The sequence below is a fragment of the Prionailurus bengalensis genome, chromosome B1 (genome assembly GCF_016509475.1).
Source record: "Prionailurus bengalensis isolate Pbe53 chromosome B1, Fcat_Pben_1.1_paternal_pri, whole genome shotgun sequence".
In the NCBI taxonomy this organism is placed as follows: domain Eukaryota; kingdom Metazoa; phylum Chordata; class Mammalia; order Carnivora; family Felidae; genus Prionailurus; species Prionailurus bengalensis.
In genome coordinates this window covers 178,832,491-178,904,579 of record NC_057344.1, presented here as the reverse complement: position 1 = coordinate 178,904,579, position 72,089 = coordinate 178,832,491, and positions in this window count along the sequence as shown.

The window sequence follows — 72,089 nt, the reverse complement described above, 5'->3', positions numbered from 1 at the left end:
CGCTCTGCACAGAGTCTGCTTGGGATTCTCTCTCTCAGCCCCTCCATCTCTCATGCTCTCTGTCTCTCTCTAAAAATAAATAAACAGTAAAACAAACAAAAAAGTATAGCAAACCAAAACTTAGGTGTGCATATATATATATATATAATATATATACTTTCTTTTTTATTCTGAGTATTAAAGTTTAAGCAGAATTTCACATTTGCTACAGTTTGACAGTGAATAGAGAGATAAGTGCTCAACTGCCTCTTTATGTTTCTTTTTTTTCTTTTGAACTGAATATAGACTTATCCTAATTTCTATGCCTGTAACCTACAGTTTAAAATTCTACATAGTAACAGACTAATCATTTTATCAGAAAAGAACAGAACAAAAATATATATTCCTTCCTTTCTTTCTTATTATTGGAAAGTTATTCTTTCTTATTATTGAAAAGTTATTCTTATTATTGAGAAAAATTCCTGCAACCAGCACATATATTTTCAAATGCCATATATGGAGTTAACCGTATACCCCTTTTTAAGAACATTTATGAAAATTGTGGTACAGTGAAGAAAAGCAGGAGGTTTGAATCCCTCCTATTTGAATTCCATTGTCAAATCTACTTTTCAAAATGTATCTCGACATTCTTTGAGCACGTTTCAAAATTACACAACAACGCTTAGGTGATTGCTAAGGCATTTTCAGAATGCCACCGGTAAATTTGAAACATTCTCTCAGATCCAAAATAGAATAACAAGCTTAGCTCCCCCCTGTTGAGAAGCTTACTAATTCAAGAATCCTGCAAACTCTCACAGATGCTGATGCTCCCACAGGGAACTGAGCTGGTGCTTACACCTTTTTACTTGTGGCACCTCACGTAATTAAGAAAATTACAGTTATGTTCCTTCCTCCAAGACAAGGAACAAAAACTATCCTTGGACTCCTTCCAAAGATAAGTGGGCAATAAATCTCTTGTAGCTTTTTATCCCAGTTAAGAAGAACATGGTAAAATAAGCAAATAAATAAATAAATGCATAAATAAAAACAAGCATTATATTTCTCAGTAGTGGTCAACAGACTAGTGAGAAAATTTTAATTTAATTTCTGCCTGGTGCCCCTTCTGCTCTCTCATTTAGAAAGATATGATAATGGTTATATTAACACATTCTGTTTAAAGGTGAACTTTGAGATGTATATGGATGCGCTCAGGGAAGGTGGGAGGTTGGAAAAAGGTGAAAAATTCCTGGAAGATGTAACGTATGACGACTATTGGTGGTGTCTTTTGTCTCTCAAAAGGGAGGCATTTAGAGTTCGAGTAGCAAGGCTACTGGTCCATCTAGAACAGCACACACATGACACTCCACCTGATGCCACCCCCGTCTATTCTGTTTGGTTCACTGATTCCTTCAGGTTCTTGTGCTACTCTCCTTCCACGTGGGTGTGTCCTATTTGCAAAAAGTATATCCAATAAGGGGTTAATATCCAAAGTGTGTAAAGAACTCATATAACTCAGCAAAAATAAAAAAAAAACAATCAATTAAAAAATGAACAGAAGATCTGAGTTTTTGCAAAAAAAAAAAAAAAGGTGTACAGATGGTTAACAGCACATGAAAAGATGGTAAATATCACTAATTATCAGAGAAATGCAAATCAAAACCACAATGAGGTATTACTTCACACAGTCAGAATGGCCAGTATCAGAAAGAAAAAAAAAAATAACAAGTATTGGCAAGAATGTGGAGAAAGGGGCCCCCTGTGCACTTCTGGTAGGAATCCAAACTGGTACAGCCACTATAAAAAACAGTATGGGGGTTCCTTAAAAGTTAAAATAGAACTAGCATATGACCCAGCAATTTTACTTCTGGGCATTTATCCAAATAAAATGAAAGCACAAATTCGAAAAGATATATGAGTACCCATGTTCATTGCAGCATATTTTCAAGAGCCAAAATATGGAAACAACATAAGTGTCCATCAATGGATGAGGATGAATGAATCAAGAAAATATGGTGTATATATATTTATATAGTTCAGCCATGAAAAAGAAAGAAATCTTGACATTTACAGCGATATGGGTGGATCTTGAGGGCGTTATGTTAAGTAAAATAAATCGGAGAAAAGGAAATACCATATAACCTCGCTTATATGTGAAATCTAAAACAAAACAAAACAAAACAAATAAACAAAACAAAACTCATGAATACAAAGAACAGAGTAGTGGTTGCCATGGGAGAGGGGGTTTACAGGGAAGTAAAATGGGTAAAAGAGGTCAGAAAGTACAGACTTCCAGTTGTGAAATTAATAGGTCATGGAACATGCAGTGTAACATAATGACTAATAGTCAATGATATTGTAGTACATATTTAAAGGTTGCCAGGAGAATGGATCTTGAAAGGTCTTGTCATTTTTTTTTTTAAATTGTAACATTTTATGGTGAAAGATGATGACTAGGCTCTGTGATCATATAACTGTAGACACCTAAAACCACGTGTTGTATGTCTACTATAACTCAATTGAAAAATACCAAATGCAACTGAAATACTCAGGATCAACTGAAGAGTAAACTCCGTAAGTAAATACAGTTCTACCTCAATTCCATGACAACATGGAAATAAAATCTGATGGGACTGTGAGCACCTCATGAAGAACTATGTCATGCATATGTAAGCAATTACCATTTGGATGAGAACTACCTTTATAAAAAGTTATACACATTACTAGCCAGATTGAATCTGCTACAGTAAGTGCTAAAATTACTACCCCAGGGGAGTATAGACAAAACTGGAGCTATTCATTTGCTAATGAGTGAAAATACAGAAAGAGAAGTCAAACATAACATTGGCAAATGAAAGATGATTAATGTAATGGGACATGTGCAATAAACAGTCAGAATCATGTTTAAAGAAGGATGAGGTATTTGCATTCATAACTGTAGACGTGTGAATTAACAATGGTAATGGAAAGGTAGGAGCTTCCTTCAATAGTGTCATCTTCTTTCTGTGAAGTGGGAAAGGGCACATTTACCTTGGGGGGATGTGAATTTGTGTTAGAAAATGATCTTACATGAAACTGACAACACTGTCATGTACAAAAGGGTTTTAGCAAATGGGTCCTCACATTTCATTAAAGTAACATCACTTGTTGTCTTTCACCTACTGGAACTGAGTAGATGATATAAAACCTGTAGCGCATTTCCTGGCTCATGGGGCTGTTGTCACTCTTCTAGCTTCTGCACCGGAGTTTTTGCCTTATCAGGTTGTAATGACAAACCTAACTTGTTTGCAAAGTAATTGAAATTCTTGGACCTTCAGTTTCCATTTTGAATAATGACTTGATATCAATTTCCATCGTTGTAGTTGCTCTGTTAATTTTGCTACCCTACATGGTTTTATAGGAAAATATTCAATAAATTTTGTGCTATTTTCTGCCTAAGCTTCTTAGGTGTAGGAATATATAAACAATATGATCAATATGATATTTATGTTTTGGTAAATGGCAAATTAAATTCTATTAAAGAATTTATACCACTTACTAAGGTTGGTGACAAATTCATCTGAGTTATTGCTCATTTAAATCGTACCAGAATCTTGGGCCTACTATGGCGAAGAAAATGGGGAAAGGACCCAGAGGTTTGGTTGTTGCAAGTAAGGTCAATGATCTTCTTACAGAGGTTCAATCCATGTGACCTTTTACAATTGAGGGACCAAACTCAGTAATTGAGACTTTAATTTTTTTCTAGAGTCAAAAGTTATATGAGATAATTACATATACACTTTTCCATCTTTTGAATTCTACATGCAAGCACAGTTCATGTTTCTACCCCTCAAGTGATTCTATTGTCCTCTTTTCCAACTTCTGGTGATCCACCAGTTCCTGAGGTCAAGATCTCCAGTCTTCAAATAATCTCCCATATTTCTTCTCCCTTGTCTCTCTAAGTCCCTGAAAAAAGTTTCAAGTAAAAGCCCAGATAGTTTTTGTTCAGAGTGGGCCTATTCCACACTGTTAGATTAACATAAAGCCTGTTCTTTAATTCTGGAATTGAGGACAGCCCATATTGTAAGACAAAACACATGCCAATTTACAATAACAGTAAAAAAGGACAGGAAACTTTTTATCCATTTACAATTAATGAATGCACTTTATGTGAAGGGGAAAAAAAACAATTCAGATCAAATCACACACTAATTCTCTAGAATTAAATGTTAATTAAGCATGTTGTTATATAAAAAGGAGTATATGTGTTGGCACACATAAACAACTAACCTATCTTCTTACATACACCATGAATTTATACAGCTGAACAAGCTTTTGTTTTTCACATAATTTTACTTTGTTATTTTGTTATATTTTGCACTTTTTTTTTAGTAAAGAGAATGGACTACCTAACCAATAAATATGAATTAAAATACTAGCCATCCTCAAATGAAAGGGCTTTTGGCAATTTACTTCCTTGAGCTTTTGTCTCAGAACCCTCAAAATATAGATGATAACATCCAGTTTTGAGCATCGATGTGAAGATTTTTGAATGGGTATAAACCTTGACTGTTGGAAATGCTCAAGATTCTCACCACTCCCCCGATCCCAACAACCAGCATTGTATGTTGATTTTACCTGGAATTTTGTCTGTATGTGTGCATATATATTTTTTAATTATACCTACAGATGTCCCAAATCTTCTTTCAGTTTTCAGGTCTAGATAAAGTTTTAAGTACTTGGGAGAAACAATATGAGACCTAATAAAATGAAGAAAAAGTAAAAATGATGACTCTTTATCTGCCTTCAGGAAATATTAATTATTCGTTTCTAACACTAACATTAAATGGGGAGGTAGTTAGAACAAAACTTAAGACTAAGTTACAGTAATTAAGGAAATGCTGTTAATTCTACCTAGAATACTGACAAGAAAAATGAGCGTTTGAAAACAATATGATGGCAATGGCGGACTACGATCTGAACTTTCTTGATCATTTTATTGCCACCAATAATTGTGCCAAGCGAGGTTATGTGCCAAAATATTCTGTCAAAATAAATGAAGGTAATGGGAGAGAAATGGATAATTAAAATGTTCCAAAATGACACGAAAGATCATATCCGCTAAAAACAACACGATACAAATAACAGAGCTATTTACATTATTATAGAATTCTTTTTAAGTTAAAACAATCTACTTCAAGACCTCACCTTTTGGTAACAATGTTTTAAAAACTAAAATGATGTTTTTATCCATTCTATTAAAAATCTCTTGTATATTCAGTGAACATCTTCCAGCATGAAGCAAGATTACATTTCTAATTTACAGACCACAATTTATTGGAAAGTTTGTTTGGGTTCAAGTGTAGTCTTTGCTTCCCAAGATTTATTACTCTCTAAATAAGTGATGTAGTTCCACAGTAATACGAACGTATCTAATGTCACTGAATTACACACTTAGAAACAGCCAAAATAGTAACTTTTATGTTATGTATATTTTACTACAATGAAAAGAATTGAAAGATAGGAAACTACATTTTACTGATAGAGCCATTATTTTTTTTAAGGCTTAAAAAAAAGATGATTAACTTTTTCTGAAAAAGAAATCATTGTGAGTCCTTTTTCATTCCTTTCTCATTAGCAATTTTTTTCTTGTATTTTTCCCATGTTCTTCTAAAATGTGGAAACCTGTAATTGTTAAAATATCAGAACAATGAAAGGAAAATGTAGCCTTTAAAGTACAGAATACAAGTGTTGTAAGCAAATCTCAATATAAAACCACATTTTATACACTATAATTCAGAAAATAAAAGGAGGGGAAATACTTTTTAACTCTTTTCAAGCTGGCTGACATTATTCTGATACCAAAACTGGGGCATGGTTGGGGGGGGGGGTTGGAATTACAAAAAAAAAATATTACAGACCAATATCTCTCATGAACCTACATTCAAAACTCCTCTAAAATATTAGCAAATTGAATCTAGCAATGTATAAAAATAATTATACATGACCAAGTGGGATTTATTTCAGGTATGCAAAGCTGGTTCAATATTCAAAAATCAATCATACTTGGGTGTCTGGGTAGTTCAGTTAGTTAAGGATCTGACTTTAGGCTCAGGTTGTGATCTCGTGGTTCCTGAGTTTAAGTCCCATGTCAAGCTCTCTGCTGTTAGCACAGAGCCCACTTCAGATCTTTTGTCTCCCTCTTTATCTGCCCCTCCCACTCCCTCTCTTTCTCTCTCAAAAATAAAATAAACATTTAAGAAAGATTTTTAAATAATCTACCATAGCAACAGACTAAAAAAGCAAAACCATATGGTCATAATAATTGATGCAGAAAAAGCATTTGACATAAATCTCATCAAACTAGGAATAGAGGAAAATGTCCTAAAGTTAATAAATGACCTACAAAAAACGATGCTACTAACATAATATTTAATGATTACAGACTGGTTATGTTTTTTATAAGACGGGTAACATGCAAAATATATCTATGATATTTGACAGAGTATGGGATATTTCAGATAATACAATAAGGCAAGAAAAATAAAAAGTAAACAGACTGAAAATGTAGAAATAAAACTGTCTCTGTTTTGCAGATGGCATGATTGTCTACATAGAAAATCCCCAAAAATCTACAAACAAAATAAAATTCCTAGAACAAATAAGAAAGTTCAGCAGTGTTTTAGGATGTAAGATGAACAAACACAACAGAATTACTCATAAATTGCTAGTAGGAACATAACATGGTACAACTACTCTGAATATATTTGGTAATTTCTTATAAAACTAAATATGCAACAACCATACTCTCCAGCAATTGGACTTTTGAGTCTTTACCTTAGAGAAATAAAACTTATATCTGCACCAAAACCTGTAAATAAATGTTCATAACACCTATATCCTTTCGGTAATGACCAAAAGACTAGAAACAGCCCAGATATATTTCCACTGATGAATGGGTAATCTGTGGTATAACCATACCATATACTACTGGTCAACAATTAAAAGGAAAACATTATTGATACCCCAAACGACCTGGATACATCTGAAGGGGATTATGTGAAGTGAAAAAGAAAAAAAAAAAGCTAATCCCAAAAGTTTACATATCTATAATTCCATTTATATCACATTCTTAAAATAAGAAAATTATAGAAATGGAGAACAGATTAGGGATTGTCTGGGGTAAGGAAAAGGGGAGAGAGAGAAGCAGTATGACTATAAAAGAGCAACACAAAAGATCTCTGTGGTGATGGAAACTTTTGCACCGTGAATGTCTCAATGTCAATGTCAATATCTTGGTTCGATATTGCACTATAGTTTTGCAAAGTGTTACCATTGGGATAACTGGCTCTGTGGTACATGCAATCTTTCTGTATTATTTCTTAAAATGCAAATGAATTTATCTCTCAGAATTAAAAAACAGTAATGTAAAATTTATTCCCAGATCTCTAATTTAATTTTTTTTTTAATGTTTATTTTTGAGACAGAGAGAGACAGAGCATGAACGGGGGAGGGTCAGAGAGAGAGGGAGACACAGAATCTGAAGCAGGCTCCAGGCTCTGAGCTGTCAGCACAGAGCCCGACGCGGGGCTCGAACTCACCGACCGTGAGATCCTGACCTGAGCGGAAGTCGGACGCTTAACCGACTGAGCCACCCAGGCGCCCCCTAGATCTCTAATTTAAAAACTAGATAAATAAATAAAATTTAACTTAGCTTAGACCCAAGTAAACAGTACCTTCTCTCCTCTTCCCGCGCTGAGACAAACAATATATCATGAGAATGTTTGTTTCTATCTGATAATTAAGTAAAAGTAACTATTGTTTCCTTCTAAAACTGAACATACGCATGAAACTATGTCATCGTAATTTCTATTCTTTTAATACATACCAAACAAAAACGCCTACATAGTTTTACCAAGAGTTATATGCAAATTGTTAAAAGCAATAGTAGGCATAATAGTCAAAATAAAAATAACCTAAATGTTCATTAGTAGTCGTAGAACAAGTGAATTGTAGTATATTCAAATCACGGAGAACTACACAGCAATGAGAATGAACAGCTATCCCTGTATCCAATAGCATAGCTTAATTTCACACGTGCCCTATTGAACTGAGGGAGATAGTTACAGAAGGACACATACAGCACGATTCCATTTATATAAAGTAGGAAGAGGAGGAAGTTGTCTACGGTGTTAGAGATATGGACAGTGTGTATCTGGGGAGGAGCAGTGTCTAGGAACAGGAAGGGGAGACTTCCTGGGGACTGACAATCTTCTACTGCTTGACCTGGATGCTATTTACCTGAGTATATTCGCTTTGTGAAAATGTATTCAAAGGTACACATTTCTTTACGCATGTTATATGGCAAAAAGAAATGTACTTTAAAATTTTTGTTCCAAACTCCGATCTATAGTTAGTAGGAATGCAGCTCAGTTTTTTTTTTTTTTCAGTGTCTCTGTAAATTTCTATACATGAAAAAAAAAATGGACTGATAACTGGGAGAATGGCAAAAATCCAAATCACTTAGGACAACAACCACAGAAACGATGAAATCGCTTTCGGGAAAATTCAAAGCAAGAGTGAAAACAAAATATTAGCAGTTTGATTCAATTAAAGGAAATTTTTTAATGTCTCACTTAATAGAATCTTATTACACTATTAAAAAGGACAACGGCATTACAGTGTAGATTTATCCATTTTTTTATCCCCTGAAGAATCTAAGCTCGGTGTGTGCTTAATCAGTTTTTCCTTCTTCTATATTCCTGTGTTTAAGCTCTCCATTATGGTAATGTTTTGCTCTTTTTCCCTCTTTTATGAAAAATAACAACATTGATATCAAATTGCACCCTTGCTAAATTTGATCTTCTGAAGAAATCCACCCTACATTGTTCATCTGTGAATAGAATGGGTTTAGCCTAAATTCTTTATCCAGGTCATAGGCAAAGATTTTAGGTAATATTTGCCTCAGGACACGTTCCCTGTGGTGACTGTAATTGGAGAGTACAGCTGTGGACTATTAAGTCAGTCCTTTTTGCTATAATCCTTTCCACACGGTATTCACACAAAACTTCTTTAGTTGTCAGAGGTCACGAGTCTTTGCCCAAACTGGTGCACTTTGTGGTTCTCTCTTCAGGTTCACTTCATCCTAGCTGTCTTTGATAAAAAAAAAAACCTCCTGCTTTCAGAATGCCTCAGGCAAGGTGGGGATGACAGCCATTGTTGTTTTCCTAATACCTCTCAACCTCCCTCCTTCTTTTGAAGCTAAAACTCATTGTGCCTGGGAAGTACAGTATTTTTGTCTGCCCTCTCTCTTTCTTTGGCCCTCTCCTATTTGCCCTAGCCATACAGCCGGTGGAATGTCACATTTGGCATGCTGAAGCATCTTAGTATTATTTTGAACCGTTTTCATTCTTCAGAGGCAAGACTCTCTTGTCAAGTGAGATGCATTGGCATATGATATGGAAACAGAGTAGAGTCCTAGGAAAGGATGATACTGTAGGGTGCTACCTTCTTGGTTGTATGTTAGGCAATTTGGAAGATTTAAATGCGACTGAAAAAGAGTAGGAAAGAAACCAACATTCCACAAGTATTTAACTCACTCAGCCCTCATCTCTCCAATGTGTGTGGCGCAAGAAACTTGGAAGTGGCCTAAAAGCAGAGAACCACTAGGCCACTCACACTTTACCTAGCACCGACAGAAGAGAAGTCTCTCCTGACCTTTTGGCTACAGCCAGATCTATATGTGACTGGTTCCAAGGAGAATATTGTACTTACCATGTGTCAAGCACCCATAATGCACACCACACTGTTTCTAACACGTCATCTGCAGTGTCTCGATTAGTCTTGTGATAAAACTGTGAATTATAAAATTTTAGTAAGTCCCTTCTAGAGATATGAAAACTGAGGCAAAAAGACATTTAGTCACATGCCCCAAAACACACAACCTGCAACTTCTGGAACTGAGATTCCCATGATGGCAGTGCTGACTCTAACGTCTGAGTGCTTGGGATGGAGTTGCCTCTGGGTGATGAAGGCAAAATGAAATATATCAATGATTTGAGTCCAGCGCTTCTGACATGGGGATGTGAAAATTGTAATGAAATGCTAGGAAAAATCTCCCTCTCTGTATAAGTTTCCAAAGGCTGCCGTAACAAAGTACCACAAACGAGGTGAGGTTCAATAACTTACCCAATATTGCGGCATTAGTGTGTGAATCCAGGATCAAAACCTAGGTGGTCTGATGCCAAATCCTTGTTTCCTGTGACTTCTGTAACGAATTACCACAAGCTGGGAGGCTTAAAATAACAGATATTTATTATCTCGCAGTTTTGAAAGCTAGAAGTCTGAAATCGCAATGTCAATAGAGCCATGTCCCTCTGAAACCTGTAGAGGAATTCGTACCTGCCTTTTCCTACTTTCTGGTGCTTTTCCATCAGCCTTTGACAATCCTTGGCTTGCAGCTGCACGACTCCAATCTCTGCTTTCATCATCACATGGCATTCTCTCTGTGTGCATCTGTTATCACATGGCTGTCTTCTTTTTTTTTTTTTTTAATTTTTTTTCAACGTTTTTTATTTATTTTTGGGACAGAGAGAGACAGAGCATGAACAGGGGAGGGGCAGAGAGAGAGGGAGACACAGAATCGGAAACAGGCTCCAGGCTCTGAGCCATCAGCCCAGAGCCTGACGCGGGGCTCGAACTCACGGACCACGAGATCGTGAACTGGCTGAAGTCGGACGCCCAACCGACTGCGCCATCCAGGCGCGCCCCTGCATGGCTGTCTTCTGTATAAGGATGCCAGTCATCTTGGATGAGTTGCCCACCTTACTCCGGTATGACTTTATCTCAACTGAACTAATTAAATCTGCACTAGTCTTATGTCCAAATAAAATCACATTCTGAATTAATGAGGGTTAGGATTTCAAAATATCTTTTTTTGAAAATTCAGCCCCCCAATTCTCTCCTCCATGCTATCAAAGTCCTGAGCCTTAAAATCTTTTAAGATATATCACTCCCTACTTTATTGCCACATATCCCTTCATATGTGCCCACATATCATCTACCTGTTAGAGTAGGAGATGTCAACAGGGTTAATAGCTTCCCCGTCTTACCTTTTGTTACCTGCTGCCTAATTTTTAATAGTCTCATACAGGAATTTACGCAACTAACATATTTTTGAATGAGTAAATAAATAACTTTTACGCCTGCTTATATTAGGTATATATTGCTGCATAACAAATTACTCTCAATTTTGGCAGATTAAAATAACATACATTTATTGTTTCACAGTTTCTTTGGATAAGGCATCCACATGAATTTTAAAATAGTTATATCTTTCAACTTAATTTTATTTTGCCCTCACTATGGTAACTATCTATACATATGAACCTCAATAAATTAATTAGGATTTCAAAGTGAGATAAATTGTGATCCATATGGTAGCAGGTGCAAAGAGCACACCATGGGCTCAATTATACATAGATTTCATTTAGTCAGCATTTCTCATAAGAAAAACACTACACACAGCATTGTAGGGGACACCAAATAAGTAGAACATTGTTCTTATCTTGAAAGATTTTTCATTCTCACAGCAAGAAAGCAGTATCTGAAAACCAGAGAAAAAAGTAAAATAACAAGAAAGTGTCATATTAATTCTACCAAATCTATGTGTTAATTATTCTAGTTCAGTTAGTCCAATAGGATTTCCATTCCAGAAAATGGCTTTTAATTGTAGAAGACAAAAATGTTTAAATTACTGAACAAAAAAGACTCTTGAATGGCTTTAACTATTAGGCCGTGTCTAAACACGTGTCATTTCGATGGTTGTTTCAAATGAGTATTACATGATAAATGCTTTGTAATGTTAAAGGAAATTGAAATAACCTATTTATTTTCACAGGATATCATGTATCATTTTCTGTATCTGTATATAGAATTCATATTCTTTCTGAAAGCTGCTTAAATAAATGTTTTTGCATAGATAAAAGGAAGGAAAACTTTATATTCCTGACATCTTTACTCTTCCCTAACCTTAACCCTTTCCATCTTCTACTTTTCTAATTTGGAGAGTAGAATTATACCTACAAGTTCTAGATTTCCCTGTGTATGGTTACTCAGCATATTATTTTAAAACCGCTTAAAAGCATAAAGTCGAACAAAAATCAAAATGGCTGCACTCGAGTCTCAGCAAAGCTTGATTTTACAGTGACCTTTCCCCTCTCTTCCACAAACTGCCCCTCTGACCTTCTTTGCCTTTTGTTTCAGGAACCTGGTACTATCACGAAGGCATGATGAATAAGGCTAAAAGGATGTACCTAATTCCTGTCAAACTGGCGAGATCCTATATTTTCCTATAACCACCCCCAAAGCCTCTTCCTCCTGGAGGGCTTGTAGTTTTAAAGGCCTTAGTCTGCTGCAGCCTCCTTTGTCTGGCAAAGCAATAAAGCTATTGTTCCTTCTTATACCCATACCCTGTCTTTATGTTACATATTTGTGCTCCAGAACATAGAGGTCAGTTTTCAGAAATAATTTGAGTACTTGTTATGTGCTAATTATTAAATATGGAAACAGGACAGATGACATTTCATCCTTCATAGGTCATACAGCCTGTTGAAGGAATCAGGTAACCAAACAGAACAACAACAACAAAACATTGGGGAAGAAGAGCAATGAATCAGCATAATAAAGGCAACATGTGATGGATCCAGTAAAGTGAGTGGTGCCATAGAAGTAGGAGAAGACTTGGAGTGGAAATGGATAATACTTCAGACAGAGAAATCACAGAGGAGATCATTTAATCTGAAATGTTCAGGTTGAACAAAAGATAGTCAAGTCAAGTAGAGGGGGAAATAAATGTCCAGAAAGAACAAATGGCATGTCTAAAGATATCAAATATCTTTAGACTTTGAGTCTAAAGACTCGTAAAGTTTGTATGTTGAGAAACTCAATGACGTCAGTTGGACGTGTTTATAAGGAATAGAAATAAATGACTTTACCTCTTGCATGGAACTTCCAGCTAAAGGTTGCTGGATTCCACCAGTGACATTTTCTCCAATGGCCCCTAGTGTTCGGTTTAGGAGAGAAACATGTATGTCTCTATTTCTAAACATAGAAATCATGTAATAAAAAGCATAAAGGAAACACAGTGTAAGGCTCATAACTCTTTCAGAGGCCATTCTCCTGATGGTCTAATGATTGCGGAAGGTCATTCAACAAATTGTTGTTAGATATTGTTATTGTTTATTATGCAGTTACTCTGTGCCAGATGCCAGCCTAGGCATGTTACAAGAACTGTTCCATTTAAATCTCTGACTTATCCTATGGAAGAGATAGTATTATAATCCCTGGTTTACGGATGAGAAAACCGATGTCTAGATAGTTCAAAACCCTTGTCTAGTTTCACATAAATCATTATAAGCTGTAGTGATAAGGTTGAAATCTTACATGGTTTGCAGTTATTATCTGCATTATTATGTACTATATTTTGGAAAATAGTATGTGAGTATACTCATACACAACTAGGATAAGACTCCCCATATGCCAAGAATATTACAAAGAGTTAAACTAAAAGATAAACAAAATGGAGTAGTATGAGATTATACAAAAAGTCAACTAAGACTTGGAAGGGGTGGGGAGAGGAAGTAACTGTGTAAAGCTTATTGTCACGTAGAATAAAAATCTATAGGGGTGTCCGGGTGGCTCAGTTAAGCAGCCAATTCTTGATCCCAGCTCAGGTCTTGATCTCACGGTGTGAGTTCAAATACATCCATTCTGGGTATGAAGCCTACTTGAAAAAAAAAAAAAAGAATCTACAACATTTGAACTTAGATAGTTCTGCATTGTCTTTGCCTGCACCTGACTTCATGTTTTTTTGTTTAACTAATGCTATTTGGTTATTATAGGATAAACTTATTGAGGGATGTCTGGGTAGCTCAGTCTGTTAAGCAACTGACTTGGGCTCAGGTCATGATCTCAAAGTTTGTGAGTTCAAGCCTCGCGTCGGGCTCTGTGGTGACAGCTTGGAGCCTAGAGCCTGTTCCAGGTTCTGTGTCTCCCTCTCTCTTCCCCTTCTCTGCTTATGCTCTGTCTCTCTTTGTCTCAAAAATAAGTAAACATTATTTTTTTTAATTTATTGAAAATCTCTATAGCGCTCACACATTAAAAAACAAAAACAAATCTATTTAGAATTGTTCCAAAGAAAGATATAGCTCATCAAATAGTAATGCATGCAAAACTTCATTTATCCCTTTAAAACATGAAAATAATTGAATCCAGTGCTAAAAAATTTTCTGGCTAATATTCTAATAATAGAAAAATCCATAGATAATTATAATTCCTAATGATCTCTAAAGAAAATTGAGTTAAATACACATTTGAGAAATCACATATTACCAGTTATTGTTTATATGATTACTTAAATAGTAAACATAGAGAAAGAAAATTAACTTCTGGTGTTTAGTAATAAATACATATTTTGTTTCATTTAATTATATTTGTCTCAATATATCACAATTTCTAATACATATATCTTTAAATATACATACACACATATGTATATAATAGTCATGATTTCACCTAACAATTTCAATGAGAAACACTTAAAACTTATGGATTCTATGTACAAAAGTGCATGCAGAATGAGAACATGAATAGATACATAATTTATTACTTAAATTACACAAACACCCCCAAAGTGAAATAATTTCCACTAGGATATATTAGAAAAACAGTTGAAAAGATGGAGTATGTTTAAACAAAGGACATTTTAAACCATGGGAAGATTAAAGCATTTAAAGATTCTGAAACAGAGCTTTTGTTGTTTTTTTTTTGCTTTTTGCTCTGTGGAAACAAATGAAGACCAACTAAATGAGAAAAGCAAAGGCTATTTATTTAGAGCTTGCTTTAGTCAGGAAGTTAGCCACCGTCACTTGTCACTTGTGTTTTCACAGAGGCTCAAAGGCAGTAAGAGGAGGGGGAAAGTTTTATAATGGAAAAATGGGAGGGCTTCAGGGATGCCCTGATTGGAAGTTGTTGGCCTGGGGAAGCTATAGGCACATCAACTAGATGAGGCATTCTATGTAATTGGTTGGGTTGCACATTTGGCTTTCTTTGATTGGTCCTAAGTTGGAAGTTGGGGGTGGGGGAATTAAAGAAGCTGTCAGTTATTAACTAAGTCCAGGTCATTTGGGGCCTGATTTGGGGACAACTGCCCTGGAAGTTACTGTTTTACTTCCCGGAATGTTACTGAAGATAGCAGTCTGACCTCCTACAAGTCTAACTTATAGCAGGTTGATTTCCTATGTTGTTTATTGTATATAAGAGGGTTGGCTTCCTGGTTGCTATAGGTTGTGGCTCAGAATTCTCATTTTATGTGGTCCTAACATTGTTGATTTTTATATTTAGTGTCTCAACTCCTTAGTTGGTTTTCTTTCTCTCCAATTAAAAATAAGGGAAATATAGTTGATGCCAAATGCTGATGTTTGAAACTCAAAAGTAGCTTTTTGGTTTGGGGATATCCATGTGTGTGTAGCTGTATCTGCAATGTATCCTCGTAATGTTGACCAGTTTTCTCTTTGCAATGTAGAAAATGCAATCTTTCCACAAATAAACACAAGGAGCTCTTTGCCAAGGAAAGAGTGTATAATAGTAGAATAATATTGAACTGTGTTTCTCCTGATAATAGTACAGTTTAGATTATTTCTTTTTTTCTTTTGCAATTTTTTAAGTTTGAAGATTGTAATAGTACAAAGGGAAGGCTGCCAAAACAAGGAAGGGAGCATAATTAGATTTAACTTGCCCACTGAATTGGAAGATATTCTATTCCCAAAGGCTCTCTGAAAAGTTGTAAAATTCCAGGCTTTATGAGTCTTGATTGCTATAATTAACATATGTGAATTCTTTCAACTGTCTTCAGAAGCAAGTGTATCTATTGAAAACTACCTTCCAGCAGCTTTTAAGTAGAGGAAAGTCGACTCCACAGACTTTAGCTCTCCATAAATGTCTACCTATTATCAAGGTCACAAGTTCATATATAATAACTAAACTGGACCTAATTTTTTTTTTTGTGGGAGGAAGGGAACTACACAAACTTTAGAAAGCTGTTTCATTTCCACTCTCAAGAAGACAGGAAATCTACATATATGATGCAAAAGTTGTCCTTAAAAACTTATATATATATATATATATATATATAGTATTGATTTAGAGGTCAAAAGACCACAGTTCTAGTGGTCATTCTCATACCATTGGAATAACCTTAGTTTCTCCATCTATGAATGAAGTGACTATATGTGATAATTTAAAAATATTTTTTTAATGTTTATTTAATTTTGAGAGAGACAGAGACAGAAAGCAAGTGGGTTAGGGGCAGAGAGAGAGGGAGACACAGAATCAGAAGCAGGTTCCAGGCTCCAAGCTGTCTGCACAGAGCCCAACTCGGGGCTCGAACTCATGAGGTGTGAGATAATGACCCTAGCCAAAGTCGGATGCTTAACCGACTGAGCCACCCAGGTTCCCCACTGGCTGAGCCACCCAGGTGCCCCTATATGCGATAATTTTAAATATGCTTAAAGATTTCTAAATATTTGTGAGAAGTGAGATGATTCATTTTCAGAAATACCAAATAAAAGCTGTGTTGTCCAGTTAACAATAAGTTTACAACCTAATAGAAATATGTGTGAACCTCTCCCTCCTCCCATGATGGAGTTCTCAAACCCATTAGACACTTCACTTCCTGGTTCTTCTTCCCCTCTCCATTTCATGGGCTTATCTTTCACGGGCTATGCAATGAGCAGGCACCAAAGAACTGACGTCTCTACCTCACCTCAAGGAATGTATATTTGTTCCAATCAGACTACTTTTTGACCTTACATGAGCACAGGTGACCTCTGGTAGTCAGCCAATAAGGAATCAGGGGAGGGACTTCACACTAGGAGATAAATTGCCTGCTGTAATTGGTTCCAGGTGTGCCTGTCCATCAGACACCTGCTCTTGCAAGAAAGTTGATGAAAGCCTCGTTTCACTGTCCCCCTTTTGATTGGGGCAGTGGGCTTATTTCTCACAATATTTATATATTTTTAAGTTTATTTATTAATTTTGAGAGAGACAGAGAGAGAGTGAGCGCATGATCATGAGTGAGTGAGGGGCAGAGAGGGAGAGAAAATCCCAAGCAGGCTCCCTGCTGTCAGCATGGAGCCCAACTCAGGGTACAATATTACAAAACATGAGATCTGACCTGAGCCAAAATCAACAGTTGGATGCTTAACAGACTAAGCCACCCAGGTGCCCCATAGATATTTATATTCTTAAAGAAATTTTAATCTTGAAGATTTTTAATCCTAATATCTTAAAGATTCTTTCTACTATTAAAACTGAGATTCTATAACCTCTATCCTATCTCTTTTTTATATTTAGCCATGTTAATAATACAAATTAGACTATGGAAAGACAAACAATAATACATTATATAAGTTCTCTTTCTAAGGAAATTACACTCTAGTTATGAATTATATATATATATATGTTAACTTATAACATTTACAAAGAATATCATACTCAATATAAAACTCTATCAAATTCAATAAAAGTATATTCATAGAAGAAAACTCAAAAAAAGATTTATATTTTTCTGAGAGGATTTAATAAAGGAGAGATGGATTTAGTGTAGTTTCTTGTTTTTAGTAGATAAATGAAATTTAAAGCCTTTTTGAAGGAGTGAATTTCAGTGCTTAAAATATTTACAAAAGCTTAACCACTACAATAAATAGACACTCCCTTTTATTGCTAAATATCATTTCATGTATTCATTATATGGATATGCTACAATTAGTCTATTCATTCACTGGTCGAAAGAAATCAGTTTTGTTTCTAGTACTTGGCTATGAGGAATAAAGCTGTTATACATTCTCATTAACATATTTATACATCTTTTTAAAAGTTATTGTACTAAAGTTTATACATTTTAAAGTTTGTACATTTTAACTTAGAAGTCTACCTTCACATAGTATTCTCACTTTCCATGTAGTTAAGAACCTTGTTACACTATATTTCAATTCCACAACCCATCTTGTGTTGTTTTATTCTTACACATGCTAAAACACATAGCATATTGCTAAGATTTTTGGCATTAGATAAGTATCTTTTATATTTTTCAAGCAGCAGAATTGACCTTTATCTTCCTTTATAACCTTCCCAATGCTATTTATTTCTTTGCATCTCATGTCTTAGCCTATTGTATTTTTTCCAGCTGAAGAATGTTCTCTAACACTTTTAATTTTCTTGGTTTTTGTTTTGATTGAAGAAGTCTCACTTTTGAAAGATTTTTGTTTTGTACTTAGTAATTATTGGGGGGTATTTGTTTTTTATTTGTTTGTTTTTCCCTTTTGTTGTTTTCCCCCTTCAGCCCTTAAATATGCTATTCAATTGACATCTGTAGAGCATGATTTTTGAAGATGTAGTTCCTACCTTTGTTTTTCTATATATGATATTTTCCCCCTTCAGTGCCTGGTTCAATATATTCTTGTATTGTTTATAGGAGTTTAAATATATCTAGGGTTCAGGTTGCCTGGGTGGCTCAGTCGGTTAAGTATCTGGCTCTTAGTTTCTGCTCATGTCATGATCTCAGGGTTGTAAGATTGAGCGCCCCTCTCCCCCCTCCCCCCATTGGATTCTGCAAGGGCCTGCTTGACATTCTCTCTCTCTCTCTCTCTCTCTCTCTCTCTGCATCTCCCCATGCACACATGCAGTTGCACTCTCTCTCTCTCTCCCTCTCTAAAATAAATAAATAAATTAATTAATTAATTAATTAATCCAGGTTTCATTTTATATTTTTAATTTTGGGAGTCCTTATTCTACTTAGTGACCTCTGAGCCTCTGATTGTCTGTCATTAATTTTGGAAGTCTTTGTCATTAAATGTTCAAATACTTCTGCATTGTTCCTTTCTCGCATCGTTTGGAGCTTTCAGTTACATATATGTTGGAATGTTTGAACTAGTTCCACCTCTATGATGTGTTCAGTTCTTTTTGTTTGTTTTTATTGCCCTCCTTGTATTTCAGTGTGGGTAATTTCTATTGAGCTGTCTTTTAACGCACTGATTCTTTCCTCAGCCACGTCAAGTGTACTGTTGAACATTCTTATTTCTGTTAATGTGTTTTTCCCCCTAAGATTTTCGTCTGACTCTTTCTCATATTTCTGGAATTACACATCTGCTGTTGCATATATTGTATGCTTTCCATTAGACTTAACATGTTAATTATAGTTATTTTAAATTTCTCCTTTGATAATTACAACATATGTACCATATTAAAGATTATTTGCCTATTCGGAGTATGACTTGACTTTCCTTTAAAAGTGTCCCACAATACGGGGTGTCTGGGTGGTTCAATTGGTTAACATCCAACTCTTGATTTCAGCTCAGGTCGTGATCTTGGGGTTTCTGAAATCAAGCCCTGCATCAAGGTCTGCACTTACAGAGTGCAGAGTCTACGAAGTCTACAGAGTCTACGAAGGATTCTCTCTCTCTCTCTCTCTCTCTCTCTCTCCCCTCCCCTGCTTATGTGTCCACGTGCTCTCTCTCTCAAAACAAATAAATAAATAAACATTACAACAATAAATAAAAATGTCTCCATTTTTGTTGAAACTCGAACATATTGTGTAAGAGAGTAGTGAGGTAAATAATTTTTATGCTCAAAAATGATATGCGTTCCCTTTTTCTTGTTCGTTAACAGAAGGGTTTGAGTTAATCCAGTAAAGAGTTCAGACAGGGAGTGTATTTGTTACCCTGATGGACATACTTTGTCTTGTATGTGGAGTGGGTGTTGGTTTACAATGTCTGTTTGATTCTGAGGTTTAAGTAATTCAGATACTTCCTTTGTGACGTGCCTCAGAGAATGCATCTTTGTGTGCAGTCGTTCTGCTCCTGTCCCTCTCTTCGCAATATTCCGAGGTTACTTGTTATTCAAAACTTCATAAACTGCTGGCATGGGGGTGAAGTTTTATTCTTATGAAGCCTTATTCTTGGGCATATATCATGTGCCTGTGTGATGAGACTGTGGCCTCTCGGTTCTGCTCCTCCTCTGCCATTTACGGTTGGGAGTTCAGCATATAATCTTACCCCTCATTCAGGAATAGGGTTTTCCCTGCCAACTCCCTCTCCTCTCCTCGCTGCAGTAAATTTTTTCTTTAATTTTTTTTAATGTTTATTTATTTTTCACAGAGAGAGACAGAGCATGAGCGGGGGAGGGGCAGAGAGAGAGAGGGAGACACAGAATCCGAAGCAGGCTCCAGGCTCCGAGCTGTCAGCACAGAGCCCGACGCAGGGCTCGAGCTCACAGACCAGGAGACCATGACCTGAGCTGAAGTCAGATGCTCAAGGAGCTGAGCCACCCAGGTGCCCCGAACAGTAAATTTTTAACTGAGGGCATCATTGATGGTCGCTCTCCCTCCCTACACTTTTTTTTTTTTTTTAATGAACAGGAGAAAATGGATCTAGATGGAGTTTCTTGCCCTCTCACATGGCCACTGCTACTCCCCTCCCTCAGGTCTGCGCCACAATAGACATTTCTCAGGGCTTTTTTTCAGTCTTTTCTACGAGTATTTTGTGGAATTGATGGAGAAAGAGCCTGAGGGAATGTGTAGCTACTCCCAATTTCTTTAGTTCCCAGAGTTTAAGACTCTCTCATCTGCCTATACTTGGCATTCATCGAGCTGTCAATTCTTCTAGTTACACTCTTTTTATTGGTGTCCGGTTGTGTTAATCTCAAGTGAGACCATGCTCATGTGTTCTGTCTCCTGCAGCAAGGGACTGCTGAGACACCTGTCTGCTCTGCAGCATCACCTCTCTCTTGGGATCAATAGAAGTCATGAGTTTGACATTGATTGTTTTAAGCATGGCATGCATGCTTTAGCTCTACATCCTGGACAGGAAGCTGAATACCATGGGCTTTTGAACATAAAAAATGAGATTAATAATAATAATAAACCTATACTTACAAATTGTGTGCTGTGTTAAGCGCTTTTCACATGCATCATATCACTCATTGTCACAGAAATACTATAAAATTGTTATTTTCATTTTCCAGATTAGTAAGGGACACATGTAGAGAATATTTCATTTGCCCAAGTTGCTACCTGAAGACTAGAAACTTAATCAGAGGATTGGTCCCACATTCCACACCATTAAGTATTAAAACTCTGGTTTCTCTCATACCAGGGAGCATTGTGGAGTCATCTAAGAGAGTTTGTGACTATAATCAGTGAACTGCTCAGCAAACCCTTGCATTCTTCCTCTGTATTATTTGTTTCAGGTTCTCATTGAGACTCACTGTCATCTCATGCATGTCCATCAAAAGCCATTCTTGTTCTTTTGCAAGGCTTTCCAGTAAGTGGTGTGTTTTCTTTTTTTTTGTTTGTTTTGTTGTTTTTTTTTGTTTTTGTTTTTTGTTTTTTGTTTTTTTGCTTTTTAACACTGTCACATTGTGACACATTTTATTCAGCAGCTTGAGCATTTTAGTTCACAAATAGAATCAAAGTCAGTATTGATTCCTTTTTCCCTTTCTTTGGGGTAAATGAGCTTTCCAACCTGTGTTGTATTTTTAGAGGTTAATAATAAGATTGAGTGGTTAATGGTAATGCTTTCTTCTTGCGGTTACTATGCACAAAGCTGAAGCTTCCGGCCATTCAGGAAGGCATCCAGTATAAGGGTGTGCTATTTCCCCTTTAGAGGGTAAGAAATGAGTACACAAGCAAGAGAGAAATAAATATTCTGAGGGTATTTAGAGGAGCTGCGCTATGCAATTTTGACCTAAGATATTTCCCAGAACAACAGCTTAATCTAACACTGATGATTTATAAAGGCTTAGATTGGCCTCTTGAAACCACAAATCTGTGACACTGATACCTTTAATTTCCTTTTGTTCTTTCCTAGGCTAACCTTATCATTTTGAAGCACCAACTGGTCACAGGGAAAGAAATGCAAGTTGGGGCATTCAATTTACCCTGAAACTATTTTGGGAGGCCCACTCTTGATCTAATCAGAATTCCAGACATTCCCCTTTACTATGAGGCTTTGTCTTCGTATCTTATCATATGACAAGACTCTTAAAATTCTTATTAGAACATAGTTCAATTTTAACCTTTTGAGACCCAATGGACTTTGATTAATTAATAAGCTAATGGACTCATAATTTTTGTATTCGTTTTGACAATCAATGTATGTACTTCCAACTTTGATTTGAGTGGTTTCTCTCATAAATATGCCAAACTCAGTAGCTACCCTTTTCATTTCAGAGTAGTCTTTTATTTTATGCATTATTTTTTCTTAATGCCTCATTTTTTTTTTCCTTTAAGCCTTAGGACCATTTACATGATATTTTATTCTTAGGAATAAGATTTCTTACCTAAAAGTCACTCAACCAAATCTAAGTAATTACTTCATTTACAGTCTATATTTATTTTATGTAAACTATAAGGATCGGTTAATATTTTTAAGGATGCCTATGCTGGAGGCAGAATTCCAAGCTAATTCCAAATGACACTTGCTTTTGTATAACCATTACCTCTTATGTGGACAGAACCTATGAATGCATTATTACATCTGTGATTCTGTTGCCTCCTATGGCAAAAAGGATTTTTCAAATGCTATTAATGTTCCAAAATGATTGGCCTTAAAAATAGGAAGATTATCTTGGTGGGCCTGACTTAATCACCAGAGCCCTTTAAATTTACTTCTAAGGGTGCCTACATGGCTCAGTCAGTTGAGCGTCTGACTTCTGCTCAGGTCGTGATCTCAGGGTTTGTGAGTTCGAGCCCCCTGTCGGGCTCTGTGCTGACAGCTCAGAGCCTGGAGCCTGCTTTGAATGCTGTGCCTTCCTCTCTCTCTCTGCTACTCCCCCACTGTTTCTCTCTCCCTCCCTCTCTCTCTCTCTCTCTCTCTCAAAAAAAATAATAAATGTTAAAAAATTACAAAAAATAAATTTAGGTCTAGAGGTCAGAGATGGAGAGGTTCAGGGATTTGAAGGACAAGAAGGATGTGATATGCCATTGCTGGCTTGAAGATGGAGGGTGCCACTTGGCAGGGGAGGCAGGCAGCCTTGGTAAGCTGAGAGTGACCCCCAGCTGAAGACTGGCAAAGAAATGGGTACCACACAGTCCTCTAACTTCAAGGAAATACATCCGTCTAACAAGAATGAGCTTGGATGCAGAGTTCTGCCCAGAGCCAACAGACAAGAAGTCAGCTTGATGACAGGCTTTGATACCATATGCAGAGTTTCCAGTAATGTCATGTAGGACTTCTGACCTACAGAACTGCGAGTTAATAAATGAGCACTGACATAAGCTGTTGAATTTGTGGTAAAGTATCACAGAGTAATAGAAATTTGTGTTCACACATCTTGATTCTGCTTGTGTTGTGCTGAATATTCATTTGCCTCATCCCCTTCCCACAACTAATGATATCTGTGTCCTTGTTATCTGGAAATTTAATTATTTAAAAGAAAAATGTATCCATTAAGGTATATAAGTCAAACAGCTATTACACAGGTAATTTACCTCATAGGAGAAGGATCCATTCAGAGACTCGAGACTTCCATATTTATTGCCTATTTTAATACACATGTTTATCTCATACTTTCTGGTATGTAAGAATCACAAGTAGATTATAAAGGAGGGTATGATGAAAATTAAAAACAAAAATCTCACAGGGAAGAAAAATGAAGCAAAAATGCAACGAAAACTTATGAGGGGCAAAACAATGTAGACAGAGGTCACCAACTCTTAATTATGCTTGCCTTGAGAACTACAAGGAGCGCCTGCCAAGCAATGGAGGAATTTGCTCCTACTTGACAGAGGGGGGTGGGCTAAGTTAAATACTGAGATGAAAAAAAAACTTCTTGCTTGTTACGAGGGATTTTTCAGAAGATTCTGTCTGGCAAGGACTCTGGAGTCAGATGGAAAGCCATGCCATCATTAGAAACAAATCTGTGTTGGGGTGCCTGGATGGCTCAGTCAGTTAAGCATCTGACTCTTGGTTTTTGCTCAGGTCATGATCTCACAGTTCGTGGGTTCAAGCCCTGCATGGAGCTCTACACTGACAATGCTGAGCCTTCTTGGGATTCTCTCTCTATCACTACCTCTATCTCTCTATCCCTATCTCTCTATCACTATCTCTCTACCACTCCTCTTCTCTCTCTCTCTCTCTCTCTCTCTCTCACACACACACACACACACAAAATAAACTGAAAGAAAAGAAGGAAAAAAAGAAAAGAAAAGAAAAAAGAAAAGAAGAAAAGAAAAGAAAAGAAAAGAAAAGAAAAGAAAAGAAAAGAAAAGAAAAAAGAAAAAATAAATCTGTGTTCCCTGTGTTTGCTTTTAGCCCTTGAAATTCTGGAGTTGTTTATTTCTACAGCATAACTTAATCTGTCCTGACTCACTAAATGTACTTCTTTTCTAGTCTTCTTCATTTTATTTCCAGGCAACTTCATTCTTAATTTTTTTTTTTACATGTAAAATACTAACATCATCCTAGACCCTTTCCTTTCTTTCTTTCATCATCAAATATTTATCACTGAATCCATAACTAATTCTCTTGTTTGTATCTTCAATTGCATTAACTTTTTCTCATTTATTGCCCCCCTCTTGATCTAAGCATCATGAGGTTAATTATCCCTTACTTAGATTATCACATTAGCCTTCAAACCACTTTTGATAGACTGACTCAGTAGCCTTCCCTAGAAAGAATATACTTGGTCACATAATCTATCATAAAATGTAGTATGATGTAGTATGTGATCATTGCACAAATAAAATTTGTATTCTCAGCATGCAAGTCTCTTTAACATGAGGTATGCTTCTACAATTAAGAGAGGTTACCTATGATACGTGGAATGATCTCAATTCTAGTCATTTTAAAAGGGGGCACCTGGGTGGCTCAGTCAGTTAAGCGTCTGACTTCAACTTAGGTCATGATCTCATGGTCCATGAGTTCAAGCCCCGCATTGGGCTCGTGCCGACAGCTCAGAGCCTGGAGCCTGCTTCAGATTCTGTGTCTCCCTCTTCCTCTGCCCCTCTCCCACTCACACTCTCTCTCTCTCTCTCTCTCAAAAATAAAATGAAAACATAAAAAAATGTAAATAAAATAAAAGTAGCTTATGCTAGTTTGAAAGGTAAACTCAGCAGACACATCACCAATTTTATTAAAATAAATTTTTTAAAGAATATATAAATGTGACAGATAAGCAAAAAGAACTATGTTGTGTTGAATTAAATTTAGAAATGTTAGTATTAATTTAGGATTCAATAAATGTATATATTTCCTAAGGGCTAAGAGCTGAGAAAAAGCTAAGAAATCCACGACACCTCTAAAGCACAGTTAGACCCTGATTCATTTTTTTTTTTAATTTTTTTTTTCAACGTTTATTTATTTTTGGGACAGAGAGAGACAGAGCACGAACGGGGGAGGGGCAGAGAGAGAGGGAGACATAGAATCGGAAACAGGCTCCAGGCTCCGAGCCATCAGCCCAGAGCCTGACGCTGGGCTCGAACTCACGGACCACGAGATCGTGACCTGGCTGAAGTCGGACGCTTAACCGACTGCGCCACCCAGGCACCCCAGACCCTGATTCATTTTAAAGTGGTATCTTCCACTGTATGGATCCGGGATCCTTGGGGAAATGGCCAATTCCAGTACTGGGCAGGGAAAAACACATAGTGAGCCCAAAAATAATGATTGTGCCGAAGAGAAAAAAGAACTCAAAAACTAGAGAGACATGCCAAAGGATACAGGAGCAAACTTGAATGAGCTCTCATTGGTCAAATCAGACCACTAGAAGCATCGAAATCAGTAATGACAGTGATGGAGTGTAGCATATAGGTCAAGGATATGATGTGTCCTATAAAATATTTAAAGATCTACCCAAGTTAACACTGCATCACACCCAGATGATTCAGGTGGAAATACTTCAATAAAGAAACTATTTAGGGAGTGTGACAAGTCTTAGGAAACCAAAAAGAGATACTGAAGCTCCAGGAATCCAAAGCAGTAGGAAGCAGTAAATGGGCTGGGGGCTGGGGGAATTAGTGTAATTGGAATCTGGTGATATTTGGAACTGTGGACTAAACACAGTAAAAGCTGAGGTTTCTAGAGTTAAAAAAGGTATCCAAAACAGTGAGGGATAGTGAAACTTTCTGTTCTATTTTCTGCTAAGGTGGCATCTCCTCTTAGCCCCATTGGCAAGAGGCCCAGGTAATGCACCTATATGAGTTGTTCTTATAGAACAGGGCATGTATAGGATCAGGTAGAGTAAATATATGACAGCATTAGCACAGTATCATTCCTTTACAAAGATCCCACCAGGCTGGACATTACCGTTTCGTCTATTTCTAAGATTTTATTAGAATTTTCTCTTCTAAATCACCTTAATTCTATTTTATAGTCAATCCAATTACCTGTAGCTCTGGAACATGACAAGGATTTCTCATTGATTGTCATGCAAAGTCCCTTCACTTGTTCAAATATATCTTATAATAGCTATTTTATTTTAAAGAATTTTCTGAGAGTCTACTTTTCAATCTGCAGTTGCAACAGTATCCAACAGATCTCAGATTCCTCTTGACCTAAGGATACTTTTTTTCCTCTTCTTTCCACATAGCACAAAAAGAATCTGAGAGAGAAAAACAGTGTGATAATGCTGAAGGTATTAAAACTTCAAAATTAGTTCAATCAAAAGCACAGTTTCTACTTTACTCTTAAGGAAACCTGACATACTCTTCTGCACCATCATTTTTCCCTCTCATCTGTATCATTTTCATCAGCATAGAAACATATTTTAATAGAACTCATCTTAAAAAGGAAGAAAGGAAAGGAAAAACCCTCATTTGACCCCATTCTCTCTCCTGGTATTTTCTTTTTTATATCAAAACTCTTAAAATCATTGTCACAACTCCATTTCTTCCAAATCTCTTTTAACCTGCTGTCTTCAGGCATTTTTTATTAGCATTTTACAGAAAAATTGTCATTTGAGTCATCAATAATCTCTACACTACTAGTCTAGTGGTTGAGTTCAATGTCATTATTATCGGTATTAAATATAAATGATTGCTCAGTTGTTCCTGAATCATTCTATTCCCTTGGCTTTTGAGACACCATTTTCCTTTGGTTTTCCTCCTACCTTGCTCAAAGAGTACACTCTCTTAGTTTCCTTTATCTGTTTTCCATTACTTTCTTGACTATCCAACAATGTGTGTTTCATGCTTTAGTCCTCGTACTCCTTCTCTATGTACATCTTGTACGTAGACATTCATGGATAGTAAAGATTATGGCTTTCAACATTTAATTCTAAGCCAGATAACTCTCCCGAACTTTGTAACTATATAGGCAACTCTGTATTTGTCATCACTAGTTGGATGTCTAATCAGAATTCCCAATTTATCATGTTCAAATCCCAATGTCTTCTGGAGAATCCTAAGTGCTATTTACTAAATATGCCTCGCCTATACCTTTCAGGTCCATGGCTAAAATTTATCTCCAGCTCCCGTTTGAATATAAAGGTGGATACGTGACCTCCTTTGGCAAATAAAATATTAAGTATAAGTTGAGTTTAATTTCTGGAAAGAAACTTTAAGATTTAGTGCATGAGTCAATATGTTTCCTGACCTGTGCCATAGAGATTGCCAAATCACATAGCAACATGAAGTCTTGGCCTGGGCCCCTGTGGGGCTGTGATAAACAAAACTTTTGCTGCCAATTTTCTCTGGATATGTATCATAGCCATAGATAAATTTTTATCGTGTTTAGCACTTGAGATTCTGGAGTTGTTTGTTATCACAGTATAAGTTAAACTATGCGGACAGATACACATTCCTAAATGTTCTCTTCTTTCCCTTTTTTCATTTTAGTTTAATTTGATACCAGTTTTTTCTACTATGTAGGCCTAAAATTTTGAAGTTACCTTAGAGTGTTCTTTTTTGCTCATATTTCACATCCGATTCATCACCAAATACTGTTGTTTCTATTTTCAAATGTACCCAATTGCCATTATTTACTGCTCCCACCAGAATTAACCAATTTTAGACCATATTATCCTTCCCTGGTATTTTTATAATAGTCTCCAAGCTGTTTTCATACCTCCCTTGCCTCCTTATAATATGTTACCAATTGAGTAGCCAGAAAAAAAATATTTTATTTTTTTAAAAAAACTTTTAAATGCAGGTCATATAGTGTCACTCAGTGGTCAAAAAACCCCAATAACTTCTTTTCTCAATCAGAAGGAAGTAAAATTGCTATAAAACCTTCAGGACCTGGTGTCTCCTATTTCACTGACCTCATCCCTGGCATACCAGCTTTCTTGTTCCTTTAACATGCAGCAAGTGCCCTCTCTCCTCAGATATTTTCATTTACCAATCCCTGTACCTGATATATTTTCCCCATTCCTCCTTCATTTGGGATTTCTCAGTAAATCTTCCAACATATGTAAACCCCAGCATCTTCTCCTCCTTTCATAACTCCCTACAGTCTTTCTTTTGCTTAATTTTCTCACATGGCATTTATACGAACTGACATCTTATTTATTTACTCTTCTTTTGTTATCTCTTTCACTCACTAGAATGTAACCACTTTCAGAATGTGGCGATGGTGGGCATGATTAATATATTTGGTGAATGAAAATAATAAATGATGCTTTGAGATCCGTCAACTGCAGGACTGGAAACTAAGTTCAATCCCAAAGGTCGTCTATTATGTGTTGGTTGTGGTTATCTAAGCTTTGTTCAATGGTACATGAGCCATATCCGCTCAGTGGAAAGTGTCCTGATCACCTAGAGATGTCTTTTGTGACTCTAGGGGGTTGATGTTTGCTGGCTTCTAGAACTTCTCAGAAAAAAAACTACACTGATACCGAATTTTGACATTAAAACCTAACCTTGATTTATAATCAGAGATTTAAAGAGTTGTGTTACTCATAGCCATGGTGGTGATAGTGGTGGTGGAAGAGATAGAAAGGAAGTTGTCGGCTTGACACTTTTAAGAAATTTCAGAATCATAGTACTGACCCTAAATCCCCCTTCCTCACATGATCAACTTCTCTCTTTCTCTTTCTATGCCTTCCTTTCCTTTTTCTCCATTGTACTGTCTCTTTTACACCCCTGCCTATATTTTTGTCTTTCCTATGAAGTCCTTTGGTTGCATTCTCAGGTACTAGTTAGTCTCACGGACAGTAATATCAACTGCCATTTTGTCCTTCTGTTCTAAGTTGTAAGATCCAACTGCCGCTTTCTTCAGCAGGTTAACTCCTAAACAGTGAAATTTTCTTCAGCTAATACTGTACCTCAATATTCTTCTATCCTAAAACAGGTCATGAAAGTCATCTCGTGAAGTTTGAAAATTGCATTTTAGTATGTGCGAGAGCCCAGGGATGCACACATAGAACATAAACACTCATTGAGTAAGTATTTAAAAAAAAACTCTTGGCTGCCTCTTCTATCCCAATATTTTTTTCTAGAGAGTTGCAACAAGTACAAAAAAAATTAAAAATACAAAGTGAATAAAACAATGTGTGATTTTGCTCATTCGGTGTCAGAAGCTTAGGTTTTATGACACTATGATTTTGAAGGCTGTGCATATTGTCTGTACACACTGCACATTTCCTCTTCCTGGAACTTCCCTCAACATCGGATAGAGTGTGATCTAAAACTGGAAGGCCAAAGAGCAAAATTTTACAACTACACAAATCATATTTCCCACATTAACACCAAAGGCAGATAGCAAATGAAGGTTATCAAAAGAAATGTGCCTTCTAAAACTCTAGAAGTGATATGCTGTTCTCATAATAAATTCTGATTTTCTAAAAAGAATAATTTTGGAAATGTAGGAAAATGATGTTAGTCTGTGTATCTAATGGAGAGATAAAAAGCATGCAGAGCAAAATCCCTACAAATGTAAGATAATCAATAATCTCACCATTTGGTACTGACATTCCATAATCAATTATTAGGTTTCAGCTACATGTAGTCTACCTTGATTTGTTTTTGTTTTTGTGTTTTTTTTTTCTTAAAACTCATTCAAATCCTCCCACATGTCAGGTCTGCAGAAATGCAAAGTATACAAATATTAGTAAGACAGGATCTTGGCCTTTAAGAAATCTATAGTCAGGAAGGAGAAGAAAACTTATAAACTAATATGTCTAACAAAATATTATGAAGTTCCAAGAATTGACAGTAACCAATTTTAGGGGGAAAACTTTATTAAGCTAAAACAGATGTAATTTAAATTTTATTCTACTCAAGACTCCAATTTCAGTATTTTATTCAACTTCAGTATTTTATATATGACACTGTCTTTGTGTATTTTTAAGCCAGTCAGGAGTACACATTTTTTTTAGTATTTTTTTGCATATATAAATTGTGGTATATGTCTAGAATATTTCAAGGGAGGAATAAACTCATTCTTTTGTTTTCTAGAACAAAGCTGTCACAAATTAATTAAACTTGTTTGCTCTTGCAATTCCATTTTCTAAAGTTTGGCAAGGTTCTCCTTTATATGTGAAATGGTCTTATCATTTAAAGACTTAAATATGATTGGGAAAAAGCATTAGTTTAACAAAGTGATGACACATTTTTGCATATTGACTTGGAACATGAGCAAAGCATAATTTTCACATGGGAGCATATCAAATATATAGGAAGTAAAAAACAAACAAAACAAAACCAAAAAACACGAAAAATTTGAATTCAAGGACAGAGGTCTTTGTGTCCTTCAAAGAAAATATAAGATAAGTGCACTTAAAAGAGAAAGTGTAATATGGACACATCTTATACTCACTTTACTGAGATAGGCAGACTTATCCACAGGAGATAAACTATAGCATTGGACTAAGCACTGACATCTAACCACCTGAGTTCAGTTTACCACATATGTTAAGCACTGTGTACTGGGAAAGTTGGTTGACGTTTTAAAACATGAGTGTAGTATTTTGCCGTAGTAGTCAAACTAGCTAAGATAGAAGGTCTCTGCGCCACCTGTGGGCAAAGCAAATACTTCTTCAGACACACAAAAAAAATAATAACAAAACTTAATTTCTATAACTCTTGAATGAGAATAGACAAAAACACAAACTTGGAGTTGGGCCTGACTCACTAATGGAATTCAACTTCATGATATAACCTAGTGGTGGAACCATGGATTTCGGAGCCAGATGTCTGACTTCAAGTCTTTGCTCTGAATCTTAGCCATTGTGTACTCCTGGAAAAGTACTTCAACTTCTTCATCTCTAAAATGGGAATGTTGTGGGAATTACATAGGTCATACATGTCAAACATTCAGAACAGTGTTTGGACAACATATTTGATGGTAATATGCACTCACTACTCTTATTAGTTTTCCATAGGATTCAGCATGCTTCTAAACCACTTGTACATTTTATATGCTAAGAGTAATACATTAAAAAATTTGACATAAATCGGATCATTCACAGTAGCAAGCAGAAGATAAATTAGAATAAGTTTCAAAAGAAATGTACATGAATTATATTTTGAAAGCCAAAAATGTCTCAAGTATTTTTTTTTTCAATTCTGTTAAAAATTGAATGCAGCAATAAACAAGACATGTAAAAATCCTTTCTCTTGAGAGTCTTACATTCTGGTGGAGGGGGACATAAAACATAAATATAAATACAAAAAATAGATAAATGAGAGATAGATAGTATATTCGTCAGGAGTCTCCAGTGAAATATGACCACATAACCAGTGTAACTAATAGGCTAAATACATACATGGAGAGAGAGAGAGATTCTATAGAATGGGCTTATGATTATGGAAGCTAATGAATCCTGAGATCTACAGGGTGAGTCATCAAGCTGGAGACCAAGGACAGCCAATGATACACAGTCCAATATGAGTGTGAAAGCCTGAGAAAAATGAGCATAGATGGTGTAGTTCCAATCCCAAGGCTGGCAATTTCAAGACCCAGGAAAAGCCAATGTGTTAGTTTGAGTCTAAAGGCAGGACAAAACGAATGTCTCAGGTTAAAGCTGGTCGGGCAGGTCAAATTTTCCTTTATTTGGGGGATGGTCAGCCTTTTTGTTCTATTCAAGCTTTCAATGGAGTGGAGGAGCCCACCCTTGCCAGAAAGAGTAGTATATTCTATTCAGTGAACCAATCCAAATGTTAATATAATTCAAAATGACTCTCACCAAAAAATCCAGAATGATGTTTGAACAACTATCTGGGCAGCCTGTGGCCCAACCAAGTTGACACATAACATTAAACTCTGCAAGTACATACATAGATAGGTAGATAGATGCATCGGTAAAATGCTAGAATGTGATAAGTTACTTATAGCAAAGTAAGGGAAGTTGGAAATAAGATGTAATTTTATATGAGTTCCACTGAGAATATGATATTCAGAAAGATTTGAAGGAGCGAAGGGCATAAGACATGGAGATATGTGAGGACAAAAATGTTCCTGTCAGAGGATGCAGCCAGAGTAACAGTCCAGAAAAAGGAGTACATTTGCTGTTTGGGGGAAGCAAAGAAAACAAGGTGTGGCTGTAGTAGAATGAATGAAGGGAAGAGAAAGATGAGGTGAATGTGGCAATTAGGGTAGGGGTGAGTGTGTGGGCAGATCACCCAGTGCCTTATAGGCCACTTTAAGGACTTTGATCTGATTGACTGCAGGACTATTACAGGGTTTTGAATGGAATGGTGTCTTAATCTGATTTATGCTGGGAAAAAATTATTCCAGCTGCTCAGTGGAGCATAGATTCCAGGGTGAGTAGTTAGGCATGTAAGGAAAGAAGAACACCAGTTAAAGTTTTAATCTAAAAAAGAGACAATGGGCCAAGCTGACAACAACGTAATTGGTCAGATGGGGTCTGATGCAGAATACATTTCGAAGAAAAAAGTAGAAGTATTTCCTGAAAGAATACACGTAGGTGTAAGAAAAAGTTGCTTAAAGATTTTACCTGAGCAACTAAAAGAATATATTTATTTGCCATTAAGTAACTTAGGAACACTGTACTGGAGTCACATTTTAGGAAAATGCACATAGCTTAGTGTTGGACCTTTTAATTTTGAGATGTCTACTAAGCATCCATGCAAAGACATCTAAGAGGCTGTGGACATTTGGAGAAGAGACAAATTCTGTATGGATTCAAACTCAGGCTGAAGTTAAACATTAGACTTCAAATCCAGGAAAATTGAGGTTCCAATTGAATTGTAGAAAGTAATAAGAGGCCATGGCCCCACTTTAACACAGAGAAGAAAGCCTGAAAACAAGCTAGAAATAATGCATTTTTAAAAATCCATCTGGTATGTGGAATGCAAATAAAGAAAAATAAACTAAATTCTAAAAAGGGACAATCTCTGACTAGGAAAAAAGGAGCTCACAGCCACACTCTTCCCTAAGTGCATGGCAAAGAAGAGAAACAGACCTGTCTACACAGAAGCAGTATCCAGTTGAAATTTCTGCATCCTTTAACATACCCACATGGATTGGTGAGAGGGATTAGAATACTGAGAACATTGTGTCAGTACTCTTGGAAAACAACTGGGGGGTAGAGCAGGACAATGAGATATCCCTGAGCCACATGGGTCTTTTGTGAGTCCATGCCAGAATGTGAAGAAGGCTGAGCAAAGGACAGTAGAATGAGATCTCTCCAATGCACATAAAGTTGGGGATTGGGGTTGGAAACTACAAAGACATCTTCAGCGGCATGGGGAGCTGGCCACAGGACTATAAAGCAGAGAGGGAGAGAGAGAGAGAGAAAGACAGAGAGAGAGAGAGAGAGAATGGGATTGATTTGGAGTCTTAGCTGTGCTCAGATTTCAACCTCTCCTGACGGGAGATTCCCGATACTATGCTCACAACTTATGAAGACATGGTGATCTTAATTTGACTAAAGCTTCACCCAATCCTAAACCCAGCTCAACAACGCATTATAATGATTTAGGTTCCACTTGAGAGGGCTGACAGGGGGAAGGGTATGTCTTTGCTGATGATAAATATTATTTACTTCAGTGTCTATCATTTTTTAATACCAGATATCTGACACGCAATCAAGAATTATGAAACAGGGAAAGTAGGAAAATGTGGCCCTCAAATCACAAAGGACCTATGATTAGGTAATCAGCAATACAATAACTGTGATAGCTATGATTTATCACCTGAAAACAGTACACATTTATCATGTTTCAGTTTGTGTAGCTCAGGACTACAACTATGGCTTAACTTCAAGCTCTTTCACAAGGCTGCAATCAAGGCATCTGGTGGGGCTGTGGTCACACCTGAAGGCTCTGCTGGTGGAGGACCAGTTGGTAAGTTCACACACATGGTCTTTGGCAGTATTCAGTTCCTTGTGGGCTTGTTGGACTAATGACTTCAGTTCCTCAAGGGCTGTGGATGAGAGGCCCCCTTCAATTGTTTGCCATGTGGACTTCTCCATGGGGCAGCTCACATAGGGCAGTTGGCTGAAAGAGAGGAGGGGGAAGGAAAGGAGAATGAGAGAGAGAAGGCAGAAGCCATATTGTTTATTGTAACATAAACTGGAAGATGACACTTGCTATAATCTGTCCATTAGGAGTGAGTCACTAGACCCAGACCACACTCAAGGAGAGGGGATCACACAAGAGTGAACATTAGGAGATAGAGATGTATGGGAGACATGGTAGATTCATATGATCTGTAAAATCATTAAAGAACAACCATGCCAATTTTCACTAAGCTGTTCTTTTCAGTTCTTGGAAAGAGAGCTAATCTCATAAACCCCGAAATCCGTAAAATTACACAGAGAAGTGAAAATATACGCCCCTAAGTCTGTGCACTATGCCATGCTCTACAGCCCTGAGAACTCTACACAATCATTCATTTAAAACCTCTTCACTATCATTCATTTAAAACCAAGTGTGCCTTATATTAGCCAACATTATGTTAGTTTTGTTTGCCAAATTAAAAGTCCTTTGAAGAAAGGAGAATAGAAATTAACTTGCAATATTCTATTTGGAAAAGGAAGAAAATCAAGAAACATTTACAAAAGCATATCCAACCAGGCTGTTTGGGAACATTTAATGTGATATCCATTTATCAAAATGTATATTTCAATTATTACTAAGCAGTTTATTAAATTTTCATTTAAAATTGTTGATGTATTTTTTTTTGCATGAAATGAACTTTAAGTGAAGTTTTAACTGAAAAAAAAAAAAGAAACCTTTGTTAAAACTCATTTCCAGACAATCTTCAATTAATCAGTACAGCACGATTTTCCAAAAGTAAGGTCAATAGGATTTCATCAATATGTCTTCACTGGACACTAGATTTGGTCATCTAAACACAGTTTCATTAGGGCTTTATTTTATTATTATTATTATTTTTTTTACTACCACTTGTCCAACATGAAAAGTCCTCAAATTGGTTCATCAACTCTTATCTTTTTCATCACTACCTAATCAAATTAAGTAGCTGATTATCATAGCAATTACTAATAGTTTATCTCTACTACTGTCTGTAAACAGCTCAAGCACTAAAGGAAGGAAGAATAGCCACTTGCCATGTAAATTTAGTAAATGACCATATGTATCTGGTTTTCAACTGGTAAAGCGACTTTACATTTTTCAGCAATATTTCTTTTAGCAGGAGGCCCAAATATGAGATTTGGGCATTTTACTTCATGCTAACTATGATCATATAATGATATAATTTAAGCAAAATAATTTAAAGTGATATTCACATCTTGGTGAACTTGAACAGATAGAATCAATTCCTAGAAGTCTTTAATAATTCTGATTCAAAAGCTACTATTACAGGAATATTCTAATATATATATACTGGAAAATATCTGGTCAAAGAGCAACAAATTGAGAATTTTAAATTACCCTTTTCTTACAATGTGAATGAAACTTCATAGTTTAAGGAGAAGATGCTATTTCTCCAGCTTTTTTGAAGATTAATTGACAAATAAAATTATGTATATTTAAAATCTACAACATGATGATTTGATATATGTATACATTGTGAAATGATTACCACAATCAAGTTAATTAATACATCTGTTGCCTCACATAATTAACTCTTTTGCGTATGTAATGAGAATTCTTATGTTCTAATCTCAGCAAATTTCAAGTATATTAAATCAGTATTATTAATTATAGTCACCACACTATACATTAGATCCTTGGTATTTATCTATCCAAAACCAAATTCAGTAAAGTTGCAAGATACAAAACTAACATACAAAAATATTGTAACAACAGACTAGCTGAAAGACAAATTAAGAAAACAGTCCCATCAACAATAACATTAAAAAGAATAAAATACTTAGGAATAAATTGAACCAAGAAAATGCATGAAGTGTGCAGTGGAAAATATAAGACACTAATGAAACAAACTGAAGACACAAATACAGGAAAGATATCCCATATTCTTGGATTGGAAAAATCAATGTTGACATATAGTTAGTGCAATCCCTATGAAAATTCCAGTTAGAGTTTTCACAGAAATAGAAAAAATAAATAAATCCTAAAATTTGTATGGAATATGCTATTTAGTGATACAATGCAGCTGCTCAATTTATTCTTATTGATCACTGAAATCATAGGAGAGCCCCTACCTTACATTATGATATAAGCAAACTGCATTTTCTTTAAGTTTATTCATTTATTTTGAGAGAAAGAAAGAGAGAGCATGAGCAGGGGAGGGGCAGCAAGAGAAGGAGAAAGAGAGAATCCCAATCAGACTCTGCACTAATTCAGGGCTCCAACCCACAAACTGCAAGCTCATGACCAGAGAGCAAACTGAGTCAGATGTTTAAGCAACTGAGCTACCCAGGTGCCCCTAAGCAAGCTGAATTTAATTTACTTGGTCAAGTAAGAAAGACAACAGAGTTAATTCTGTTGACGCCATTTTAGACAAAGTGAGTATATAAGTTTCATTGCTATGTTTACTGCCAGAAGTTTATTGTCAAAAGTTCTTAGCATGGACTATCGGAGGCACAGACAGGTTTTGGATTGGTTGATATTCTAAGGATTAATGGAAAATTTTCAATGGTGAAATCTCATTTTTCCTGGGACAATAAATAAACAATTAATGGCTGCAATTCACTGAAACCAGAATAATGATTGGATTCAGTTGAATGCTACAAAGCTATGATACTAAATTGGTGAGCCCAGGCCAAGTAAACATTTTCCAGAGTCCATATGTTCTACCTCGGAAAGCCAGTTTAGAGATGGAGTTTTCTACTTGCTCAATTTGTTAACCAAGTACAATACAAAATGTTAGTGATGGCAAAGATACCATCCAGGTTAGCAAATAGTGTCAACACTATTGGCCAAATTGTTTTTCTTTTTTCTTTTCTTTTCCTTTTTTTTTTTTTTTTTTCTTTTTGATCTTGGCTAATGACCAAACTGGCTCTGTTGAGTTGAACATCAGTTTCCTGGGAAGACAAACAGGACAAAGTTAGAGAACCCCTATGGGGCACTATGTGAACTTGGGTGTGTTAGAGGAAGTTCATGGTCCATAAAAAGGAGAAGAGATGGGGTGCTTGGCAAGCTCAGCCAGTGAAGCATGTGACTCAATATCCACATCTTGAGTTCCAGCCCCAGGTTGTCCATGGAGCCTACTTAAAATAAAAATTTTCAAAAAAGGTGGGGCACCGGGAGGGAGGTTCTAGCTTGGGACGAGCTAAACATCAGTAGCAGCTCAGAGAATGGCTGACTGAAGCCTCATGTGATACAGATGATGCAGGTGGGTACACTTCCCCCGGAAGAACGCTTGAGATCACAGGATCTCTAGAGTTCTACCTAAGGTCGCCTGTGCACCAGAGAGTCTCTGTGATGAGAAGTACCCAGATGACCTGGATGTCGGAGGCTCACAGCTCCTGTTTTGTCTGTAAGTCGTATGGCTAATGCCACCTATCAACCGTATCTGGGAGGATATCCGTATCCAGTAGGTTACACGTCCAACTCTTGATTTCAGCTCAGATGATGATCTCACAGTTTGTGGGTTCGAGCCACACATCAGTGCAGCATCTGCTTGCAATTCTCTCTCTCCCTCTCTCTCTGCCCCTTCCTTTCTTGTGTGTGTGCTTTCTCTCTCTCTCAAAATAAATAAATAAACATTAAAAAGCACAAAAACATATCCAAATCATCCTCCACACCTCATGGACCCCTACCCTCCTCCACTCAGGGTTACAATAAGGCAGCTCCCGGCCCCAGAGGCCTGGGCAAATGGTTGGGGGTGGAGGACGGTGTCCCCTTTTTGCCCAGAATACTCGGCAGGTGAGATAACTAACTCTGGCCCAAAGATAACCAACTCTGTGGTTTACAGCATCAGTCTGCCTTGAATCTTAGGACATGGGATCATTTGTGATATCAGCTCAGTTACTGATAAATTTCTGACCACTTTGTACAAATTTGAACATTCTAATTGCAAGAATTATCATGCCAAATGATTTAAGAGTGTAAAGAGTTAGAAATTTAGTACTCTGAGTAATTACCCAGAGAGACATTTTTGTGTGTGTGGTTCTAGGACACAACCTAACAATATAAAATTGGGCATCAAGAGCAGGGGGTGGAGGTTAGGGAGTGGAGGGGTGGTGTTAAGGATTCTTGATTGTCTGAAAAACTTTAATAATTTACTCCCTAGGTACAAGTCAGGGTTATGTGTGGTAAACAAGTAAAGTCTTGATGTGTGTATAAGACATAGTAGTCTAATGGGATAAAACTGTTAAATATAGATGTTATTTATTGTGACAGGAGTATTCATTCCACCTACTTATTTCTTGGGAAGGGAAAATTCTCTGAGTAGAGATGGAGAATATCTAAGAAAAATAAATACACTGATACAAAAAGCAGAGCCCAGTATATGTTCTCAACACTGCTGTCTCTTTGGCCCCCATAAACAGCTCTCTAAATATTTCTTGTAGATACATTTTGCTATTTCTTGTCCAGTTTTAACATGACTAAATGTTGGGATTAATAAAGCGGGACTGTTTCATTTATCAGAAGTGTCCAGTGGAAGGTAAATGATTCTCTGAAGTGTTTAGAGGAACGGAGACTATATTTTTATCCAGAGAAATCCGGTAGTAGGTATTAACAGTAACAGCCACAAGATATAAAGCTGTAGCTACAATGTGTGATAATCTCTTGGTGTACATTTTGGGAAGAATGAAGAATAATATTACAATATTTTAAGGTCCTCTCCCTCAATAAGTTTAAGGAATTAGAATTAAGTTATCAGAAACCTAATATCATAAAATCTATTCTAATCTAAATCAGCAAGTAATACTGTAATTTCACTTTCAGCTAAATGGAAAGAAATAGGTTAAAAGGTTAAAGTGCCAGAAGAAAGAGAATATGCTAATTTATAACTCTTGGCATATAGATAGTCTTGCTGCAAAGATCTAGGGGGGAAGCTGTTTAATTTGTGCTGTCATTAGCTTCATGCAAAGGTCTTTGCTTAGCAGTCTTCTGACAGTGATTCCAAAATATTTTTTGTAGGCATCTCCAATTTGAGGTCTTTAGTTCAGATGTTCTTCTAAACATTTTAAATTTATTTGTGTCTCTGTAATTTAGAAACATGAATCTTAGGATTCACTTCTTGGAATTTTATGGCTGAGATAGTTGTTCACAATACCTTATGAAATTATTTCCATTGAGTTTCAGTGGCTGACATTCTATAATTTCTCTTCCAGAGGTCTAAGCCTTCAGGTTTTAGGTCATTAAAAGTCTCTTAAAAGAATGTTGAGAACAGGTTGAGAATGCTCATACTTTTTCATTTTAGTCAAGACTAAGTATACCTCATGATTCTCTCGTCCATACTCATTTGCAACCCAATAGGTTCTAAGGCCAGAAATGATATTCTAAAATGTGTAGGTTGACCAGTTACTAAGTGATGCAGCAAAATATGATAGATTTCCTTGGTTTATTGTTCACTGACTTTTTCTAAAATGTGAACACTTAGGGTCTTTTTTCTGTGTCATCTCTCTACATAGCAAAGATTTGATCTTTATGTCTCTAAACTTATGGCCTTAATTCTTTAAGGAAACAAAGATTCCTTACTTAATGAAAGAACTAATGTCTCTACAATAATATTTTCTTTGGTGCTTATTTTTAAATGTTCTATAGACATTACACTAAATAGTTAACAAAGTATTATTTCTTAGGCATTCATAATCCTATATTAATAAATATTCCACTATCTTCTGCCAACTTGTTGATTTCTGCTGCTCCAAACTGGATTCTAATTATTTAACTCAGTTCGATTCCATTAAAATTTAAGGGATGTCTTTTGCACTTAGTGCTATCTTTGAGATATTTCAGATGACTTCTGCAAATTTATAACAATTTATTCTTTAACCTTAAAAAAGAGCTACTAAATACAGTTAGGCTTATTTGATATGTGTTTACTGATGAGTTGCATAGAAAGAGCTGACAACTCAGGAGAAATGCTCAGACTTTTTTAAGTTAAATTATTTATTTATTTATTCGTTCATTCATTCATTCATTCATTCATTTTAAATTATATAGATAATATATCATTAAGATAAGTATTTCAGAAATTATATTGTTTTCTTAAGTTCTCAACAATTTGTCAAGTTACTCAGTTTTTACAATGTATACTAAACTCATGAAAAATGGTGAAATACTATTTTGTAGTTTTTCTATATTTATCAGATTCCTGGTGACGTTTGGTATGATGATTTTAGACATCGGTATAGTGTTATCAGTCATGAATATTATAGGAGATGAAAAACTTTCCTTAACCCTCTTCGGGTCCCTGGCTGGTCTAGAAAGTAAACTGGGAAGGACAGATTAGCAGGACAAATGTACACAAATTTTGTTAAATTTTTTCTGTACATGAGAGATCACAAGAGAATGAAAACTGAAGGAAGTGTCCAGGTCAGGAAGATTTCATACCTTTTAGACAAAGAAACTATGAATTTGTACAGAATTTGTGAGACAGAAGAGTCTGGGCTTGCCTTGGAAATGGTGAAGAAGTAGCTAGGAAGATTCGGGTTAGATTAACTAGGTCAGTTTTTACAGATGTCTCACCTCCAGATTTCCTGTCTCTGTGATAGGAATGTCTTTCTTCCTCCCAGTGGGACATGATGGGTACTTGTTATGTGGGAGATTTAGCTCCTGCTTCTGCAGTTTACTCAAATTCCTGATGTTCAAGATATTCAGGATGCCAAAGAGCCATATTTTGAGGCAGCATGTCCTAAACCTCTTCAGAATGTTAATAAATATTAACTTGGCTTTAACTTTACTTATAATTTGAAACCAGTATCTTCTTGGCAAGTGGTTCGCAACTCATCAGACTTACCTAAAGAAGTGTTAGACAATAAAGATAATTCTGGTATTTGATAATCTTGACATATTTTAAAACATATGATTGCTATATTCATGGCATAGAATGACTTTTGATTGATTTTTATATGTCTAATTCCATTATTGTTTCATCTAAAAATTATGCTTGCCCAGTTTAAAAATCAGATGTAGCACTCACTATTTTATTTGGTAATAGTCTCAATCATTATGCTCATACACATTTTGTCTAAAACTTGGTGTGTGTGTGTGTGTGTGTGTATTTAGAATAATTTTATCATCTTGTTAGCATGACACAGAAATTACAACTATTTTTGTTACTGATCTTTCATCATTCTTATTATGATTTTGAAGAGTACCAGAATATGCCATCCCAAAGTAAGCTGCTTTGGCATGTGGATGATTTTTAGCTAAAGGCCATTGAGAACCAGCTGACAGAGGAAAAGCTCCAAAAACAGAGTATTAGTTGTGTGCTTGTAAAGGAAATTTCCTTTTGTAAAAGGTGTCTCCAGATCCCACACCCTGGAGAAGAGGAATTTTATCAATGGAGAAGTCATTGACTTAAATCTGCATTACAAACCTAACTAACATAACTAAACAAGCTTTGTTTACCATATTATTCCTGGTTTTCTTCTCATAACCTGCTTTGTCCTGCCCAGAAGCCCCAAACTCCTTTTCCTTTGTGTTAGCCTGAAATGTTACATAAACCCAAGTTCTAACCACCTCTTTGAGTTATTCATCTGGGTACTCCAATGGGTAAGGGTGATACATATGCTAATAAACTTCTGTTTGTTTTTCTCTTGTTATTTCGATTTTGATCATGTCAGTTTAGACAGTCCCAGCCAGAAATCTAGATGGGCAGTAGCAAAAATAATTCTTCCCCCTATAATCTCTTGTCAGAATTTCAAATTTAGTAATAACTACCAGTAAATTCACCAGTCATTTTAAGTCTCATTTACAAGTATTTCATTCTGATTTCTGTCTGAAGTTTCTTACATCAGCTACCTGCCAGAGATTGTGCATTGCCCAGAGAAGCATCATCCCAGAGCCCCGGGGAAAAAGACTTCTCTGGGTTCTTCAAAATATTTATACTTCAAAAAGTAGACTCTTCTTTTTAGAGTCTACTTTTAGTGTTATTATATTTAGATATTAGAGTCTAAATATACATTTTAGAGTCTATTTTAGTGTTATTATATTTAACACTGCTGTATGCTACATTTCTAAATGGCCAAGATAGTAAATAGTAAGAGTTTTCATCACAAGGAAAAACATTTTGTAACTATATGAGGAGAAGGATGTTAACTAACAATACATTTTAAATATAAGAAAATAGGGGCATCTGGTGGCTCAGTCAGTTAAGTGCCCAAGTCTTGATTTTGTCTCAAGTCACGATCTCATTGTTAGTGAGATAGAGTCCCGGGTAGGGTCTGTGCTGACAGTGCGGAGCCTGCTTTGGATTCTCTCTCCCTCTCTTTCTGCCCCTCCCCTGCTCTCTCGTTCTCTCTCTCTCTCTCTCTCTCTCTCTCTCAAAATAAATGAATCAACTTTCAACAAATAAAAACAAGAAAATGAATGATATAGGACTGATTGAACTGGCAAGGGAAATGTTATTTATTTGAAATATCATTGATGGTGTTTTAATAGCCTACTTTCTGTGTATTAGGAAGCCCTTTCTTCTTAAGGTAACCATTGCTTACACAGAATAGTAGAATATGGGACTGTAGGGGAGGAAAATCATCCTCTGTCATTCTAGGTTCTTTTGGATGGTCTATTAATCAAACTGACACAGGACAAATAACTGGAAAAAAAATAATTTTGTATGCACAAGAGCCCCTCAAAAAAATATAAGACCGAAGAACAAGTTGTCAGTTGATGCTTATATATCATCCTGAGCTAAGGAATGGGATAGGGGCCTAGGGCTTCAGAGGGGAATGAGTAATTCACAAGACCATAGGAAGAGCATATGTTTGGTAATTAGATGTTTATCCTCCCATACAGATAGATCTTTCAGATAAAAATTAACCTCTAGTAAGAGCTCTTTTGGGGGGCTAGGCCCCTTATCCAAATTCTTTAAGGTAGTTAAGGGAGAGGTAAAAGTTTCTGGAGTCTGCTGGGTCTTAATTACCCCTTGGCTCAAAATAATCAACATGCCAAATGGCATATTTTGGGTCATGTATCTTGTTCCCCCTCACCACCCCAAAATATGTTGCTTTGATATGTTAATTATTTTGAGCTGTAGGCACTTGAAAAACAAAAGCATGGAGAGACATTCTCTGAACTCTTCTTATCTGCCTAAAAACGGATCCTTCAAGAACTCAATTGTCATAAATTCCCTGGACTTCCATCAACCAGGGAAGATCGATGCTTATTCCAAGAGAGGAGATTAGAAGACACCCAGAGAAACTCTGTGTCAGACTACTGTTAAAAAATAAACTGAGGCACATAAAAATTCTTTCTTTTTTTATTTTTTACATTTATTTTTTAAGAGACATAGAGAGACAGAGCACAAGTTGGGGAGGGGCAGAGAGAGAAGGAGACACAGAATCTGAAGCAGGCTCCAGGCTCCGAGCTGTCAGCACAGAGCCCAACACAGGGCTCGAACCCACGAACTGTGAGACCATGACCTAAGTTGAAATCAGATGCTTAACTGACTGTGCCACCCAGGTGCCCCAAGGCATGTTAAAATTCTTAAGAGTTTATATGAGCAAACACAGTTTGAATCAAGCAACACCAAACTGAAAGTGGTTAGGAATGCTCCAGCAACAAGAATTAAGGGAAAGGCTTTTATAGGCCAAATGTAGAGCAAAGCAAGGAAAATATTGATTGGCTAGAGTTAAGCAGTTGCCTTATTTGGAAAAGTCTAGTTGGCTATTTGTGACTGGTCATTCTTAGATTTTGATTTTTTAATCTTGGGACATTTACAGCAATTTACTCTGGCTTAAGTTTTGGTCTTCTTATGGAGACTGCCGAGGCATTAGAGCCACCTCTAATATAAGACAGAGCCACCTCTGTCTAATAGTATCCTTGCTTAATTACTTTACTATCATACCTCTCATCTATTCTTCTAAGGAACCATTCATTTTTTCTAAAAATCATTTATTATGCTCTGAGTAGGCCACATTGTCCCTCCCCTTTCCATATAAGATGGTATTTAAATCTGAATTATAAACCACCTCAAGATTTATAGTCATTTTCCCCTGGGTGTCACCCATGTATACATGAGAGATACATGTTAAAACATTTCTGCTTGTTTTTCTCTTGTTAATTGTTTTGAGAGTTCAGAAAGGTAGAAGGAAAGCTATTTTCTTCTCCTACACCCAGTAGAGTCTGCTTTGAAAACAGAAGTGAAATATTTGAAAAATAATATCTGATTCCTTGAGAACCTCCATCCTCTCCCAAGAATTCAAAAAATTGTATTGAATTTTCTTCCTTTATATGGCAGTTAAGTTATTTTCGTAATCCATTTAGACTCTGTCCTTCTGTTTACTAAGGTATAATTGCTTACTGTGGAATAACTGGGAACATAGTTATATAACCAGGCCTTTCCTGGAATGTTAAATTTGAAAATGATGCACATTCAATCATTTCTGTTCAGCCACTTTAAAGGAACTAAGTGTGATTTTATAGAGTCGATATTTAAAAAATATACCCAGGAAAATTGACCTGGTACATGGGTTACAGGGTCATTGTAAGGGAGGTCATCTCTGGAAGGTGAGGCACATTAGAATCTTTTGGGGAACTTAGAGCAAGGAAATCATTCAAAGTTATAGGCACTATAGGTCAAATCTCATGGAGAGAATTTTTCAGGATTGGCTTTCTGGGCTCAGGATAGCAAACAATTGGGACTCTTAAAAATCTAATCTGAGGTTCCTTTAAAACCATCCCACAAAGCAAATTTAAGACAGCCTAAGTGGTAAATTAAGACTTAGGTGGCACTTATATGGTCTATAATAATCTTTCTTTGAGATTGTTTTTGAATTAAGTAGGAGGATCTATAGGAACAATTTGTGCTTCAATAAAGTTATGCATTATCTAGAACATTCCATTCATGTTTCTTTGATTGAGTCTTTCATTGACCCTGAGTTGTTTTACAACCCCTATATGGCAGATAAAATATAGAAATGTAAATTATAGTCTATAGACACGGAAATGAATTCTGTCTGATAGAGGCTCTAGTGATTTCTCTTAACGCGGTGGGAAAAGCCAGTTTTGCTTCTATTTGCACATTCATTTCAATATTCTTGATCTGTAAACTTGGCGATATTTAGATTCTCCTTTGAACTGGATATAACATCTTACCAGTTTCCTTATTAATGAGTTAAAAAACATATTTAACTTCTTTTCATTTTATATCTGTATGAGTGTTACGGTTTTGCTTTTTTTTTTTTAATTTAACGCTTAACATACCATAAATATTTCTTCTGATTTCAGACCTCTGCAGTCTGAAAATGTATTTTCTTTCATACACTTCACAGTGTTCCATAATTATTTTGGGGGTATTATCAACTCTACCTGCTCAGCCACTCTCCTTCTGTGTGTATATGGGATAAGAAGTTTCATGGGGATACAAATTGATGAACGGCAGAGTAAAAGCCACTATTTCATCTCAATATGTCTTCTTCCTTTTTGATTCTTTCTATTTTTCTCCTTTTTAGGTATTCTTCCCAGATTTGCCACCTTTTGTATGGATTTTACTTTTTAAATAGCAAAAACAAAAAATGATTCTGCTTTACCTTTATGAGTGTTGTTATTTCATAGTTTTCTTTCACAAAAATGAAAAAAGGAATGAGGGGGGTGTGTGAATACAAGTTAAGCACTTTGTTCTTATTTTAAAAAGAAATTCAAACATGACAAGGCCTTTCTATGTGTAAAGCACAGGCTTAATTTAATCAATAATCCTGTGAGCCAGGGATGTTGTTATTTTCATTTTACATGTAATGCGAAAGATGTGTAAAGGCTGAGTGACATTCTTAAATTTGCACAACTATTAATTAGATAGTAAATAGAATTGAAATGGTAGTGGGAGGGCCAGATGAAATGCTTTTATTGGTTCAGACTATTAATTATTTTCTATTTTCACAACTCTCCCCTTATATCATAATAGTTTTAGAGAAAGGATATGATAATCTCTTTCACAGTATGGCTAAATGACTGAGAAGTCCTGAAATTTGTCTTTCTAAATACTGTTTCTGTGTACATGGGATTATGGCTAAGTTGAGATGGAAGTTATAAAACATTCCATGTGAGTTCTTAAACTTAACTTATTTTTTTCCAACAGTGTTAGTGCGCACCATCAAATAGTCAGAGGCTGGCCTCCCAAATATCATCAGCACAACCTGTTGATAAAACACAGCTAAGTTATGGTAAGGCTGACTGCCGCCTTGCAAATCTTTGGCAGTACCTTAAGGTAAGGTAAGCTAAGTTAAGGTCAGGATTCATTGGGAATTGGAAGTTTGGTTATGGCAGAACTTTCAATGCGAGAACTTGAGTGGGATTGGGTGATCATCACAATGCAGTAGTTTAGGATTTGTGGAAACAGCAAGGCAAAGATTTTGAGCTGAGGGATTTAAAGAATCTTAGGACAGAAACTATTGATATTTGCCATTAAAGAATTGATGGATCTTTCAGGTAGTTCCTATAATGAGCAATCAAATATTTTTCTGGACAGCAGAGCCCTAGAAAAATGAAGTCATGTTACTGATGACAGAAGAATAGCCAAGTCGTGTGAATGTAGAAAGAAAGGTGTGGTTTCAGTTTTCAATGTGCAGTCTGAGTATGGGGGTAAATGGGAGAAAATGGGTTTTGGTTCAGAAAACTAACATTCACATGCAAAAAAAAAATCAAGTTATTCTGAAACTTTATAAATTTTTTTAAGCACAGTTGCTTTTCAATCTCTGTGTGAGACTGCCATACGAAGCGGAGGACGTATCATCTTCAGATTACAGTGGTTAGGGAGGGAACAGGCAAGGAAAGCAAGGATGGGAAATCATTTCCTTAGTCGAATGAAAGGCTCATCAGAATATTAGAAAAACAGTTGAGATAAGAAGCACAGAATACTTGACAACAAAACAAAAAAACCCAGAAATTCTCAGCACCAAGGGCGTCCTGAAAACACTTGTATTTTATGCAAATAGATCTCTTGAAAATGTTCTGTCGTTGACACAACTTGTACCATATTATCAACACAGCTGCCACCGCCACATTTCTACCTCTTCAGTTTTCTCTAGAGCTCTCATAAAAGAAGTATGTTCATAAAAGTTGTCATAGTAAAACAACAAAAGGATAAGATTAAAGAATAGGGAAAAATCAGATTATCTTTCGTTGTTAAAATGTTCAATGTTAACAAGGTTATGTGTTAGAGCTCTGGGTGTCTCCGTGTCTGTATGCAGTGTTGAATTTAGCTAAGTATCCTATATTCTAGGAAACAGTTTTTTGTTTTTCTTTGTGTTTTTTTTTTGTTCCCCAGTATTTCCCTGTTGTCTTCCAAGGAAAAAAGCAAACAGGAAAGGACTACCCTGTTCTCATCGTTAGTCCTCTCCATTACCTTTCCTTTTCTTAACTCCCATGACCATTGCCAATGCTTTCCTTGTTTATCTGCCTGTAAAGAATCCAAGGCCTTCTTCCTTTTCTTTGAGTTATTCCTCATTAATAAACGTCCTCTATATTGTGATAAATGATTATTGAAAAAAATAATGTATGTAATTTTCTGGTACTAAATATGTGTATCTGTAAATATATTTGTAGTTATAAATAGCTGCATCATATCAGACTGGAAACAATGATAAATTAGGTAAAGTTTCCGTATGATATCCACAGTGCCTGTTTTGGCGTTTGTGTTGCCAACTCCCTCATTCACAAATAGTCTGTAAATCAACATGAAAGGACACATTAAGAAAAAAAAATGAAGACTCTATTGTGTATAGACTTTGGGCTCATTTTATTTGTATACATAGAAGAGTTATACACAAGTATGGGCTTTGGCATTTGAGGCCTTAAATCTCTGAAACCTCAACTTTTTATTATGACTTTGAACAAATCACTAAGTCTTACTCATCTGTAAAAATGGGAATAAAATAGATTTCACAGAAATATTTTTTTAAATTATCGAAGTCGTATATGAAGTTCCTAGTAGAAAGTAGATGTTAGTATTCTTCCCTTCTCATTGTCAGCGGTGTTTTACCCTATCAATTTATGAAGAGAAGAAATAAATCTAATAAGTTCATTTATATTGAGATATAAATAAATGGTAAAGCCTAAAGTTTTATCTCTGTTATAGCTATTTGATTTTAGACATTACCAGAACTATAATCCAGGGAAAACACACATAGGGATTATTGGATGCAGATAATATATTTCTCAATGGGGATTCTCAGAAGTTAAAAGTTAAAATTCTTAAAGTCACTCCTGAAATCAAAACATCAGGCAGTCATTTTTTCTGCCTCTCTACAGGGTAACCTAGAGTGTAATTTGAATGTGTGGATACAGTTATCTAAACTTACTATATATTTCTGTCTTTATTATAGGTTAATTAATTTGGTTTTTGGATTCACTAGGTCAAATACATGACTTAATGTTTGTTTGGAAATGATAATATATAAACATCTCATATGTGGGCACATATGTGGGAAAATAGAAACCTGATCTTAAGATTTTGAAGTCCTATATGCAAATATCCATATCACACCTTCAGATTTTACTACTTGCTTTCCCTAGGATTATTGTTAAAGAACACGGTCTTTTGATAATCATTGTCATGAATATAATTTTTTATATATTCCTAACATGCTTTGTTTTCATAATAACCAAGCATATAAGATTAACCTATTCTATGCTAAATAAAGTACCCTGGGATTACTTGAGAAATGATGTTTAAATTTGTGGAGAAGTTGAAAATGTTGAGAAATTGAGATGTATGCCTTTAAAAAAAAAAGTAAAGGGAAACATTAAAACATCCAGTAGTATATTAGGGTGAGCATACTAAAAGCATTTCAGAAATTCAAAAAGGGAAAACAAACAAAAAAAACAATGTAAGTTAATGTAATTGCATTATTGGCTCTGAGACCAGAATATTTGGCACTATATTGAATTCATATTAGTCAATTAATAAATGTCAATTAATAAATATATTGATTAATAAATGAATGAATGAGTGTATGAATGAATGGTTACACACACACACACACACACACACACACACACTTGGTAAAACACTTGTGTTGGGACATTAATTTGATTTTGACCACTGCGTAGTTTCAGTTAAAGTACAAAAATCAGAAAATAATTATACGTAGAAGGGGACTGATTAGCAATACAACAGAAACCACAATTACAATGGATTGTAGGGTTAAGGGAAAAAACATCCACAACAGAGCTATTGAGAGAGAAAATGAATGGGTGCAAAAAAGCATCATTTTAAAATTATATGTATACATATATTTTAAGAAGTCAATATTTCCATAAAAATCTTTATTAAAACTGGTGATATTCTTTCATCTACCTTCTCCACCTAAAAACCTGCTTTTATTTCTCATTGCTAACCACTTTCAAATTGTGACAAAATTTATTTTGGTAATCACCTCCATGTTTATAAATAAAAAAGCTAATCATGCTATTTTTAAATATTTTAGATATTATCAAATGACTTCTCAAAATAAATGATTAATATTTTGATCACGTATAACCATACCTCCTCTTTTCTTTTTCTTTCCCTCACATAAACTTACCTATACACTCAGATACATGCTTTTCTCCCAACTGCTAATATATTTTAAATTTCATATGGCTTAATATTGCTGTTTATGTTTCCAGAATTATATAAATATTATTTGGAATTGAACCATGTAACATGTTATACTTATTCTTTCTTAATATAAATATTTATTTTCTCTGAAGTTGATAATTGTTTAATGTTGCCAATTGTTTATTTATTTTTTAATGTTTATTTACTTTTGAGAGAGAGAGAGAGAGCATGAGTTGGGGAGGGACAGGGCAACAGGGAGACCCAGAATCCAAAGCAGGCTTCAGACTCTGAGCTATCAGCACAGAGCCCAATGCAGGGCTAAAACTCATAAACCGGGAGATCATGACCTGAGCTGAAGTTGCACCCTCAACCGTCTTAGCCACCCAGGAGCCCCACCACTTGTTTAATTTTTATAAGCCTATCAACATCTACATGCAAACTTTTTTTAAGAGTTAAAATCTCAGCATAGTCTAACAGACTAAGTAGACCATCAGTATTCTATTCTTCTTAAAGACAACAGGGGGCGCCTGGGTGGCTCAGTCAGTAAGCGTCCTTACTTCAGCTCAGATCGTGATCCAAGGGTTTGGAATTCGAGCCCCACATAGGGTCTGTGCTGACAGCTCAGAGCCTGGAGCTCGCTTGGGATTCTCGGTCTCCCTCTCGCTCTGCCCCTCCCGCTCTCACGCTCTCTCTCTCTCTGTCTTTCAAAAATAAATAAATGTTAAAATAAAAAAAAAAAAACATTTTAAAGACAACAGAACTCTTTCTTCTGTTTCCTGCTTATTTTTGAAAAGGTAGCCTTAGACCTGATGAAACATCATCTTCCTGGAATCTCACTTCTCTCTGTCATGGTGATTCCCTTTGTTTCTCTCCTTTTCCTAGATTCTAATATTTAGATTTCTTGGCTTTGCTAACTCTTTTTGATGGAAAAACTATTCCAGTAGTTTCTTGAAGAACACCACATGGAAAATAAATTATTTTGCGTGTGTGAAAGTGATACCTTTATCCTCTTTTTGTTTTTGTATAGAATTCTTGATTGGACTTGTTTTTTCTCAGAATTTCAAAAGCCTTGCTAAATTTTTTTCTAGGTTTCAGGTTACCATTTGACATTCCAATGCAATTCAGGACTAAATACGACTTTTTAAAAATCCATGGATACTTTTAACTCATATTGGTCTTGACATTTATGACATCTCTAAATAAAATGACTTCCTGGATCTTTTCCCTACATTGTGGTAGGCACACTGCCCATCGGTCCTTGAAAATTTGTGTGTATGTGTGTGTCTGAGTGTGTCTTTATTATATTTCTTGCCATTTTTACTGCCACCAATTTTTAGAATTCTTCTTATTTACATGTTACAGTGCCTAGACTATGACTATAGTTCATTATCATTTCCTTGTCATGGCATCTGTCTGATTTTTAATGTTTGCCCTTTGGATAACCACTTCAACTCTAACTTCCAATGCTTCTGTTGAGTCGTTAATTTATGTAAAGAGTTGTAAGTTGTACGAATGACTATTTTTATTGTATTTTGCTCTTATTTCATGATTACAGTATCTTTTTCTAGATTTCATGTGCATTAATTCTTGCTTTTATTTGAGTGCCTTCATCACTCTCTACCCTGTTTCTTTTAAGTTCTTCTTTTTTCTTTGTATTGATCTTCATTTCATACACTAGTGACTTTTTCTGGTGACCTTTGTATACTTGGGAAGCTTTGTATTAATTTTTTTTTACTCCTGTGGGTATTTTGTCCATAAATAAATCTTCTAAACTCATGTATAGGCTCTTAAAAACTGAGAACAAGCTGGGGGTTGATGGGGGGTGGGAGGGCAGGGAGGGTGGGTGATGGGTATTGAGAAGGGTACCTTTTGGGATGAGCACTGGGTGTTGTGTGGAAACCAATTTGACAATAAATTTCATATATTGAAAAAAAATAAACTCATGTTTAGGATCACAAGTCAGCCTGCTGTATTTATGGAAGGTATGTTGTCAGCTTGTAGTTAATTTGTGTTTTCTCTATGGTCTTGACCTCAAATGTGTCTGAAAATCTCAGTCCAAAGTTTATTTGAAACTATAATTAGACCTTTCCAAGGAGTAAAGCTTTAGTCATAGGTCTGGGTGGATGAGGGAGTATGAGATTTCATCACTTCAATTTTCAATCTTAACTCTTATTTTTATATTAAATTTTTAATGTTTATTTATGTTTGAGAGAGATACAGAGACAGAGTGTAAGTGGGGGATGGGCAGAGAGAGAGAGGGAGACACAGAATCTGAAGTGGGCTGCAGGCTCCCGGCTCTGAGATTTCAGCGCAGAGCCCATTGTAGGGATTGAACTCAATAACTGCAAGATCATGACCTGAGCCAAAGTCAGTGCTTAACCAGCTGAGCCACCCATGTACCCCCTTAACTCTTGTTTTTAGCAACACATGTATCCATTCTTATTGTCATAAGTTTTTTAGCTTTAACTGTGTTTGTTGGTGCTAATTACAAACAGTTTTCTCTTACTGCCAGCGTAAAGTTTTTATTTGCTGTCTTAGTTTTCTGTGGTCTACTAAGCCAGTTTAAATTTATCTGCTTTTTTCATGTTTTTAAATAGTTTAAAGTATACTTTCATGTTCTCTGTGTTCATCAAGGATTTATTAGTTTAGTACAATTGTAGTTGGATTTCTGGTGGACAGCAGGGTGAATTGTTGTGTTTGATTAACCACAATTAATTGATACTGAAGCAGTACTTAGAAAAATTGTATGGTGCCATCAAACAAACCACACTGAATCTTTCATTTTGTGTATGAGTAGATTTCCTGTAATATGATGAATAATGGCCACACCATGATATCAGGTCCTCATCCATGGAACCAGTATACATTATTACTTTATAAGGCAAAAGGATTTTTGCAGCTATAATTAAGTATCTTGAAATGGGGGAGATTATACTGGATACTTGACTTTTTCTTGAATGCCACACAGCGACATTTTAAGAGAGGCAAAGGGAGATTTTATAGAGGTAAAAAGGGGAAGATAAAAGCACAGAGAATAAAAATAATGGGAAATCAGAAGCAGGAATTGAAGTGACGTGACCAAGGAATACCGACAGCCACTAGCGGCTAAAAAAGGCAAAGAACATCATCTCTCTTAAAGCCTTTGGTGGTGGTGTGCTCCCACCAACACCTTGATTTTAGCCTGGTGAAATTGATTTTGGACTTCTAGTCTCAAGAACTGTGTAGAGAATATATTTCTATAGTTTACCAACAAATTTGTGGTTTTTGTAACAGCAGCTACAGAAAACTAGTAAATACCCATGTATGTAGACTTTGTCCCTCCTCAAAGTTAGGTTTAAATAGATATAGGGAAAAAATAGGGACAACTTCCTATTGTACCCTATTATTCATTTTACAGTAGTAAAACAAAACTGTATTTCTGTGTGACGAGAACTGCAAGTCATAAACTTTCTCTAAATGAATAGATTTGATTGAAATGAAAATGAACATTTCATCAAGAACTTACAGAGAGCTTTAAGATTCATTTGGGAGTAAAAATGGAAAGACTAGCTCAAAACATCTTGAATAAGATTAGTCTATAAAATAGCTCTAAGGATAGGGATTATGTTTTACCACAATATCTTCCCTGTAACATTCTATAAATACATATTTTAAAGTGAATAAAAAATGAGAAATGGGATTGGCAAAATTCTAAGATGACACCCACAACTTCTAGCCCCTGATATACACATCCTGTGTATTTCTTTCTTCTTGAGTGTAGATGGGTCATGAATATGATATGATTTCACTCCCATGATTTGGTTATTTATCAGTTGACTTTGAGTTATCCAAAAGAGAGATTACCTTGGATGGGCCTGAACTAATTAGGTGTGTCCTTAAAAAGGGAGCTTCTGAGGCCTTCTTCAAGACAGAGTTCTGAAGCCAGAGATTCTGCTAATTCGAAAAAATAAATAAATAAACTCACATTGTAGACTGGGCCATGTGGTTAGGACCTGAGAGTAACCTCTAAGACTTGAGAGCCACCTGACCTTCAGCAATCAAAAAAATGGGGACCTGAGTCCCATAAGTTCTCATAACTGAGTTCTTGTCAATAATATAAACAAGCTTTGAAATGAATTCCTCCCTAGTCCAGTCCCCAGATGGGAATGCAGCCTAGACACAAGGTTGGTTTCAGCCTTATGGAACCCTCAGCAGAAGACTCATGTAAGCCATGCTAAATCACATACCCACAGAACCATTAGATAATAAGCTATGCTGCTAAGTTTGTGGTAATTTGGGACATAGAAATAGAAAACTAATATTAGAAGGAACTTGACCTAATTGGTGCTAAATATGCCATCACAGTTCAATAATTATTTTTTTTTTCTGTTGCACGTGAGTCAATTGATAGATTGATGGCTGTGATTAGATATCCTAGACACAGGCACAATTTTAAATTTCCAAATTTTATTTATAAGCAATGTACATATTAGCTAGATCAGAAAGAACATTTATTGAATAAATGGCATTAGAACTTCTAAGTACTTTTTGATATGTAAAAAAGTAGCTAATTACATCATATATTCTAAAATACATTATAGACTGATTAATAATTTAAGTGAAAGAGATGAACTGACGAAATTGGTGGAAAACAAAGTTGAAGATTTTTTTTCTGATTTCAGAAAAGGGAAACATTTCTCATGCGTAATAGCCAATGTAGAACTCTCAAGGGGCATATATGTAATGGTGATACCATATCTGTTTTGGATCAAAGCTTTGACAAACTGACATGCTTAAATTAGTTTAATTCAAAGGTTGTAAACTTAAAGACTGAAAGACAAAGGGGAAACTATGAAAATACACTTAAGATATATATTGAAAACAGTACAAACTGTGCATGCCTAATGAAGGCACGCGACAGTAGCCCTTTGTGTGCATGCATTGTTATTGGCCTCAGCTCTAGCCCTATCTAAGCTGACTGCTGCACCATTGCATTATATCATCATTAATATATGCATAATGGTGCTCCATTCCAAGGCCATTGAATAGTAGGCCAGAGATTGATCTCTAACTTAGTGGTTTGACAATTATGTGGTTTGCCTGGCTCAGGTATAAAAGTTGCAACAGTTAAATTATTATTATTTTTTAAATTGACCTAAGGGCCACAGAGACTTTGGTCTCTTATACAAGCATTGAACTAAAGGGCATAGGTCTGCCTTTGCTTGGCCTCCTGCCTCATGAGTAAAGTAGTAGGGAAGAAAAGAGAAGGAAGGTCATAAAGAAAAGAGAAGAGAAAGAAGACAGAACAGAAAAGGGAAAGAGGAGAGAATAGTTACAAGAGAAAAGAGGGAGGAAGAGAATATGGAGATGAGATTGAACATGCAGGATCTGAGAGCTGCAGAGCACTGGAGCCACGAGGAGATGCAGAGAAGAAAGGACGGCATCCCAAGATACGGAGATGAAAATGTCCAGACCGTATTTGGGGAATAAGGAAGGGAACATGTGAAGAACAGAAGGGAAACCATAGATTGTTACACAACAAAACAGTTGAGAATGCCCCTACCTGTAGGCATCTGTACTGGGAAGTTCTATTCAATGGTTATTTTTCTAGGCAACAAAATAAGAAAAAACGTAAAATAAGAGGAGTGCTGCTTGCCTCTATTTGATAACCTGTGTGCATGAGCCAGTTCCAAAGACTTCCCAGGAAAGCAATATGAGGCTTTTCTTTTTTTTCTTTTCTTTTTTAATTTTAGTGCTCTCCTGTGCCTAAGCAAGAGACGAAGAGACTACAATGGCCATTTGCTCTCATCAGAGTTTTCCATCAAATCCCTGGAATCTTTTAGGTCATGTAGAACATTTTTATTCATTCATTCACTCATTCATTCTTTCTTTCATTCATTCAACTTCTGTGTTGTCAGGTTTATTTGAACACTAACTCAAAGAATTTGATGCATTTTTCACAGTTTTTAGATTTTAAGCCAATGCTATTGGGATAAGACTCCCGTAGTAGGTATGTCAGGGATACTAATTATAATTTTAAGATGCTTTTTAAAAATTTTTTTAACGTTTTTATTTATTTTTGGGACAGAGAGAGACAGAGCATGAACGGGGGAGGGGCAGAGAGAGAGGGAGACACAGAATCGGAAACAAGCTCCAGGCTCCGAGCCATCAGCCCAGAGCCTGACGGCGGGGCTCGAACTCACGGACCGCGAGATCGTGACCTGGCTGAAGTCGGACGCTTAACCGACTGCGCCACCCAGGCGCCCCTTAAGATGCTTTTTTAATGTATACATGATATCTAACCTTGTAAATGTCTTGATCCTTACTTGGCATCAGTCTAAGGGGCCCTGATTACTTTTAGACTGAAAGACTAAAAGGATCCCAATCTGGTCACTAGGGTTACTCATTAGTATTGAGGGGGAAATAGATGAATATAGTAGTAGATAGAATATAGAAGTAGATAGACTTTTTTTCTCTCAAAATTTAGGTTTCTAAACTCCAGAATATCATTAACCTGGAACAGTTCCATACCTGGATTACCTCTTCCTAGCTAAGCAGTTTGAAAGACTAGAAAGTAAAGAGATTAGGTAGAACTGGCTTCATATTTTTGAGACTGTGAGTCAGTTTTTCCTGTCTCAGATTCTGCTTCCTATAATAAAGATCCTTTTATTTGTCTCCTTCCCTGCATTATGGTACCTATATTTTCCAAATGTACTTGAAAGAATGATTATTTTCTTTTTCTCCTTTTTTTTTTTTTTGCCTGAGAAATGCTCTGCTATTTTTTTGAGGATAAGCTACTCTCATGGCCATTGGCAATCAATGTAAAAGTAGTAAAATTCTATCAAATGCCAGCACTCAATTAACAATAAAGTTTCCGCAAACTCTATTTGCACCCACATTCTATTTTATATACAAGACTCAAGTTGTGATTCATTCCTTAACACCACATACACAATTGAAAACCAGTAAAAGGCAAGGATAGAAGACAGAAATGATCAGTTTGAATGTAAAAATAAATATTTTTTACCTATAGGAAGCCCTCCTATTTCTTGCTTGAGGGAATTGAATACACCATAACATAATGTAATCTTTAAAAGCATAATGGCACAGAGACAACTGTGAATACAGTGCACAAATTCTGACATTGACAAATTGTCCAAGAGTCGATGGAATATAAATGGGACTGACAAACTTTCCAATCTCATTGACGTTTAGGTACTTTAAAAATCAAGCTGCTCAAATCTTTTTAATGTTAGTACTTGTACAAGACTTTTAAAGCCCATTTAAAAAAAAAAAAAAAGAAGCCTGAAAACACAATATTGCATTGTGTAGTTCTATAAAGTTACCAAGATAGAGTCCTAATATAAATCCAACCTTATAAAACTCACTATTCTCAGAAAGAACAGAAATGTTGATTTAGTAAGAAAAATAACGACTACATCTCCTCCTGCATGAAGAAAAAAGCAGCCATCAGTCAAAACCTTTTTCATATTTCTGCAACAACCCCTACGAATTTATTGGTAAACATTGCTACTTTTTTTTTTCTATTTCTTTCCCTGTTCCTTCTGGAATGCTGTACTCTCTTCCTCTGCCTGATTCTGTCTGCCTTCTCTAGTACCTTGCCTGATTATCCATTATCTGATTAATTATCAAATCTGGCTCCTTTTAATGAAAAATTAAACTTTTTAAATTATTCTTTCCGATGTGTCCTCCTCAAAAAGTATTTTTTCATCTCTCCAGTTTTATTTTTTTTTCTAAATTTTGCTCATTCTATTATAACTTCCATACTTTTCCCAACACCCCATTTCTAACATCACAGGAAATGTCATTTTTTTTTTTTTTTGCAAAATATGCCTTTAGAATACAGCAATGTCTAAGGATTTTGCTAAGGGCTATGAGTACCGAGTATTTATGAGACTAGGAAGGATTTTGCTAAGGACTATGAGTACCGAGTATTTATGAGACTAGGAAGGATTTTGCTAAGGGCTATGAGTACCGAGTATTTATGAGACTAGGAAGGATTTTGCTAAGGACTATGAGTATTGAGTATTTATGAGACTATGAAGTACTTAGAAAATAATATATGTAATATTATATATACAGATATAATATTAATAGTTATCTATCATATCTTAAGAAAATATAATATACAATTTTTCAAGTTTCCCCAATAGAAAAAAATGTGTGTGTATATAGCAATAAATTAATAGTGCCTGCCTCGTAAAAATGTATTTTTTTTTTAGTGAGAGGAAATTTTAAGTTTAAATAAATAAAAAAGATATGTTTCTGGAAAAGAAAGCTAAAAGTTCTCCATAATAAAATGTATAGCTCTAATACCTATAAAATCAATATTCTAACAGATCTGTTTCTGAACTTATCAGAAACTTTTGAAATTTTATTTTTAAAAGAAAAGAACATGGTGTAAAAGGAAGTTCAGGAATGTAATTAGAGGAGAAGAGCCCTACTTCATATTACAAAATTTAGGTCATATTTTAGAGTTAAAAGAATACAAACAATACGATAATCAGTAAAAGATAAGTCGATCAAAAGACTGGAATTGTAAAACCAGAAATATATTTTATTTAAGAAAAAAAATGAGGCTTATATTAATTAAAAATTATCTATCCTGGAAAAGTGATGGACTAATACATTCCTAGTGATTCAGTTGTCTTTTGTTGGTGTGCATGGGAGGTCTAATAAAACATGTACACACCCACAGCAAAGTTCTCAATAACTTCTCCTAGACATTTATTTTGATGCTTATAAGGGACCTCAGAATCAACATGTCAAAATCCATCATCTCTCTCCATAAAGTAACTTTTTCTCTGATATTTCCTGTCAAGGTATTATCACCATAATCATTCAAGTCACCCAAACCAGAAACTATTTTTATGATTGACCAGTAGTTTTTCTGTGCAGAGATGTTTTACTCTTAAAATTACTTATATATCTACCAATGAAAATTCTGCACATATAATATAATTCAAATGATCAAATGACCAACGTTTTGTTGAGTGACAGCAAAAGAAATCTTTTCTGGTTTTACTTACAGATGCTTATGACATTCCCTGTCAGCTATATACTACTTAGTAGATTCAAAACTGTCCACAGAAATTCATGAAGATGCTGAGATGTTTCTCTGGTCCATTCCACCTGATAATATTAGAGTTAATGGTATAGCTCTGCTTTATTCCCTATCGAAGGATTTTCTCTAATCTGCTTACATTCAATATATTTTAAAAAGCGTTTCAAAAACTTCAGTGCATACAAAAAGAGACATTAACATCATTTGTGAACAATTTTTGTATATGTATACATTATTTCTTTCAGCAAGGCTAGCACATGAGATATTTCAGTATTATCACTACATCTCACACAGGTCACAGACCTGGAGTTTCAGAAATTCTTTATTGAAAGTAAAAAGGACTATTAAATGCCTAAATGTATGTTAGACTAACATATTTCATGTCATTTAAATTTCTCAACAATGCTACAAAGTAAAAGTTATTTTTTTTCATTATTTAAAAAAATAATGTATTTGGTGTAATTTAGCTAGAATTTGAATTAGGCTTATAATTAAATTTTTATTTTATTATAACTTGGTTTTCATTTTATAAAATTATAAAAGTAAATGAAAGAGATCACTTTGCTATGTCATTCATAATGATACTAAAAATATAACTGAGATTAAACATGGCATGTCATTCATCAAACACACATGTTAAAATATATGTAAGTTACCATCCAAACATTAAGAAATAAGAATAAGTTACTTAGTGTAAAGAATATAAGTCAGATTATAGTAACTATGACTTCTCACACTGACAGTTCAGTATTTGAAATGAAACCATGCTAGAAGCTTCAGCAGTTCATATTTTAGGTGATCGGTTTATATGAATATAATTAAACAGAGCAGTGCATTAATGATGAAAGCAATAAAACAGCATTATGGAGTCATCATTTTGGTGTAGTAGAATTTAGTAAGCTTGAATTTGATCAGAGACATACCTTGAGAAAATGAAAGTAACACTAAGATTTGAAAGTGGGTGATGGGCATTGAGTAGGGCACCTATTGAGATGAGCACTGGGTGTTGTATCGAAACGAATTTTACAATAAATTTCATATTAAGGAAAAAAGATTTTGTAATTAGATTGTAACTGTTTGGTTACAATACCGAGACTAAAATTTTGGGAAGAGAGAGAGTTATATCATTAAAGTTTTATGAGTTTTTCTTTCCCCAAGAGGATGAATTGGAAAGCGAAGAAATGTAGAATTAAATAAATAATAAAGAGATAAGTTGGTAGTAGAAAAGGAAACTTTTGTCTTAGGCAGTACTCGCATTTTTCTTTTAATTTCATACAGTGAACAATGTTAGATGAGGATTTATAGACATAAAACACAAAGAGAATCCAAATCATAAACTTCACTGGATATTATTTACTGTCCTGTGGTTCTTCTTGCTGTAAATACAACCAGGGTCTTAGTTATTTCTGCAGCGTTTGTAAATGGAAGCCATTCTCTTTTCCACATCCTATATATCTCTAGCATGTGTACATGAGTAAGGATCTTCTCGGTTCCCTACTGCCCTTTCCATTCAAGGTCTTCTTTCCCCTCTTTTAAAATCTCCAGGATTTTTGAGATGTGTGTAGTCAGGTTTCATACTCTTTTAGCTTTGTCTTAATATCATCTAAGGATCCAATAGTGCTCCTTCATTATTTGATCATTTTAAAAATTAGATCACTGTCATCTTCACTCTTCCTGTTATCGTTCGTGTCAAAGTCAAGGCACAGTAGATGCTCCTTCCAACACTCCGTATTCTTACATTCTTGACCATGCCACATTTGGAGATAATTTCTTCCTCTCCACTCTACCCACTTACACACAGAGCTATAGTCATTCTGTCATCACCAATACAGGCTCTATCCCCTCGTTTATGTATAATGCTTCCACTTTCTGATCTTGATCTACTGTAAATTGAGATCATTTTATGTCATACTTTGCTGCACCCACTCACACAGTATATGTCTCTTCTTATTTTGGTCTTAATTTCTCAGCAATATTTTCTGGTTTTCAGTATATGATGCTTCCTTCCTATTTTATCAGGTTTATCTCCAAGTGTTTAATAATTTTGATGCTACTTTAAATGGTATCGTTATGTTAATTTCTATTTTTGTTTGTTGCTAGTATATAGAAATGCAGTTGATTTGGTATATGGATTTTACATTCTACTGTTCTGTTAAACTCATTTTTAGTTCTAGCAATATTTTACTTATTTTTTTTATTTTTCATTTTTTCCAAGTTTTTATTTAAATTCCAGTTAGTGATCACGCAGTATAATATTAGTTTCAGGTGTAGAAGTTAGTGATTCAACATTTACATACAACACCTGGTGCTCATCACAAGTGCACTCCATAATCCCCATCACCTATTTAACCCATTCCTCCACTCATCTCCCCTCTGGTAACCCTCAGTTTGTTCTCTGTACTTAAGACTTTGTTTCTTGGTTTGCCTCTCTTTTTCTCCCTCCATGTTCATTTCTTTTGTTTCTTAAATTCCATATATGAATGATACCATATAGTATTTGTCCTTCTCTGACTGACTTATTGCACTTAGCATAATACTCTCTAGCTCCATCCACATTGTTGCAAATAGCAAAATTTCATTCTTTATTATGGCTGAGTAATATCCCATTGTATATATATACACCGCTTCTTTACTCGTCATTTGATAGGCCTTTGGGCTCTTTCTATAACTTAGCTACTGTTGCTAATGCTGCTATAATCCTCAGGGTGCATATATCCCTTCAAATTAGTATTTTTGTATCCTTTGGGTAAATACTTAATACCGCAATTTCTGGGTTGTAGGATAGTTCTAATTTTAACTTTTTGAGCAATTGCCATACTGTTTTCTAGAGTGGCTATACCAGTTTGCATTCCCACCATCATTGTAAGATAGCTCCCCTTTCTCCACATTCTTGCCAACACCTATTGTTTCCTATGTTGTTATTTTTAGCCATTCTGATAGATGTGAGGTGATATCTCATTGTAGTTTTGACTTGTATTTCCCTGATGTTGAGTGACGTTGAGCATCTTTTCATGTGTCTGTTGGCCATACGTGTGTCTTCTTTGGAAAAATGTCTATTAATGTCTTCTGCCCATTTTTTAACTGGGTTATTTTATTTGGGTGTTGAATTTGGTAAGTTCTTTATATATTTTGGATTCTAACCCTTTATCAGATATGTCATTTTCAAATATATTTTCCTATTCCATAGGTTGCCATTTAGTTTTGTTGATTGTTTCCTTTGCTATGCAGAAGCTTTTTATTTTGATGTAGTCCTAATAGTTTATTTTTCCTTTTGTTTCCCATGCCTCACAGGGGACATAACTAGTAAGAAGTTGCTAGGCTGAGGTCAAAGAGGTTGATGCCTGTGTTCTCCGTTAGAAATTAAGTGGTTTCCTATCTCACATTTAGGTCTTTCACCCATTTTGAGTTTATTTTTGTGAATGGTGTAAGAAAGTGGTCCAGTTTCATTCTTTTGCATGTCACTGTCCAATTTTCCCAGCACTATTTGTTGAACTGACAATCTTTGTTCTCACTGGAAATTCTTACCTACTTTGTTGAAGATTAATTGACCATATAGTTGTGGGTTCATCTCTCGGTTTTCTATTCTGTTCCACTGATTTATGTGTCTATTATTGTTCCAGTACTATATTGTCTTGATGACTACAGCTTTGTAATATAACTTGAAGTCTTGAATTGTGATGCCTCCAGGTTTACTTTTCTGTTTCAAGATTGCTTTGGCTATTTGGGGTCGTTTGTGGTCCCATACAAATTTTAGGATTGTGTGTTCTAGCTCTGTGAAAAGTGTTGTTGGTATTTTGATAAGGATTTCAATAAATGTATAGATTGCTTCGGGTAATATAGACATTTTAACAATATTTCTTCTCCCAACCCATGAGCATGGAATGTTTTTCCATCTCTTTGTGTTATCTTCAAATTTTACATCAGTGTTTTATAGTTTTCAGAGTACAATTCTTGTAATATTTAAATACACTGTATCATATTTTCTACATAGAAAATCATGTTGTTTTTAAATAAAGACATATCTACTTCTTTCTATTCAATTCTGTAAAGCTTTATTTCATTTTCTTGTCTTACTTAACTGCTTAGACATCTAGGACATTGTTAAATAGAAGTATGGAGAATGGACAAACTTGTCTTTTTCTAACATGAGTTAAACATTCATTATTTTAAAATTATCTGTGAGGATAATGATAGATCGTTCACAGAAGCACTGTATTATGTCTTGGATATTTGTGTTGATTCCTAGTTCTCTGAGAATATTTTATTTTTTAATAAGTAATGGATATTGGATTTTATCAAATTTTTTTTCTCTATCTACTAGAATTATCTCACATTTTTTATTATTTATTTTGTTACTATAACAAATTATACTTTTTTTTTCAAATTTTAAGACAGCTTACAAAGTATTTGGTCACTATTTCTTCACTATTTTTTTCCCAACACTTTCTTCTATCCTCTGGGGACTCTAATTATACAGGTTAGGCTGCTTGAAGTTGTTTCAGGGTTCACTAAAGCTTTGCATTTTTTTTTTAATTTTTTTTCCAATGTTTTTTATTTATTTTTGGGACAGAGAGAGACAGAGCATGAACGGGGGAGGGGCAGAGAGAGAGGGAGACACCGAATCGGAAACAAGCTCCAGGCTCTGAGCCATCAGCCCAGAGCCCGACGCGGGGCTCGAACCCACGGACTGCGAGATCGTGACCTGGCTGAAGTCGGACACCTAACCGACTGCACCACCCAGGCGCCCCATGCTTTGCATTTTTTACAATGGTTTTTGTCTGTGATTTTCTTCTGTGATTTTGTACTGGATGATTTCTTCATGTTCTGCCATATCTAATCTGCTAATCCTATACCAGTGGATTTTTTTGTTTTCTTCCTTTAATCTCAGTCATTGTGGTCTTCATCTCTAGGAGGCTTATTTATTTATTTATTTATTTATTTTTAATATGAAATTTATTGTCAAATTGGTTTTTCATACAACACCCAGTGCTCATCCCAACAGGTGCTCTCCTCAATGCCCATCACTCACCCTCCCCTCCCTCCCACCCCCCATCAACTCTCAGTTTATTCTCAGTTTTTAAGAGTCTCTTATGGTTTGGTTCTCCCCTCTCTACCTTTTTTTTTTTCCTTGCCCTCCCCCATGGTCTTCTTTTAAGTTTCTCAGGATCCACGTAAGAGTGAAAACATATGGTATCTGTCTTTCTCTGTATGGCTTATTTCACTTAGTATAATACTCTCCAGTTCCATCCACGTTGCTACAAAAGGCCATATTTCATTCTTTCTTATTGCCATGTAGTTTTCCATTGTGTATATAAACCACAACTTCTTTATCCATTCATCAGTTGATGGACATTTAGGCTCTTTCCATAATTTGGTTGTTGTTGAAAGTGCTGCTATAAACATTGGGGTACAAGTGCCCCTATGCATCAGCACTCCTGTCTCCCTTGGGTCAATTCCTACCAGTGCTATTGCTGGGTCATAGGGTAGATCTATTTTTAATTTTTTGAGGAAACTCCACACTGTTTTCCAGAGTGGCTGCACCAGTTTGCATTCACACCAAAAGTGCAAGAGGGTTCACATTTCTCTAGGAGGCTAATGTAAATGATTCTTTTTGTCTTTCTCTAGGGAATGCAGTTGTAAGTGGTTTTGTTTGTTTTTATGTCCCTGCATGCTAATTCCAACATCTATATCAGTTCTATTGTTTCTGATTGATTCATCTCTTCATTATGTATCCCCTTTTCTTGTTTCTTTGCTGGTTTGATGATTTGTTATTGGATACTAGACTTGTAAATTTTATTTTCTTGAGTGATGAATACTTTTACACTCATATAAACATTTTGAACTTTGTTTCGGATATAGTTAAGTTATTTGGAAACAGTTTGATCCTTTCAGGTCTTGTTTTATGAATCATTTCCAGTCTGACTGGTAGGAACAGTCATGATTTTCACTTATGTGTGAGTACTGAGCATCAATACTCGATTACTTTTGATAATTCTTTTCTCTGTCTTGAGTAGTTTGTTCACATGTATACATTGGTCATTATTCACCTGCCACTTGAAATACACTCATTAAAGTTCTCCAGAGTTTACTCTTCGTGCATGTCTTTTCTTTGTAGTACTCTGTCCTGCTAATTCTTGGTCTTCCCAGACTTTTGGGTTCATATCCTCTGGGCTCTACCAGGGTTTCCCCTTCCTAAGCAGGCCCTGAAGCCTGTCTCAAAGGAGACAGTTGTAGCAATTGCAAGGCTCACTTAATTTGTTTTTCATCTCACAAGGATCACTATCCTTTGTTGTCTGATATTTAGAGCTCACTATCTTGCAAACCTTTTTCTTTTGTTGTTGGCCTGTTTTTTGGTTGTTTCTGGCAGAAGGGTCAATCTAATCCTTGCCATTGCATCTTGGCCAGAAGTGAAGGTCTCCAGGTTGGCCTATCTTGTCCGTATACCACCAAATACTTTCGCAATGTACACCTACACACTTAGTTTCTTTACATGGCAGTGGAAAAAATATATGAGTAGAAAATATATGAAATAAGCCATTTTATTTAATCCAGTTTAAAAAAAAAAATTTAATGTGTATTTTTGATAGAGAAAGAGAGATAGAGCATGAGCGAGAGAAGAGCAGAGAGAGGGAGAAACAGAACTTCAAGCAGGCTCCCAGCTGTCAGCACAGAGCCTGACGCGGGGCTCAAACTCATGGACCACGAGATCATGACCTGAGCCCAAGTCCACCGCTCAACCGCCCGAGCCACCCAGGCACCCCTTAATTCAATTCTTTTTAACACACTTTCTTCAACTATCTTCTTTCTCTTTTATATTATGAATTTTGTCCTCTACCGAAAAGGTGAGTAAACTTTTTTCCTGTAAAGGGCCAGATATTAAATATTTTAGTCTTTGCAGTCTTACGGTCTCTGTTATGACTATTTAGTGTTGCTATTCAGCACAAAAGCAGGTATATATAGTATGTGAATGAATGGACATAATGATAATACATTTTATTTACAAAATACCAGTGGTAGTCTTGATTTGGCCTATGGGTCACAGTTTTCTAACACCTGCTCTGCCAGATCATTTCCATCTTAAGGGAATTAATCATCTTCATCTTAAAGTGGCAGCATCCATAATTCTTCTTGTTTTGTTTTCATCTTCTGGTTTGCCTATAATACACTGCATATAATCTTTGGTCTTTAAAATTTGTATGAAGTAGCTTTAATCAAAATCACCAGCAACGTATAGTTAACTTCATTTTATGCTATTTGCATACCACAACCTTTTTCTTGAACCATTTTATGTTCCTGGTTTTCACCACATGATCCTCATTTTCTTCCTATCCAGTTGCCTTTTTGTTACCAATTTCATTTTGTGGACACTTTCTTTCTCACAGATCTCTTAGTACCAGGACAGTCCCAGGGTAACTTTTTCTTCTATATTATCTCTGCCTTATCAGCCTTTATTTGATTTTCTAACTTTAAAAACTATGTGATCAGTCGTCCTAAATTTAAAGCTTTAATTATTAGCATATCCTAGAGCTCAATGTTATATTATCTTTCCTATTTGACCTTTTGTATTTAAAAGACATTTCATAACTAAACTTATCATAACCAAAACATATGTTTTGGTATATCCTCCTAAATATATCAATCCTAAATATTTTCCCATATCTGAAAATTGTACCAATGTTAGCAGAATTGTCCAAACCTACTGTAGGAGTCATTAAAGATTATGTTTTTTTTCACATCTAGCAACCGATCTACTTGCAAATTTACTGACTCCACATTTAACTATATTCTGTATTTGACTAACTTTTAAAACTCCTCCTTTACTGCTGAAACTCTTGTCCAAGTAATTAACATATCTCATATGGAGTACAACAATACCATCCTCTCTCACCCATTGCCACAACAATCAACCAGATTTTTTTAAAACATAAATTATATTATGTGCTTCCCACACTCTAAACACACCAATTTCAATCTTTCAACCACACTTAAATGAACACCTAACCTTCTTCCCGAGGCCCAAAGAACTGTATGATTCAGTTTCTAACAATGTCTTCAACCTCATTTATTACCACTATCCACTTGTTCACTATTGTGCAAACATTTGCACTAGTTTTCAAATTCCAGGAACATTCTAGCTTTGGAGGTTTATACTTGCTGGTTCCAGTGTCTGTCACTTCCACCAAGTTCAAGTCTTCATTCAGGCAAATTGGGGCCCCTTCCTGAGAAAGGTTAAATAATGCTTAAATTTGCCATACACTTACCATGCTCTTAGGAAACCTAGGAGTTTATTTTTTTTTCTTACCAATTATTTTCCCACCAATTTAGTCAAAACTCGACTAACTTTACATAATGTGCGTCAGTTTTTCTTGTCCCCGTTCTTTGAAGAGGCCATAGTTTCTTCCATAGTCAGTGTCTATGCTATTACAATTCTCTATGTTCTTTATAAACTTTGCCAGAAATATCTATGCACTTGATTTTGAGCTTGTTTAACTTTTCCACCACTGATGACCCACCTCTAGAATTTCAGCTCCGTAAAAGTAAGAATTGAGTCAATCTTGCTCCCTGATCTATCATAAGAGTCTGCAAATTATCTATTACATTAGACATTCAATAAATATTTGCTTAATAATTGGGAAATGCCAATCAAGTTTTTAACAGCACAAGCATTTTAGTAGAATGTTAAAAATAAAATTGTACATAATACCCAATAGGGAAAACATAGTCAAGTGCTAGAAAATATATATAATATTTATTATATACAGAGGAACCTCTATAAAGATGGCATAATTTTGTAAAAAGATATGAGAAAATAAGACAATAGATGGCTTCTAACTATGTGTTTAAAAGAAAATCTAGGGAAAATGAGATATGGACAGTGATGGTGTCATTTTATTTTTTTAAAATTTTTTTAATGTTTTTATTTATTTTTGAGACAGAGAAAGAGCATGAGCAGGGAAGGGGCAGAGAGAGAGGGAGACACAGAATTGGAAGCAGGCTCCAGGCTCTGAGCCATCAGCACAGAGCCCGATGCGGGACTCGAACTCACAGACCGCGAGATCATGACCTGAGCCGAAGTCAGACGCTCAACCGACTGAGCCACCCAGGCGCCCCGATGGTGTCATTTTAAAAAGATTTTCAGAAGTGCCTGGATGGCTCAGTTGGTTAAGCATCTGACTTTAGCTTAGGCCATGATCTCAGCTTAGGCTGAGCATGAGCCCTTCTTCGGACTCTGGGCTGACAATGTGGAGTCTGCATGCGATTCTCTCATTCTCCCTCTCTCTCTGTGCCTCGCTCACTCATGCCCTCTCTCAAAGAAAAAAAGAATCCATAAATCAGCTAATAAGCACTTATTGTGCTGTATATGGATGAAGAGGCAGAGTTTAAAAGGATTAAAGATGAGGAGGCAAAGAAAAACACAAAGGGTACGTTATGGCAAGAGAAAATTGAGTAGTAGGAAAACAGATGCCACAGTTGTGTAGGAAGGCACACTTAAAAAAAACAAACACACACAAATCACTCTAAAATAGTTTACACACATTCCTACAACATTGATGAATGTTAGTGTTTGTACTAATATGACAGTGTCTATGGGATTTTAAATGGTTATGTTTGTTCTTCTCCTAAAAGATGGTTCTTATTATGGAAATGAATATTAATCTAAATTTTCTTCTCCCTCTATGTCAAGGAATAAAGAAGAAAAACAACTGTCACACAATCTTCAAAAAAAAAAATCAGAAATAAATGATAGATATGGTACCTTTCCAGTAGGACTCTGTCAATCATTCATTTTCCACACACCTCTGGGTGCTACAGTAGCTTTTAATAGACTCTCTAGTGCATACTCTGTAGTGTGTTTTGCACTAAAACACTGACACGGAGGAATAATGCTGAGGGCAAAAATAGGACAACTGAGCCCTTGGTGAATGATTCAAAGAATGATGGAATCATTTTTCTTTCTAGGATGGAAACGAGTTTTGTTTGTACTGTTCCACATTTTTATTATAAGTAAGGCTTGTGTTTTCTGTGGGGGAGTTTGTCTTATTCTGACAAATACCCATTAAAGTATAGAGGGAAATAGAGGAGATGATGGAGTAATATTGTAGAGGAAAAAATGCAATGAAAATGACTTATGTTCCGTCAGTAGGTGTCTGATCCCTGAAAGTGTCATTCAGACCATTTGGTCCTGTTGAAAACCCATGATCTTCATAAATCTTTCCTGGTATAAAGTACTATTTAACTTCTTTTGCCATGCTTAACAGAGTTATTAAATTACTTCACATCACTTCTTAGTCCTTAGAGATGAGAATTATGTGGTGGTAGTGGATTTTATACAAGTGCTTTTATTGTTTTCTAAGTCAGGTCAGGATAATTTTTTGTTTTTGTTTCCTGTTCCAATGCCCCTGCTTTTCTTCCTTTTTTTTTTTTTTTCCCCTGGGGCCGAGGGTGGGGGACGGTATGCATTGTTCTCTTTCACATATTGGTATTTTACTCTTTATAATCTGTTCTGAATGACTGTCAAATACCACAAAGTATCAGTAACTATTAAAATTTTATAAGCCAATTCTGGGATGGAGAAAATGACAATGTGAGTTGCAAAAGGGAAGAAAGTAAATATAGAAAAGAGAGGTAGACAAAACATGGCAGGATTGCATGATGGAACTTTATACGGAGGCAATGGGAAATAGGACATTCACAGATATTGACAAGGGGGAAAAAAGAGACAAATAAAATAATGAAAATCTTAAAAAAGAGGGTCCAGAATCAGGAAAAATAAGACTTATGTAAAGTAACTCGGGTTCTGAAATGAAGTGGGAATTTTAAAAATTCCCAAGTAAGTGGTGTAACATGATGAAGAGTTCATGAGAAATTGAGAAATTATTTTCCCTTTCACAAGAAGGATGCAAAGGCTGCTCTTTGGTTTATTTGAGGGGGGAAAAAAGCAATGGCAAGATGAAAACAATGGCAAGAAAATAGTTGTCCACTTTCTGGAGAAAGTTGGATATATTAGGTTGAAAAATTTTCAGAATATGTTTCTGTCAAACAATAAAATGTTATGGAGTCTTTTCAGTCAAATGGTCAAGAATAACTCTATAATCACTTTTTTATTCATTTGTTTACTCATTCAGTGATCCTGTACTATTTATATTAGGTGGTGTACAAAGCATGAAGATAAAAAGATGAATATATCCCTCGGCAATTAAGTGACGAGGGTACACGAGATCTGGGAGGAATCAGCGTCAGCGGCGAAAAGAAGGATGCATAGGAATACGTATTGAAGATAGAGAAGATATACTTCCCTGATGGATTGGATATGTGACATAAATGAAAGGAACCATGGATGGCATCAAGGATTTTGATATAGTAGATGTCAAAAGATATAGTAGTCTTCAACTAAAGTCAGGAATTTAGTCTTTGACATGTTAATTTTGAGATATGTTTTAGATTCGTATACATTATGTTGAGTAGACAGTGGAAAATAAAAGTCTAGACTTGGAAAGAAATAAGTAGTTTTCAGAGAGAAAGTTGTGAGAGTTTGACCTATACAGAGTATTTAAATATTTGAAAATAGATGAGATCAACAAGGAGGTGAAAATATAGAGAAGAGAACCAAGGACTAACCTCTGTGGCTTTCCAAAATTGAGAAGAGGCGATGCACGTAAAATAGACCGAAGAGAGGAAGAACCAAAACAGTAGAAAGAAAAATGAAATGCTGTAAGATTGTATTGATTTGGAAGCCCAGTAAAGGACTTTTACAAAGCGAGGGAGTGAGTGGTCAACTGACGTCAGATCCTGACTAGTTAAATGAGATAAAGACTAATAATTGACACATCAAGGAGACATACCTTGAGGGGTAGAGGGCAGTGAAATAATGGTGACCAAAATAAATTGAAGATCCCAACAGGTTGTTGAGTTTGGAGGACCGAAAAGACTGAAGTAGACAGGTAGGGATAAGTGATTAGGAAGTAGGATAGATGAATTGAACATTAAAGATGACTACAGTAATGTGTTATATGATCTAAGACTTGCTTGTAATAGCCAAATGTTACATTTTATGGGGTTTTGTAAGCTGGATACAAAAACCTCCAGAACCTTAAAACCATCCATGGTTGGATAGTTCACGTGGTAAAAATAAAAGCTCTATGGGGCGCCTGGGTAGCTCAGTCGGTTAAAAGTGTCCGACTTCAGCTCAGGTCATGATCTCGCGGTCTGTGAGTTTGAACCCTGCGTCAGGCCCTGTGCTGACAGCTTGGAGCTTGGAGCCTGCTTCGGATTCTATGTCTCCCTCTCTCTCTGCCCCTCCGTTGCTCATGCTCTGTCTCTCTCTCTCTCAAAAATGAACAAATGTTAAAATTTTTTTTTTAAAAAGGTTCTACAAACTCAGCCTTTTTTTTTCTCCCCAGAGTCAATTTACTGACATATCATGTATATTACATATATTTATCACTGTGGTGCCTAGGGTATAACTTTTAGAATGAGTGCTAAAGTAGGTTGAAAATGAGCTAATAAGAGGAAATTAGTTCAAATAATTGAGAATGCAAAGTATTAGAAGAATCATCTATGTGTTTTTCTGCATATGTAAATTGAAATAATAAAAACTTGAGACTGACATAGTGATAGAGAAAGTAGCCATAAGTCACAAGCTAAAAACAACTAGAAATGATAGGGTGTGACTAGTCAGTTGCCAGATAATAGCACTGAGGAACAGATGATATTTGATACAAAACCAGGAGTGTTGGGGATAAGAAAAGGAGAATGGTCTAAAAGTGGCAACAGTAGAAAGGCATCCACATGGCCCGTCTACAGGGGCTATGGTAGAACTGTGGGACAAGAAAAAAGAAAGAATTACCCTCATTGAGAAGGTTCTGTGGGAAGCAGAGTTTGTGGAAGGAAGCCAGATTTTTATTAGAACATAAATGTGAAGGGAAAGGTCAGAGGAAAGGAAGCAAGATATTAGAGATGGCTCTGATAATGTCTTATAAATTTCAAGAGTTTCATGAAAGATTTTAAAGAATTAGAAAGGGAATTAT